This window comes from Quercus lobata, chromosome 9 (genome assembly GCF_001633185.2).
Source record: "Quercus lobata isolate SW786 chromosome 9, ValleyOak3.0 Primary Assembly, whole genome shotgun sequence".
Classification (NCBI taxonomy): Eukaryota; Viridiplantae; Streptophyta; class Magnoliopsida; order Fagales; family Fagaceae; genus Quercus; species Quercus lobata.
Window position 1 is genome coordinate 51,241,532 of NC_044912.1, and position 71,267 is coordinate 51,312,798.

Below are 71,267 nucleotides of genomic sequence, written 5' to 3' on the forward strand. Positions count from 1 at the left end.
ATTGAATTGCGTGCATGTAATCACATTATTATTTTTTATTTTAACCAATAGGATCATGACATGTCATTAATTTAAATTGGAATTAAATTAAACCAATCAAAATTAACTGCTCATAATCATATGTGGTTGGATCTAACTTAACTGTTAAAACTTGATTTGATGATATCTTTCAATCCGATAGTCCAATTGATACATGTGGTCTGTCGTTTTGATCATTATCATGTGAAGCAATTAAAAATCAAACAATCAAGATTACAATCTTACTTTTGTGGCATTAAATTACCATTTTACCTCAATATGAGGTTAAATGCAAGTTGCAAAATAGAGTCTTAATGGTAAATAACCATTGAGGCTCATTTGACCTATCTAGTTGTGGTTTTCACACATTTATGAATACATTATTATTTTTAAATTGAACTTCCATTGAAATTAAACAAATTATTTTGTTACACTACCATTCAAAACTCATAGTTGCATTAATACAATTCCTCCAAAACCATGCTAGAGTAGGAAACAAAAGTTACAAAACAATGGCAACAAAATTATCTCTAGTATTAATAATATCAAATTTTTGTGTCATAAAGCACACCTCTTAAGCATGAGCAAGACACAAAGGTATCTAGGTTTAACTCCAAAAATGGGAAAAAGTCTTCCACAACTCGAAACAATCATGTTTTAACTCAATACCTAAAATTTCCATTCCAAGAAATTAATCAAATATGACAATTCATTACTATTGGTGACTTTTTCGCAAAAAAGGAAGAAAAAAACATGGCTTATACCCAAATTAAGAAAAAAGAGGAATTATTAAAGAGAAAGAGAAAAACGCCATCTTATACCCAAATAAGAAAGAGAATGAGAGAGTACTGATCTTTGGTGAGAACTTTGTGGGGGGAATCTAGGAATTGGAGTGACCTAGCTATAACTGTAGAGTTTGAATGTAAAATCAATTTTAATTGTTTGAGGTTGAATGCAAGAGTCATTCCCACCGCCACCCTCATGGGCCTCATCCACATTTTCGGGCGATGACAAATCAAAATCAGTAATATTAATCAAATATTCGTCAAGCACTCCTCTATTATGGGTATTATCCTTATAAATATATACTTAGATTATGCTATAATAGAAATTTTATCTTTTATATATATATATATATAAATAAAGGAGAAAGAGCACTAGAAGTAAAAAATGGGTTTATCACTATTAGATTCATAGGCTCTTCAGCGTTGATTGTTGTTACACAAATAATGTGTTTTCAAAATTTTGTTTGTAGAAATTTAATATAAAATGAAAGTAAATTAGGAAGAAACCTAAACAATGGGAAATTTTTAGAAATTGTTTGCTTAGAAAATGTGAGTTCGTGTAACAATTGTTTTGATAGTAGGATTTGGTTTGGATGTGAGATTTGAATATTATGAAATTGTTTCGGAAAAACATCAATTCATGCTGCAATGAGTTTTTTTAATTTCCTTCTATGTCCTCGGTATATGTTTTATTTTCTAAATAATAGTTTAAAATATACTATACAATTTTTTTATATGAGTTTTTAGAGAATTTAAGAAAATGGGTGCTAAAGAGTTTTTTAATTTTTAATTTATTTAAGAAAAGGGTGCACTTTAGAGATTTTTAAAAATTAAAAATAAAAATAACAAAATTTTTATAACTCAACTGCTTGGCACATATTTTTCAAATTCTAATTGTTGTTATAGTCAATGAATTTAAAAAAACATTTTAAAGTTTTAATAATGTAAATATTTATATTTTAAGTCAAAAATAAAATTTTAAATTCTCAACCTACTAATATTAATATAAAGTGAATTTGTCCTATAGGGCTATTTTGGAATTAAAAAAAAAACACTAAATAAAGTTAATAATTGATAGAATCTTTGTATTTTTTTTTTTAAAATTTAAAAATGTTTGCCTTTATTTTTTAATGGACAAAGTTTAGCTACAAAATTAGTTGTAGCCTTAGGCTACAAACTTACTTAATATCTTTTTATTGGATTTGAATTTTGACAAATCCACCATTGGATTACATCTTCTTCTTATATTCTTCATGCTTACAAAATTTCAAGAAAATTAAAGATCAATAGCTATGTCATCAATAAATTTTTTAAATTGCAAGTTTTTATAATTTAAAATTATGTACAAAATATAAACTTATAGATCATGTAGTAAATGATATCCGATTGACACAAAATTTAATATATGTATTAAGGGTGTAAAGAACATGCAATTCAACGGTTAGATTTTCAAAATATTTTATAATATTTATTTTATTGAGTGAATTTATAGCCTTAAGCTACAACCAATTTTGTAGCTAAACTTTGTCCTTTTTTAATAACGCGACCGCATTTATAAGGTTACGCCTTTTTGCTAGGCCTCGCGTTCTGTACTCTCTTCTCACAACACATTGACTCACATCTCAAATCTTCACACACGCACACACAGAGCGAAGAGAGAGCGAGAGAGAGCGAGAGAGAGAGAACCCTAGAGGGAGCAGCCAAAGGAGGATGCTACAACTAAGGTACGTCGTCGTTTTCGTTTACCTTTACTCTCTTCACTTTCTAAATTCTAGGGTTTTACTTTTTTGGGTTTTCTAGCTCCTTGTCTCTCTTTCTTTCTCTTAATTCGATTTTTCTAGGTTTTCGTAACCTAATCTCTCGCTATAATTGCTTCCTTTTAGCTTAATTTTCTTTACCCTTTGTTTGGTTTCCGAGAAAAGGAGAGGGAAATTGAGAGAACCCGAAATTTTTTGGAATTTGAAGACTTGAGAAAAAAAAAAGAAGTATGTCTTTGCGGTCTGAAATGTGTTATTTTTCCTGTATTTAATTGCTGAAGCTTCGTTGATTTGTTTTTGGCTTTGAAGCTTAGCTTAGGTTTTGTTTGATTTGACTGAAAAATTATCCCAAATTTTATTAATAGGGTTTCATCAACTGAAATGTATGATTTTTCATATATTTAATTGTTGAAGCTTCATTTTATTTTATTTTTTTTGTGGCTTCGAAGCTTAGCTTAGGTTTTGTTTGGTGTGACTGGAAATGATCTAAAAAATCCCAATTTTATTTTAAAACTTAGGGTTTTATTAACTTCAGAATGAAAATCTCTCTCTCGGTAATCCATGGATAACTCGTATAATTTTTATGCCTGTAAAACGTCTTGAAAAAAATCATATTTAGCAAAATTTGATTTCTTCAATAGTAAAAATGGTAATTAGGAATAAAAAAATAGTACTTGTCTGCCTTGTGGGGCTAAACTTTTTATTGGTTTTTATTTTAAGTCAAACTTAGAAAAAGTGGATGTTGTGGGTTTATGATTATTGAGTACTGTTTTTGACTTTTTGTCTAAGCTTTGTGCCATAATGTTAAAAATGATCTTGTAATGCTTTGTTATTTGATGTTTACTGACAACAGGGATTTGAATTGTCTTGATGAGTTTTGTGGTTTAGCATTTTCTGTCAACTAAAATGAGTTTGAAGCTTTGAAGTATTCAATAACATATATGTTGTCCAATTTGAATAGGGTTGAGGATAAGGTGATGCATTTTTAACTTACCAATAAAAAAAAATAAAAGGGATTATTATATGTGGTAATTCTAGTAAATCATATTTAGGTGGGCCAATGAGCTCTAGCTCAGCTGGAACCTCCTCTGTGTTCTATGGGGAAGGGTTAGTGTGGGTTTAAAACCCATTGGGTGTGTGTGTGTAACTTGCCAAGAAGAAAAAAGTACATTGTATTCAGATGGTCTTTAATTGCTGACTTGTCTTGTTATTCCATGAGCAGATAAAATTACTGTGCTTGCTATAGTGGTTGCATCTTTGGCCATTATATCATACTCTTTTTGAAGACAAACATGGCTGGACTTTTATCTGGGGAGTCATCGCATCATGGAACTTCTGATGGTGGGTCTTCAAGAAATTCTCAGGACAGGCAAGAGGAATCAGGTCGATGGTATATGTCCAGAAAGGAAATAGAAGAAAATTCACCATCAAGAAGAGATGGGATTGACCTGAAGAAAGAAACATATTTACGCAAGTCGTACTGCACATTTTTGCAGGATTTGGGAATGAGGCTAAAAGTGTAAGTCCATAATTATCAACTATTTTCTGTTTTCTTACAAAATATTTTACTAATAATATGCTATGCTTTTGGTTTCTTGTCAGTTTCAGTTCAATATGATTACAATCTGATGTTGATTTGAGTTTTTAGTTAAATTGCAAAAAGAAAAAGAAAATAAGAGTTATTTACTTGATGCATTTTGTTATTTTATTGGATATTTTGTTCCTGTGGAGTTTAAGGTCTATGATCTATCTATCTAAGTTGTTATTTACATTCTGTATGTAATAAGTTAGTCATCTTATTGATGGAATAAATATTTTTAGAATCACAAGCTGCCTCCTGATTAGAAAATTGATTTTTCTTATTTTCACAATGTTGGTTTTTCTCACTAAATCTAAAACATTGTGAAAATCTATGGAATTCCAATGGAGTAGAGAAATTTATGAATAAACAATTACTGGTCGTAATGTGAAGAGGTAGATATTTGTACACATGGGAATCCAAGCTGCAAATGAGCATATTCTTTGATGGCTAATTACATATGATATAGGCTTGTTGGGATGTTAGTCAAATGTTGGGATTTTAACAATATGAGGGGCATTGTTACTATTAAGCAGCATCTCTATGGATAAAATAGTCATCTTTCATCCAAGAAGTGCTTTGGTGCTTGTTCGAGATAATGAGATTTTGCTTCTATCTATTTGAAGAAGATTCATTTTGTTGTTTCACTCACCTGAAACTTTTTCTTTATTGGGGTAGGAATTTGTCCTACTCATATCAAGCACCTCCATGACTCCTTTGGATCAAAACCCTTAATTCAATTTCCCTCATTATGGAGGTTAAATTTTTTTTGACAAGCTTGTGTAACTCATAGAAGAATGTGTAAGCTATTTGTTTTAAACGGTTGTGATGGAATAGGTTAATATTTGCTATTCCATAAAGCATAAAATAAATGAGGAATCTTTGATGGTAAGTGTAGCCAACCAAATAATAGGCAATGGAGACAGTATAAACAATTGGTTAGCACTATGGGTTGTGCTTTATTAAAAAAAACTCTGTTTTTCTTTTGTTGTATCGCGATTTTAGTTGGTAGGGGGTTATAAGACTTCTTGTGGAGCTAAAGGGGATTAATTATGAACTCCTAGAGATTCTAGAAATTTGGAAGATCTCCATATGGTTTGAAGGCTTGTGTTGCTGAAAATGAATGTGTCAATTGAAAGAGGTTTTATCTTGTAAAGGATGTGATATACTTTTTATTCACTTTGTTCATCATAATATTTTTTTTAATAAGTAGTTCATCATAAACTAGTATAGGACCTGTTTCTAAAATAAATAAAAAAGAACTAGTATAGGACCTATAGGTGAAATTCTACTGTGTCCAGTCTTTAAAACAAGCTCCCCCAATGTGTTTTTTATTTTTTGGTGACATGCAAACACTACCTCTTGTTTGCTTTGGAACATTTACCTTCATTGTGGCTTCTTTGTGAATTGTGATTTTTACACCTCACAGTATTTGTATCAGCAACTGACCATAGCAGCTTATTCTTTGACCTCTATTTGCCAAACAAGAGTAATAAATTTTTTTCTTCTCAACGTATACACAAAGCAACATTGTTTTCGGTGTGGTGGAGAGATTTTAGTCTATGGTCCCCCCCACCCTCCAACCCCTTTTTATGGACATTGGTGTGTGGAGTTTGTTTGGTCTTCTATGGGTTATGCTACAGGGGGTCCCTGATTTGTTCGCAAGTTGGAAGGTCACTTTGGTAGACATTTAAATATGGCTTGTTTGGTTGTGCTGTTTAAATAACACAACACGTATTTCCACAACATTTTTTCACCCACACATATTTCTGCAATACTTAAAACAATGTTACTAGAACAATATTACCAAACGGGCCCATAGTTTTTTGGAGGGCTGTGCCGTGTTGCATTATGTGATGTCTTTGGTGTTTCATTATGTGGTGTCTTTGGTGTGAATGGAATGCAAGATGCTTTGAGGGAAGTGAGCGGTCTATTCTTGAGATTAAATCCCTCTTTTTCGATTGTTTACTGGATTAGAGTGTTGCTTTTAAATCTCTTCCTTGTTCTAATTTATTAGATATGCTTGAGCACCGTAATTTGAAAGATTGATTGTACTGCTACCTGAGTACACCCCCCATTTTGATCAGTAATTACTTTTAAAAAAAAAGTTGAGGAAGATTGTTTAAAATAATTGTGGTATAAAAGTATAAAACCAATGTGACATGTAGCAATAATGTTTTTGGACTCCTGTTACTCTCACATATGACATATCTAGATTGTATCTATGGTTTACACCCATTTGCTTAGTCTCCAGTTTCACCCCATAAGTTTTTATTTTTTATTTTTTTATTTTTTTGGGTTTGATTTTTTTTAGATCACATGTATTAATAGATTTGTCGGTATATTCTTTAACTATAAAACATATCTGTTAGTAAGTTGTTCACTAGGACATGGCCTGAATTACATTTTGACTGAACTTGTTCTCAATGCAGGCCCCAGGTAACCATAGCCACAGCAATAATATTTTGTCATCGGTTTTTTCTTCGCCAATCACACGCCAAGAATGACAGAAGGGTAGGCTGTTCAATAACTCTTTCGAATTACTGTTACATTTGCAATTAACTCATCTGAACTTTTAATTTGTTGTGCATTGGTCTTTGTTAAATTTATTGCATGATTGATGGATCACATAAGTGTCGATGACCTGTGGTGTTGTTTGGTGGTGTGAAATTCAAGTAATAGATTTACATTGGAAAGCATTTTAAAGATGTTGCATGTGAGAATTTCATTGTTATCTAGAACAAATGGAATGGATGCTACCCGTTAGGGTGTAGCCTAGTTGGTGGAGGCTTGGGGATGAGCTATAGACCCAAACATCCTAGGTTTGATCCCCAATAGGAGTTCCCTTGGATAAACGGTTCTAGTGGGTGGGGTTGTGTGTCCGTGGTTTACCCCCTAGGGGTAGGTCCAAAAGGCTTTGCCTTGGTGAGGTTTTCATCATAATAAAACGTGGAATGGATGCTTTGAAAAATATTTTTACGTATATTTGGCTATCAAAACTTATCCAACATATTTTTGATATGCTTGGCCAATAGACCATTTTCTTTACTTTTTGTTTTCTTTGTTTTGTTTTGTTTTGTTTTTTTTTTTTTTTTTTTTTTTTGTTTTTTGTTTTTTTTTTGTGAAAACATTTCATCCAATAAGGAAAGGGGTAAACACTAAATGATACTTGTTGAATGAAAAATGAGTTAATGTGAGATTTTAAATAGGAAAAGTGTGATTAAATAATGGGAAAATTGGGTATTTCAAAGTTTCCTTATTGTGTGAAGTCTGTGTTGTGTTAATGAGTTTGTGCAAGTTTCTTGTATGAAGGATGGTTGTGGACGTTGGTTCTGATTTGTATTGGATACACGGTGTAGTTTTATTTTCTTGTGTTTTTTTATTGTGCTTTATAGGATAAATTTGTCTTGTTTGTGTAATGGTGAGTGACTAGGAATAATTGGAAATTGCTTTTGGTTGCAATCGAATATGGTTTATCAAGTTATGAAGAATGATTTTGCCCATAATTGTTGATCCACAATAAGTCATAAAAAAAAGAGTATTTTTCTTTAAAGTTAACAATTATTAGATTATGTTATGAAGATTATATAATTTTTAATGCTTTATATCCAATCTAATGTCAATCAGCTGTTGAAGTCTTGGAATTTGAATATATTATTATTGTCATACTTTCTTGCTTATGAAATATATTCTATTTTAAAGTTTTTTTTTCAAAAAAAATTAATTATTGTTCAAACTTTTCCTATTGTTTATGCCAATTTAGGTACAAATAATTTCTTTAGGGAAAGGGTAAAGACCAAAAGCACACTGTATGAAATATTTTCCTAAATATTTACAAAAGAAAATTTGAAAGATTTTAAAAAATCAATAAAAGTTGTGAAATGGGCGCTGCCTAATGCAGTCATCCAATCATGCAGTGATATAATAGATAAAGTCTCATTCCAACTTTTAATATTCTCATGACAACCAACTGTCCCTTGCCAACTTTCAAGCAGGTCAGCATAATCGAAGAGACTAAATAGGGAAAAAAACACAAACTATCAAATCTCTTTTGTAATTGAGCAATATAGTAAAAGATGATCAATAGTCTCTACAAATATTATCCAATGTTGTCCTAGTAAAACAAATAAATAAATTCTGAGGTACCTTATGTATCACCCTATATTTTTGAAGTCCTAAAGGCTATCTCAACGGGGAAGGGGTGTCCAAGGGTATATTTCAACCTCTGTGTCACTAGTCGATGTAAGACCCACTATGCTCTCATGTGGCTCATGAAATGGCATGGCTTAGGACATGTGGTCCTATTGAGTAGTACATCCATTTGTCACAATCCAAGGAAGCATTGGTCACATTTGTGTCATGCCTCAGAAAGACTAACCACGTTACAATTGGGGCACCTTGCAAGCACTTAACGTAGTCTAGTTCAGCCTAGTTAACACTCAAAGTGGACTCAACACACTTCTCCAATCCAATCCACATAATTTGGGTTATCATATTCTCCCCTTTTTGAATTTTGACATCCTCATCAAGTTCCATGTGCTGCAGTGCCCTTAGTTGGGTTGGCTTTGATATCATTTGTGACGCAGTGATCAAATGTGACTAATGCTTTACTAGTCATTGTGCCATGCCTCAGAAACAAGAATAAGACCCTTTGCTAATCATTGTAATCACTTGTTGTCATGGGAAAAATTGAGGAACTTTTTTACATGTGGTTTTGGTGGGTTTGGCTTTAGGAGAATTTGTGGCTTTGAAGGTTTGGATTGTTGAAGTAAGGGTTATTTGGTTGTGATAGTACTTAAAATGTGGGCTTTTGATCGATAAAAGGACTAGTCAAGTTACAATTGCCACTCTTCGTAATCACTTGTTGAGGTAGGACCAATTGAGAAATTTGTGGTTGTGGTGGGTTCAAGGTGTTGTGTAGTTGTGATTGATAAAAGAAAAGAAATGGCTTGATTTGTAGACGCTAGAGTGGAAAAAGAGAGAATCATATGGTGTTTAGGGACTGTATGAACAATACTAGTGAATGGTATTGCAAGGAAAACGGCAATAACAAAGCCTTGAGTTCCAAAATTTTGGGGTTGGCTATGGATCCTCATCAAATTAGTTAGGGTCAGTTACGTGTATTCTTTTCCTCTATTCTATTTTATCTAAAGGCATACTATAGTACGGCAAGGAAAACACCAATAACAAAGCCTTGAGTTCCAAGATTTTGGAGTTGGCTATGGATCCTCAACAAATTAGTTAGGGTCAGCCACCTGTATTTTTCTCCATTCTATTCTATTTAAAATCACACTCTTTGTTACTTCCTTAATTGACATGTCCTTTTTTATTACTTTAACTAGTGTTAATTTTGGTCCTCTACCTTTTTTGTTCCCTCAACTTGGTTCAAAACTCACCTTTTTTAATGAGGTCGAACTTACCAAGGTAAGTTCCTTTGGACCCACCCTTGGGGAGTAAACCACAAATACACGACCCTTCCCACTAGAGCGGTAGAACCGTGGTAATCCTAGTGGGGATTGAACTTAGGATGCATGAATCTATAGCTCATCCCAAGCCTCCAACCACTAGACTGCACCTTGACTGGTAATTCACTCTTTCTTGCCACATGAAAAAGATTGGTTGTAAAGAACACACAAAGGAGAATGGCAAATATGCCTCAATATGCAACACACTCAATATTTTTATTAATCAATTCCATCTTGTTTGAGTTTAATAAAACACTTACATAGACCATTTTTTTAAACTCAAAAAAGTTATATTGACCATTTTATTAACTTCTAGAAGTAGGATAAAAAAGGAAGAACTTGGACTGTGACTAGCAAACCAAACCCTATTTGAATTGAATCAAGGTCTGCACATAAAGGCCCATAAAGTAAGTAAGAGTTACTCTTAATATAAGAAATTCCGTGGCCCATGCCCAACAATTGTAGAAATACTAAAATACCCTTGACTCTATAACGACCAAATAAAATATAAAAACTTAATTAAGTACTATGGACATTTATTCTTGGCTTTGCCTTCACCTTAGGCTTTCAAAGAGGAAATTGATTCTCTAACCATCCTATCACTTGGATAACCCAATTTGACATAGTAAACAGCTGGGGTGGGACTTACCACACGCCTGCCCAATGCGCTCTTATCAGTCTTATCCAATTCAATTTACATGATTCGGGGTATCACACTTTACTATTTAAAGGGAACTTTCACACCATCAGAACCTCTTTAGCATGAAACGGTTCCTAACATTGAACCTCTTAACTTATAACCTAAAATTTTTCAGACCATCTCCAAAGTGGTTTATATTTTCCTCCACTTAAGGAAGATTGCAATACAACAAATCAGAAACTCAACCACATAACTTATAAAAAGAAATGCCACATATTCTGATGTCAAATCTTGGAAAGCAAGATATGCTAGTACTCCACTCCCATCTATGTCGAACAACCTGGATACGAAGCCAACTAAAGCATATTTGACCCAGTTAAAAGAAATGTGTCTGGGAAAAGGTCTTTCAAACAAGAGTCACCCTGCCAATGAGCTTTAGCTCAACTGGCACCCCCTCTTATAAGTGGTAGGTGGAGGGTGAGATCTTGTGTCCAAGACCCATTGGGTACACAACTTGCCGATCAAAAAGACATCATTACACCATAATTCATGCTGATGATCTTTAGTCACATCCCATAATGAATTTCTTTTATATGATGTATTATCAATTTTAAGACATTTGATGACCCTAGAATCCCAGAATTTATTTTTTGACTGTGATGACCCTTAATTGGTCCTCTGCTGGATGCTGACTCTTAAAGCAAAGCTTCATGGTTTGGAAATGACGGTTTCAATTAGATTATTCATTACTTTATGTTTGAAGTGACAATGTGACATTATTGAATGTTTGAGGTTAGTCACATGTCTCTTCAACCATTTAGTGCCAATCCCAGTTGATCTGTATGACAAATGGTCAGATTGTTCTTTTCTAGATTGATTTTACAGACTGGAGTGGCCTCTGCATTTGTGCTAAGCGATTGATACTTTTCTCAGTAAGCGGGGTTTGGCCAAGTGGTATACCTTTCTTTAGTTATTGATTGATATGTTAATAATACAAGCTCAATAAATTTAGTTTAATAATTTTATTGTAGCTTTTATTCATTGATATCATTTTCGTTTTTGATATATGAATAACATAATTATTTAAATGATTTTCATGCTGATCTACATTTGGTTGTACTTGCTGTGGTAGTTACTGAATTTACAGTCTATATGATGGTAGTGGTGTAATGTCAAAAGGTTTTTTTACATTGCTGCTTTTCCCCTTATGGATTTCCTCATTGAGTAAATTTTAAACTGGGCAGATTAATTAAGAAAATTAAAAGAGTTGAGTTAAAGTGATTGTCCATCAGTTATTATGTCTAACTCCATTAATATGCTTGGCAGACTATTGCAACTGTGTGTATGTTCCTGGCCGGGAAGGTTGAAGAAACTCCTCGTCCACTAAAGGATGTTATTCTTGTTTCATATGAGATAATCCACAAAAAAGATCCTGCTGCGGCCCAGAGGATCAAACAGAAGGTGTTCACTTACTGATGGTGCTTACACCTGTTTTTTGTGTAGTTCCTGAGATTAATGTTTCCCTAGTTGAGTTGTTACTGCCAGTACTTCAGCTCTACCTCCTACTCTCTCTCATGTAGATTGATTATCTTTCCTTAAATTTGTGATCTCATGACATCCACCTTTCTAATTCAAGTTGCCGCCTTTTTTATTCAAGTTGCAACCTCTAATTGTTCATTTTTCGCTTAAGAGTCAATCTAAGGTAGCCATGCAGGTAGAGCATGATCCTGTCCTTTTTTGCAATCCACTTAAAAGAGATTGTTTGTTTGGTAATTACAGTACCCAGCAAATAATTATGCTGAAGTGCCATAACATACATATTTATAAAATTTCTTCCCCTATCCCTCCTTTAATAATAAATTCTTACCCAGCCTCCTCACTCTTCACACCAACAGCTGTACCATTGGTAAACTATCTCCTTGATACCTTTCAGTTCTATTGCTCTCTTCGTTTTTAATGTTTTATGTATTGTAGTTGTTCTTGTAGTTGTCTCATTGATCCTCATCTTACATGCAGGAAGTATATGAGCAACAAAAGGAGCTAATTTTACTTGGGGAGAGGGTTGTGCTTGCTACTTTAGGTTTTGACCTTAATGTTCACCACCCATATAAGCCCCTTGTTGAAGCTATAAAGAAATTCAAGGTTGCTCAGAATGCCCTTGCTCAGGTTGCTTGGAATTTTGTGAATGACGGGTATGACCCAACGGTTTTTCTTCTAAGTTTTAATAATTACTGTTCAATGGTTTCTTTTCCTTCTCTTGCTCTTCTTCACACACTGGAAAGTGGCTTGCAGGCTGAGAACATCGCTCTGCCTGCAATTTAAGCCTCATCACATTGCGGCAGGTGCCATTTTCCTTGCTGCCAAGTTCCTCAAAGTGAAGCTTCCATCGGATGGTGAGAAGGTCTGGTGGCAAGAATTTGATGTCACCCCACGCCAATTGGAGGGTTGGTCTCCTCCCTTTATCTAGTAGTAGAAATTATTTAGACCCAAGGGGACAGCCTTTAACATCCCTGTGGCTAAAATGCTTCCTGTTGTTTGCTGGTAGCATTTTTCCTTTTAGAATAGTGAAAATTGACCAAAGCCGGATGATTGTAGCTGTCCTTTACATATCATTCCTTCTGCTAGTGCCTAGCAATAGAATTGCTGGGCAGTATGGAAAGAACGATAGAAGTGGATGGCTTCTGTCGCCTGATGAAGGTCAGAAGTTGCCACCTCCCCAAGGTGGCATACAATAAAAGATTTGCCATGGGTATTTCTGTTCAAGTGGTGGGCTGTCCTTTTGAGTTTTCATTAGGTGGATATATCTAAATATTCTCTTTAATCATTATGGTTATTTTATCTTGCAGAGGTTAGTAATCAAATGCTGGAACTCTATGAGCAAAACAGAGTGCCCCCATCCCAAGGGAGCGAAGTGGAAGGAAGTGGTGGTGGTGGGTCAAGTCATCGAACCCCTGGAAAATCTCAATCTGTAAATGAGGAACAAGCTTCAAAGCAAGTATCATCTCGTCCAATGCCTGATCATTTATCTGCTGACCATCATGGCATGCCACCAAGAAGCTTGCAAAATCAAAATAATGAAAATGGGAGTGCAGAGATGGGTAGTGTTATTACTGATCACAAGGTGGATGTAGAATTTAAAGATAGTCAGCATCTTGAGCATTTGCCCCAAAAGGAGAACATGAGAGAAGTTCCAATTAGATCCAAGCCTGGAACAGAGCGAGTTGTGAGTGAAGACCAAGAAAGGAATAGTGGGAGAAATGAGACTGCAGAACCAGGAGAGTGGAGGGATGATGGTGCCTCACGTAAGTCCAGCAGCATGGTTGGTCGAAATCTGGAGCTTCGGGAAGGTCCCCTTGGCCAGTCACCCAAAGAAGCAATCAAGATGATTGACAAGGACAAGGTTAAGGCGGCACTTGAGAAAAGAAGGAAGTCTCGTGGGGAATTTACACGGAAGAAAGATGTGATAGATGAGGATGATCTCATTGAGAGGGAACTAGAAGATGGGGTTGAATTGGCAGCTGAGGATGAGAAAAACAAGCGTGATAGAAGGCAAGGCTGGTCGAAATCTGAGAATTTAGATTATGGCAAGGACCATTTGGAAATTGGAGATGAAAACCACATGGGCATAAAAGGGCAATCATCAAGGGGACTGGAAGTAGAGAATGCAGAAGAGGGAGAGATGTTAGATGATACTTCGCCTATGCCAAATAGCCGTAAGAGAAAAGGTGGGAGCCCACTGGATAGACAGTTGGAGGGGAAGAAGCGGCATGATTATGTGCCGGGTTACAACCATGATTCTATAGAAGATGGACATAGGATGAGTCGAGTAGGTTATCCAGATAGGGAGCACAGAAGGCATTCCCAGGAGAATCATTTGTGAGTGGTAAGTTGCTGTGTGTAAGTCTTACATGGTTACTATGATCTGAGACAGTCAGAATGCTGAGTAGACATTTACATATGTTTGATTTGGATTATCATGTAAGCCAAATCTGTATTGTAAAAGATGGTGATAGATGAGGGTATTTCAACATGTATAATGGCAGGGCCGGTGAGGAAGTAATTTATTTAGTCAGCGTCAAGAACTGATCCCAGATCCACTCCTCCCTGGTAAATGCTTTGCAAATGTGCTACGGAGAAGAGGAATGTAGCGTTTTTGCCACATTTTTGGAGAACATATTGTTTATTAGTTCACTTGACCATAATTATATAAACACCTATAATTTAAGTCTCATTTTCCTGGCAAGCTTGTTGAAATTGTTATATCCATGTGAGTAGTGCATTCCTTAATTTCTTTGTGCTCAACTTTTGTTCTATCTATATGTTAATTGTTATTTTCTAGCAAGATTATTTTTTCTTGGTAGCTATATTAGACAACGCAAATATAGAACATAAGACAGTTTGCTGATTTCATCAGTGCCAGTGATTACTTTAGAAAGGTCTTGGTATAAAAGACTTGGCCCAAGAGGGCTTGTAAAACAGGCTCTAAGCGTTGATTGTGAAGGACTACAAATGGGAAATCTGGGTCAGATCCCTTCGAGTTCATGAATTGAAGTCAGCCATAAATGATTTGTCAATGCTTCTGTTCTTTGAGGGTGCTTATTCTGTCTAGAGTTGTATTTGGGGATATACATGGTGGAGCTTACTTGAACGAGGAGGAAAAGAATCATTGTTGGGAACTTGGGATTGGCTTGTTTGCAATTGAGCTAACCTTCTTAGGGTGAAGCATTAGAGTGAGTGAACGTTATATTTATATTATAAAAAGTAGCGTAGATCTAAGAGCACACAATTTTGACATGACAGATTGTGAGTGGTTGTCTATAACTTACAGATGAGTATACTATTTTTTGTCCATCACTCACGCTCTGCTATATAATAGTTGTAGCAAAAAAAATTGTGAGGGTAAAGCATTGGAGTAAGTGAACTTTATAAAAAAGGAGCGGAGTTCTAAGACCACATACTATATTACAACTTTTTTGCTACAACTTTGACGTGACAGATTGTGAGTAGTTGTCTATCACTTACAGATGAGTCCACCATTTTTCTTCTACCACTCACACCCTGTGACGTAAAAGTTGTAGCAAAAAAATTGAGGGTGAAGCATTAGAGTGGGTGAACTTTATAAAAAACAGTTTAGTTTTAAGACCACTTTTCATTTTACAACTTTTTGCCACAATTTTGACGTAGCAGTTTGTGAGTAGTTGTCTATCACTTATAGAAGAATCCACCATTTTTCTTCCACCACTCTCACTTTACCATGTAGCAAAAAAATTGTGAGAGTGAAGCACCAGAGTGAGTGAACTTTATAAAAAGTAGTGTAGTTCTAAGACCACACCTTATTTTACAACTTTTTACCACAACTTTGATTTGGTAGACTGTGAGTAGTTATCTATCATTTACAGATGAGTTCACCATTTTTCTTCCACCACTCACACCCTGCCACATAACAGTTATAGCAAAAAAAAAAAAAAACTGTGAGATAAATTGTGCTAGATTTTCCCTAAAAAGTAGCATAGTTAAAGCTATTTTGGATCACTTGGGAGCCGAAAGAGAAAATGCTTGTTGGGCATAGAAATACTTTAGCTCAGGGTCACACGAAGGGCATTAGTGCGTGAATTGAAAAGTGGGACAAGGTGGAGTGTAAATAGAGTGAGTGATGCCCGACCATTTTTCCTCTCACTCCAAGCGGCTAACCAGTTCAAACAAGTGCTCCAAGCCTTGGGACTATTAATTAGTAGAGGAGTAACGATTTTTTCTAGTCAAAATAAATTAATAAAGAGTTTGATCTTTGATATTGTTCCTTTTTTTAAAGAGTTATTTTGTTATGTTATATTGCAACCGATTTTTATACTCACTAAAAGGAGCCTTTTGAAGACATCCCTCTAACTTTTTTCATGATATATATATAAAATTTATTTTTAAAAATTGATAGTTTAGGAAGAATATTTGAATCGTGAACATTTTCGTTAGAAACATCACAATGTGTCAATTGAGTTATAAAACTTTTTACTTATCACAATCATTGGAATAGTACTCTAAAAATTCAGTTCATAATCCAAACAATATGAGAAGATTTTCCTAGTTAGCTTATACATGATTTTGCTTTCAACAATTTTGTTCAGTATCATGACTACTACTTTCTTGGACAATTTACGTTTACTCTGATATATATATATATATATATATATATTATCTTGAAAATTTTATCATACTTATTAAAAAATAATAATTTAATCAATTTCAACATTTTTAAGAATATAGTTATATATTTATCTAATTAATAATTTAACATGAATTTATACTAACTAATAAAGAATTTAACTAAACTTGTCAATACTTAAGCTAATATGATATTAAAAATAAAGGAATTTATTGTATAAAACTATATGATAAAGGGCTTAATATAATCAATTTCAATCCAATTAAAAAAAAATCTAAAATTTAAATAATCTGTGAGAGAGAGAGAGATACCATGCATACAGCTTGTTCAACCCCCCTCCCTTCCCGAAATTGTTTTTTGGGTACCTAGCAGTTAGGCAGCTTGGCAACGTCCTAGGCATTCAAGCAACGTATGCTTTCCAACGTTCTCGGCATGCTTTGCAACGTCCTTGGTGGTACACTACTCCCTTTGCTTCACAGCTTATAAGGCAGAAAGTTTTTTCTTTGATGTGGGAGGAAACCCAAGGTAGTTAACCCTACCAGTTAAGGGCCCTTTTATTGTGGGACTAAGCATCATTTAGGCATTCAAGCAACGTCCTTGGCCATCCTCGGCATGCTAACGTTGGCATGCCCTTGGTAGGCATGCTGGGCGTCCCACATGAAAACCCCCCCACTTTCTGCCTTATAAGCTGTGAAGCAAAGGGAGTAGTGTACCACCAAGTCTCTACCAAACTAGTGGTACTCTTCATCCATTGGTTCATGCCTTATAAGGCATGAAGAGGAAAGCTTTCCTTCCAATGTGGGACAAGGGAATTCAAGTAGAGCCAAAAATGGCCCTTGGCAAAGAATTCTTAAGCTCCTACAGGGTGAGGGGCTATTAATAGAATTTAAGGAGAGGTCCTAGTTAACCTACCGGTTAGTTTGATAACAGCATTATACCTGTCAGCTAGTTGTCCCTTTAGAGGGACGTCCTTCAAGGCAGCAACCTCAAGATGTAGAGGGATGGGGCAGGTCGTTGAGATTGGTAGTTGAGACTCGAGACTAGTCATTGAGAATGATAATCAAGGGTACTTGAGATCAATCATGGTCCTTGATAAGTTTTGTATTTTCTTTGGATTGTAAAGTTGACCTCATAATACCACTTTTAAGAAAATATAAAACCACGATTGATTTGTTTTGGGAGTTGAGACCTTATTTTAAAAAATGCATATTTTTTTTTTATTACTTGTATATTTTAGTATACGAATAAGTTTTTTAAATTGTAATATAACCTAATTATTCAAAGAGATTCTCCTAATTAACCCTATATAATACACTTGATTTCAGGGGATGCAACTGCACCCACTTAAGCATATGTGTTTTTTAACACTGCCAAATAATCTCCATCAATTACTTAAGTGAGCCGCAGAACCATATTTTCAAAACTTCCAAACTACTAAATTCCAATGTGGGCTTGGTCCCAAGTATTATAGTAGACTGTTAATGATATCTGAATACGTAGGGATTTAGCTGGACTGAACAAAATTCCCATCAACTGCATTTGACTTTATCATTCTTGCATCCTTCTTTGCTTAAGCGAGCACTTGAACCGTACTTAATCCTTGTGCCATGCTGTTGATACCAAATTTTGGATATAGACTCCAAAAAGGTCTCGAGTTTAGAGGGAGAATAGAGTTGCCACCAAAAATAGGATTATTCATATGTGTTTGAGCACCTAATCTATAATATAAAGAAAAATATTAAAGGTACTACAAATTTTACTACATAAGATTTATAAATTGATGTGACAATGAATATGATTGGTGAACTTTAACAATTTTATAAATGAATATTTGAGTTGCCTTTTTAGGATTTGTGACATGTTAATTTGTAAACTCAATGTAATAAAATTTGTAATACCTGTAACACTATAAAACCAAAGACGTTATCCTAATCTATTGAGACCTCATAATATTGTCATTTAAATTCACAATATTTGGTTAATTTCTATCCAAATATTGTGTCAAAGATGTTATCATATCCTATTTGGTTAATTTTATAATATTGTGTAATTTAAATTTTTGAGACATCATAATTTTACATGACATTAACCTATTCTATAATTTTACATGACATTCTATTAAAATCTTACCCAAATGATTTTTTAGTAGAATATATAGTTCATATATAAATATAATCACAATAAATGCAATAATTATCATAATTATTAAATTTTATATTTAGACAAAAAATAAAAGAAAAAAAAATTCTATTAAACTTTCTTGTGCATTGCACTGGTTGTCAACTAGTTTCTAAATTATTTTTTTCCAGCTTAGGGCTAAGAACATGCAAAGTTTCTTATCCAAAATTGAGCAATATAATATCTATGAATCATTGAAATAAGTTTAGGAATTCGTTTATGTGCATCGAAGGAAGGTGTTAGGCACCCCACATCTACCTAACAACGATTACCTCATTGTTATCATTTTGGCAACTCTAATAATTTAATACGTAAGTATGATGGGATCAACTACTTTATAATATCATTTGGATAATATCATTCTCCTATCATGTTAATATATTTGGAGAGGGCAGGACCTTGGTCGAACTGAGTTTTTAGGTTTGAATTGTTTATCTTTGTTTATGTGACTCCTAAAATAGAATTACTAGAACCATGCTTTGATAACGAGGTGGTCTTAATACTAATAGTGAGCTAGCTTTGATTATGTTGAATGGGTACTTCTAATTTGAGTTGCCCACCTTTAACTGCTTTCTCTTACCCTAGATATAAAGGGCAGTAAGATGCCAGCTGACAATGTAAATAGAAATATTGTTCCTTGTATTTTCTTTGTGGCTTTGTTCAAAGCTATTGTCACGAAAGTGTAGATTGTAAAAAAAAAAGGAGGAGAAGTTAGACATGCTTTATTAAACGATTGTCAGTAATATGTAAATATAGTAGATGACCATTTAGTGTTATCGAACACATACGGTCTTTGAATAGAAAGTTGTATCATTCCATTTTTGTCCGATTGCATCTCTTTTTATAAATCAGATGTCATTCAATTTTAAGATGGCAACGAGTAATGATAGCAGTTTTTCTTCAAATTTTTTTTTCCAGGTATTTGTTTGTAGGTAAAATGTGGTTAAATTTGTAAAATATTTTTCATTGACCATAAAATCCTTTATAAAAAGTTGTAAACGTTTTACTTTTAAAATTTTGGTAAAACATTGTACAAAAACGTAATAGCTTCTCTTACCCCATCAAGTGGCTAGGTTACCGGTTTGATGGCTGGAACCGCCAGTACGGTGGTCGAAACTGCCATTCAGACAATCAATGCTGGCTATCCAATTGATGGAGCTGCCACTCCGATGACCAATGCTGGCATTCCAGTCATCGAAGACACCATTCCAACAATTGGTGCTGATAGTCCGATCATCGAAGACACACTCCAGCGGCGGTCGCCAACAGCCCAGTCATTGGAGTCATCGTTCCTACAGTTCAGTCACCAGACCGTTGGCACTAGTGTTTGTGGTGGCTGTGCCACCAATTTTGATGATTTGCTTGAAAATATTTTACATATAAAATTTTATACCTTTAAAATATTTTGCGTTTGAAAATATTTTACTTCAAAACAAACAAACCATTTGTGTTTGTAATTGGTAAAAGAAACTAACTATGATCTCTCTTTTTTTTCTTTTTTCTTTTTTGACAAATGAGAATGTTCAGATCTCTTCGAGTATCTGACTATTCTCTCGGGTATATGCAATCCCTCCATAGACACGTACTAGGTTATTACAGAGAGAATTCCCCTAGGTTATTACAAGATTCTTATGAGGGTGGTCTCAAGATGTTAGCAAAAAGTTTCGAATCCAAGATTTTATGGATATTATGAAATTTTAGGAACCACTAAACTATCCTCTTAGGATTATTTCTATATAATAGATGGGGGTGCCCCTGCGTGCCACCCCACCGGGGGGGGGGGGGGGGGGGGGGGGGGGGGGGGGGGAGGGGGGGATAGTGGGAGTTTGGAACTTTGCTGGTTGTTCTTACAAGCTGCCATGTTTACTCTTCCAGCCATATTTTACACTTTTTAGTTCTCGAATTTTGTGCTTGTGTCAAGGGCACGAACTTGGGTAGGTTACCACTTGCCCTTCTAAACAACTTTTGGGCTTTGTTGAGTTAAGCCTAGTTGAATTGGGCCTTGGAAGCTGTTCATACACTGTAGGTACAGTTGCCAATGGCCATATATGGTGTTTTGGGCCTTTGGTGGTGAGCTTTGGGTTTTAGTTGAGGGAGGGACCAAATTGGGGGATCGACAACCACCTCAAAAATAAGTTGCACTGTTAATATATAATACCACTTATATTAGTATTATGTTTGTGCAATGCATGAAAATAAGGCTAGTCTAACAATTGACTGTCTAAGAGGAGTCAACTAACATTTACATTAAAATTAGATTATAGTAAGAAACTAGGAATATACATGTGAAAACAAAAAAAAAAAAATTAAAAATTAATTTTTGAGGGAATGTACATTTAAAAAACTAAAGTTTAACCAGTTATTTTTGTACATAAATATAGCTTCTCTGGTTTGGTATAACTCATTTTCTTTGGCTAATTTTGCCTTACAAAATAAGTTGGAAAAAAAGTATAACACTACCTAAAAGGAAGTGAATATTTAAAAAGTTGTACCTGTCAAAATTAGCCAATTAAGCTATAAAAAAATTTAAAAAAAATTATGCATACATACCTTCACGTCCCAGTTTTTACAAGTTTTTTGAACGAAAAAGCTATCAAATAAAACAAATTATGTTGTTCCTGATTGGCTTAATTCTATGATATGCTAAAAACCCTTTAGAAGCACTCGTTTGTGAACCATGGAACCTAAATGTCTTGCTTCTGTTGAATTTGACATTTATTTAGCCATAAATGTCGTCCATGTTTTCATGTACTCTTTGCATTCATGAAATGAGGCATCCATTAATAATAGAAAAAGGGTTTGATCAGTCATTAGAATGCATAAATAAACAAATTGGTCAAAAGTAAGAATATCTCTAGGACCTTGAATTGAAAAATGACCAATATAAATCACTTTCTGGTAGCTTCGGTTTTGACAATAAATCAATCAATAATATCAAATATTGGACAGAAATATTGATAGTAGAAGTACCACCCTACTATCAAGTTGGGGTCAGTTTGAGAAGACTGCTGCCTTTTAAAAATATGAGAACATCATCTGCATAAAGAACAGTTGTTTCTTAAAATCTACTTAAAAGGCACACTTCACAAAATCAACTTTCCCTCACCGAATAAAATGCAAATAGCTTATGCTTTTTCTAAAGAAGAGGAATACTTTCAAAATCCCCACCAAACAATGTCACTATATGTAATCCACAACAGAAAATGCAAGCAAAATTTTCTACATGCTAATATAACTTAAGATCTGCATGGACTCATACTGTTACAAAATCAAGTCTCAGTGGCCAACTAGAGCCCCATTCCTGAATTATGAAGTAGATATAACAATCAAATTGAGTAAGAGGCAAGATATCAAGCCAAAGAAAGATGCTATATCTTCAAGAAAACCTTCTCAACGCTTTCGTTCTGGCCGCCACTTGTATACTGGTTTAGAGGTGGGACAAACAATCTCATCTTCACGTAATTTGCGCTTCCGACCCTTTTTCTGTTTATTAAATTGGATGTTTTTATTCCCAGAACTTTGGTGCGCAACTCAACAGGCAATAAAATTAAGGCAAGTTTAAGATGTAAATACCTGCAATTCCTTCTGCAATGCCATATCCATATAGAGTTTTTCCAACTGACTGACCCTATTCCTCCTTGCTTCTAGCTCTCTATAGGAAGTGGATGTTTTCCTACAATGAAGACAAAAGAATAGGAAATAAACAACTGCTTCCTAATAACACTGAATAACAACAAAGAGTTCAGGAGTCAAGACAAAAGGAAAAGGTAGAATTAAGAAGCATTTTACGAACTAAATTGTAGGATAAATTGACCTTCAAAATTGTAATGAAGAATATGTAATTTTCGCCTGTACTAAATGACAAGTTAGGGCTTGTGTAGTTGCATTGGTATTTTATGCTCCCCTAAAATGGCAACAAATGCATTTGAAAATGTGTGTGCTTTAAAAAGTAAAAAAAGAAAAAAAGAAAAGAAAAGAAAGAATAGATGGAAACAGAACACCAAGATCAATTTATGATAATCACCATAATTCCTTCACCAAAACTACTTACAAGAATCCTTCCACTATCGTCACTACATCCAATATATCATCATCAATGCATTTGCCACCACTGCCTCATCAACATTCTTCCTCCAATACCATTGGCACCACAATCACACTATCATTGCCACAACCAACACAATCAATGCCTTTGCTGCGACTGCCCCACCACCACTACTAGATCTATTACAGTTGTCACTGCCACAGTGACCACACTACCATCACACTAAAATGACACTACCATTTTTTTTAATAATAAATAAAATAAATAAAAGATCTATCATAACCCAGATTAGTTATGCAATAATTTTAATTGGAAAACTTGGAGTTCTGTGAGAATACATGTGTAGTTGTGTTCAACATGGCTTTAGTTAATAAAGAAGCATTAAGGCCAAAATGGTAAGTATAATAAAAACCCTATGGCTCCTCCATTTTGTTTTAGTCTTCTTTCACATCACTCCTCTGGTCTCACTCACCCCATATCTCCATAACCCTCTAATACTCTGTTTTCATCTTTTCCACATTTTTCTCTGGTACTACTCCCACAGATAGCCTGCAACCTCAAATACCCAATATCTCCAAACCCTCCACCATCAGCCACTCTAGTTCAGAAAGAAAAGATGGGAAAAATTAAGGAAAAGTCTTAAAAGTTTGTATGAATATATTTTTCTCCAAAATTAACAAACCTTATGAAACCCTAAAATCTGAGCTTGAGAATTTGGATTTTAGGGCTGGTCAAGAAATTTATGCTCAATTCTTTATCAAATTGCAAATTTGACTGGTTTCATCTAATTCGAAAAATTCACATATTGGTAACCGATAAATGGGTAAGTTGGATCCTACATTTAGATTTAATAAGGATGCTGATGGAAGTGAATGGAAGACAAGCTAAATAAATTTATAGCAAAATACTTCCTATTTTTATGCCTTTAAATGGCTTCTTTTTTAAAAAATTGAGGGAAGTAATGGGAACTAAATAAAAAATAAGTGAAACAAATTTAAATGGAAGTATCTTCTCATGTTTGAGCTCTTAAGTGAGGTCGGAAATAAGAGAAAATAAAGAGATCGGGAGGGCTTAACTTCACACAGTGCCTACCTTTTAGGCCTCACCAATTATATTCAGAAGAGTAAGGGTGTAAACAAATTGAGCCGACCAAGGCTTCATGGTGCTTAAGCTAGGCTTGATTGAATAGATATGGGACCCAAGCACAAATTGAGGTTCATTTAACAAGCTTGAACTCAACAAAACTCACTACGAACCAAACTCGATCTCATCTTAGCTTTAAGCCAAATTCAAAATACAATCAAATAAACAAAAAGAAGAAGGGAACACAGAATTCATTAATGCTCTGCCCTGGGAGTTTTCCTGGGATTGGAAAATTTTGAAACACATATATAAGGTGAAAATTGCAAAAAGTACAGGAAAATTCACAGCACACTATAAACTTAGAAGGACAAAAGAAAATAGATTTAGGAGCATAGAAAGAAAAGGAGCTCAGTGAATTGCTTAGCTTCAGAACCTCCACAATAGATCTAGAAGAGAAAATATAAGACTCAACAAATGTCAAAAGAGAGATCTTTGTAGTTGTTTCAATGAAATTGCAGGTGATGATATCAGCAAAAAGGAGAAAGATGAAGTATGAGGGAGAGAGACAGAGATTGTGGATTTGTGGCTCGAGTCTTTTGAGGAATTCTTGATTGGAACGAGAGAGAGAGATAGAACAAATGAGAAGAAACCTTCATCACTTAAGGCATTACATGGTAGATCTCAAGAATATTTGACTTACATATATGGACTTGTAAAACTCCCAGCTGTGCCTAGGTTGAAGAACTCAGATATGGTGTGGAAGAAGGATTAATAAGAAATAAAAGACAATGGACAAACGGTCCTTTTTTGTTTTTCCCCCCTTTGGGCTTAAAAGTTCTCATACATCAGCTGTTCCCAAGTTGGAGAAAACTCATACACGAGTTTGGCCTCAATTCTCCACGATGTATTGGAGCCCCATATAATGTTTTCAATCACTTCTTTCTTAGTCATCCATAGCTCCTTAGCCTAAATATGAAACTAAGAACTAGTGCAAAACAAGCTTGAAAACCATTCTCCAAACATGAACAAGTTACTTAGCATAAATTACCAACATTTGGAACCATACAACTTTGTTCTGAAAATTTTCTTAACCTCATCCTTGCATCTCTTGAATCTTGTTGAATTAAGTCTCACTCCATAAATCCTTCCTAAACACAATCACAATAAATATCTGTATCTTTATCTTCATAAAATAAAAAATAAAAAATAAAAAGATTCTCGTGATTCAGTAATATGTTGATAGAAGGATTATTAGAAATCACATCTTTCCAAGTGAAAGTATCCATCTTCACTAAAATTTTCTCTTTCAAATTTCATCAAACACTCATGAGCTATTCACATTAATATGTGAATGCAAACCTTCCGTGCCCAAAAGAACACTAAAGACTTGCATCGAACACTTGGACCATCATCAAAGTAGACATCATAGCCAAGTAAAAAATCCTAGTCTATGACACAAAGTCTTTCAAAATTTTTCATCCTTCAATTCAACTACACATGCCAGCCTATCCTCCAATTTGCCTCATGCTGCAAGTTTTATATATCAATCATCATGAAAGGAATCTTTGTCTTCTATATCATCATTCTCATCCTTGAGACCACCTTTCAGCATGTCCTAGGGTTCGAGATTGCCTTTTGACATCTCCACATGGGCTCCCGCTAGTTCCCATCACTATAACACTTGTCACAAATCTTCAATCATCTGCCTCATGTCAACCATCTCTATTTGAGGGTATTGATTTCTGCTATCCCCACAATCTCTACCACGGCCAACCATAGATCAAAGTTGCAACCTTTGACTTAAATCTGGATTTTGTGACTTAGATCTAAGATCTTTTGCTCCAATGCAACTTGATGCGGTGAACAGAACTTAGAATGGTGTAAAATAATGGTTAAGAAGAAAATTCTATCAATAAAAAAAGATTACAGCTAAAAATTGAAAATGGGATTGGAGTTTGAACACTAAAACCTCAATCTCTAGGCTCAAAAGAAATATTCAAATCTGAAATTTCATAAATTAGGTAAGCAAAAACTACCTATAATAAATCCAAAGAGGCTAGGATCCTAACCCTTCATATCATATATAATAATTAGATCCTAGCCATCCAACTTCATTAAAGTCACATGCTAATCACTTGACCTTCTAAAATAATCAACAGATTATAATAAATTAAGTACTCGTTTGGATACAGCTGATAAAGGGGTGCATCTGCGTTTTGGTGTTTTTAGCACTGGGACCGATGCTGTCAGTGGGTCCCGTGCATTATTCACGGGACCCACAAGTTGTCTAATTCGGCAAATTTTTTTTCAAAATTGGGTCCCACGGTACTATTCACACATTTAAAAATTATTTTGCTACAGTGTTTTCAATTTTCAATATTAAGCGGTATCCAAACAGACCCTAAGCATAGAGAAATAAAAGCAATGGACTATTTGGCCATTTTTTTCCTTTTGCTTAAATTCTCATATAGCAACTGGCTTGGGCTGAACTTTTGGGAGCTTGGCTCATTTATGAGCCAAGAAAAACCTTCAATCAACTCATTTGCACCTTAGAGAGGCAGTGGAAAATGCTCAATTCATCTGTTTGTTTATTTATATGTAGACATAGACACACTTGGTTGAAATTAATAAAATAGATGCATTAGAAAATAAATTTAACATAGTTCATTAAAAGGGGGCTTTAACTTCCAATGAAGAAACTCAAACATTTGAAGATATGTTTGCACTTATCTCCCTATTATTATTGATGGAATTTTAAAGCCAAACATAATGTTCATCAATGAGTGCCTAAATAATCTGTAGAGGATCCATAGCCGACCCCAAAATTTTGGGACTAAGGCTTTGTTGTTGTTGTATGGCCACATTCAACATTCAATTTTATTGATTTGAAACATATGCCAAGACTATATCATTGTGATTCTCTTCAAATGTATGAATGACACTTGTAATGTCAACCAAATAGCTAGTCAAACTATCACTTTTCTCCTCCATTTCTAAAATATTGGAATGTAAAAGTGCCAAATTAGATCCTCGAATATCAAACCTATGAAGAGCAAAAGGTCAAGTTCCAAAATTAACAAAACTTATTAGTCAAATCAATCTGTATCCAATAACCACAAACATTTTGTCTATACCTTTTACTATCATTGGAAACGTCATTAGTAGGCACTGATGTGCTTTTCAAAGAGTGTAATTGTATTTCTTTAGCCTCCTCCCTGCAAGAAATATCAAAGGGATAAGACAGATCCAAACCCCGAATAGAAAAGAGTATAAAAAGGAAACACAGGAAGGAGAAAAGAACAACATAAAAGCAGAAACAAAAGAAGAGTTTATAATCATAGCATAAATTTTAAAGCTTCAACAAAGCAAAAAATATATATATATATATATATATATATATTTTGATGAAATGGATAATTGATAGTCAAGAGTATAATGCCTTGAGGAAACCCATTTTTAGTTCTCCCCATGGATTGCTCCTTGCCTTGGAATGCCTTCTTATTTTTTCCAAAACAAACCAAATGCTACAGCAAAGATGGATGCTTTGCTCTCCAGGCAATATGGTACCTCCTACTAACACAATTTCCCTTCTACATGAGACAAGCTCAAACCAAGACACCTGAAAGAGAACCATGAATGAAATTGCTCTAGCTATTGAGCAAAGTAGAAGAAAGTGGTCCACCGTTTCCCCATCACGACGACACAAGCAGCACCAATTAACAAGGGGCAGACCCCTGTATTCCTCCAAATCCTAATATTCATTCTGAACATAAGAAAACCTTTATTCCTTACTATTTTCTAGCCTTTTCCCCCCCACCAAACCCTGACCCTAATTCCTTAAATTAAAGCTGTCTGAGCACTGTCAGATCTGACCCAAGAATTTCAAATCTGATTTGACTTTGGTCCCCTTTGTTCTACGTCATACAATTATTAGTCAACCTACACTTTTGATGATCCAATCCTTCGTCATACCATTATTAGTCAACCTACACTTCCAAACCTTCTCCATTTGCAATATGGAATATCAAACATAGAATTCACTGCTTCAATTCTCAAACATTAAAAGCATGTATAGATATGATAATCTATGATCACATCCTTACTTTTCAAGATACCAATTAGGAATGAGCGGAAGCAACACAGGGCAAAGGGAAGACTATTCGGTAACACATCACTAAGTGTATACTCACTATTGACAGTTTATAGTACAATATGATGGCGACATAAGTATAACTGTGAATACGTTGTGATGTTTATGATGGACCAAGTATAGATATGATTTTTTTGAAATTGAGAGGGATTAGAAATACTTGATATAATCTGTTAGGATGAGTCTATGGCATAAACAAGATGCTTTAGGGATGTTGCTCGGCTGGTCCTCAAAGAGGATTTGGTGTAGTGCTTCCAAAATTTTCTTGCAAGTGTGCTCAGTGTTATCTACTTCTATGAAGCACGATAGAAAGAATATGGAGAGATGCATGGCCAAATCATGCTCACTATGTGCATGTGGAAGTCGTAAGTGAACTCCCATGAAGAGCATTCACTATAAGAGTAACACCTAGGAAAATGGGAGCAACGCCTAAGGCAACTCAGATGACTGGTAACAATCATCTGTAGTAATGCTAGCTAGACATTACTCAAATTCAGTTATTTATCAAAAAAAAAAAACTCAAATGCAGTTACATGGCCATACAAAGTAGCTATAAAAGCCTCCCATTGAGGGCCCATTAGGGCATCCAAAAATCTAAACAGTAAGTAAACTTGCTTGGTAAAAAATGTTCTTTGAGTGAGTGTGAGGTTTTTAGACTGTAGGCATCATGTGTATTGGCTTGAGTAGCGTGCACCAACACCGAAGGTCCCATTTTCTGTTTTTCTGATCATGAAAGAAAGAAGAACAAGAAGCTGGAGGCTCATGGTGCATTGGACAACGAAGGAGTGGAATAACTCAGTGTGTGGTGTTTTACTATCATGCAAGGTATGCTGAAATCCAATATTGTCCTCTGCCACGATTTCTAACAATGCCCATAATCAAGTGATTATTAACAGTACTGACTTCGGGCTTCACATCTTGAACCATGTCAAACAACATGGACCAACAACTACACAAAGGGTAACCATTATTATTAGACAATAATTTAACTCTTTATTAACAATTCCTTCAATACTTGATTCTCACACCATGTGTCATGCCAAAACCTCACCCTTTGATCATCTCACAACACATATGTACCATACAAACCTCCCTGCCCACACTAATACTCAGTCATAAACAACACCCATTCAATTGTCAAAATAGCAAATAGTAAAAATAAGAATGCATCCAAATAAGAATTAAGAGTTAGTAAATTCAAACCTGTCTTCAGCATAGTAAACATGTCTATTTGATTGCCGATCATCAACAGAGTGCAGCACGGCCGCCAGCTTTTCAATTTTCTGCATTGAACCATGGAATTCCATAATCAAAATCTTGTAGAAAATTTTGCAGAAAACAATTGATCAACCATGAGTTTTACAGTAAAAAACACTGATCTACCTTTTTCTCGCTTTGCAATTTCTGAAGAATATATCCCATATCTTGGGTCTTCATCAGCATAAGCTCTTCTGGAGTGTACTTGTTAGCCCCACTCCTGCAACAGAAGCTTACAAATCAACTTGGATTCATGGGTGAAAAATTCTAAAAAAATGCAAAAGAATTATCAAAATGTTACTCTAATTTATGGACTCCATCAACAGTTCTTGTTTTGATCATCTTGAAGTAAAACTCATCTGGGTTTCTAAAAGCTGCTTTCTCCTTAAGTTTCTGTAGAGCAAAAAAAAAAAAAAAACCCATTTACAAAACAACCCCATTATGTATTTGAGAGTTTGATTACCAGCCAAACATCAAGCAAGAATACTTACCCGCAAAGTATCCTCCTTTTTGTGGAATGCTTGTGCACGCTCAACATAGTCCTTGTGTTTTTCAAGAAGCCCAAATTTTTTCCTTGCATGTCTGGATATGAAAATGAAAAATATTTATATATATATTTGAAAGGGTACAATATAAAAGAAAATATTTCTAAGTGAGACTTACGGTTGAGCTCGCTCCTTGTGAGCTCGTCTATTAACAGCATTCCTTAGGGACGACATGTTGAATAAAACAAAGCAAGCAACACCTACAAGGTATCAATCAAACAAACTCTTCAAGTTCTTTTCAGAACAGTGCAAACTGTATGTATGAGCAAGTTTAAAGTGATCGGTTCCTTCTCTGAAAGCACGGACACGGCAATTTGCCTGCCGTGGCGTGCCCGTGTCGTACGAGTACGCCTGGGACACGGCGAGGAGAGGGAAAATAAAAAATCCTAACCTGAAACGCTGCGTTTTGAGAGTATCCCTTTGCACCCAAAATCAGTTTCCTCTCTCTCTCCTTCTCTCACGCCGATCTCCTCTTCTGTGGGAGAGCTGATCAGCCGATTTCTTCCCTTTTCTTTGTGTTTTTCTTCTTCTTCTAATTATGCCCTTACATATTAGAGTTTTCCCCTTTTGCCCTACTTGGGAATTGGCTCGCCAGCCAGGTGTTTCAAAAATAGATTTTGGCGAAAAAGTCCTTACATTTTGGGCCTAATATCTACTGTCAACCCTCTAATAGAAATCCTCTATTTACTGACATGACACTGACATGGACATTAAAATATTATTACAAAAATTTTGTTAGCATTTTTTAAATGCCACGTCAACATTTTATTTTATTTTTTAAACTACATCAGAGAATTTATTAAAAAAAAAAAAACTAGTATATTATTTATTTTTATGCCTATTATATTCATTGGGATAAGTACTTTTTTGGCAAAAATACATTTTTGATCCCTACATTTTAGGCCAATTCTTGTTTTGGTCCCTAAATTGATTTTGTTCTTAAGTCAATCCCTTAAATCAAAAAATCAATTATATTTTGGTCTTTGTCAACCCAATAATAGAAAATACATATGTAACAAACAAAGTGCACTGTTAATATGTTATATGCTGATGAAACTAATAAAATAATAAATAAAAAAACCACATTAGCATGCCGTGTCATCATCTAAAAATAAAAAGACACAATAAATCCTTTGTGCTAACCTGTGCCCTATCTTTTTTTTCTTTTCTTTTTTTGGCTCTTTTTTTTCTTTTTGAAGGAGAAACATATCTATTTCCACTCATTTGTTTGACACAAAGGCATAGCTGTTATGCAAAGATAGCCCGTTTGGTAATGTTGTTTTAGTAACGTTGTTTAAGTGTTATGAAAATACATGTGAGTAAAAAAAGTGTTGTGAAAATACGAGTAAGTAAAAAAGTGTTATGGAAATACGTGTTGTGTTGTTTAAATAACGAAAACTGTTATTTAAACAACACAACCAAACAACCCATAAATTTAAGGAAATATCATTTCAACCTCATAGTTAGCACGTCCCATGCACTAAATGCTAGGGGATCTAAGGAGAAATAGTTCGAGTTGTGGGATTAATAACATATTGTAATTATCTATAAATAAATAAATAAATAAAAACCATGTATTTTCATAATTAATAAATTAAAATAATTTTAAAAACAACAAATTAAATCCTATTTGTTCAAAAGTGACAAATTAAAGCTTTAGATTTTAAAATGTAACAAATTAACTCATCATCAATTATTTTTGAGGTTTAAATGTAAGTTGAAAGTTTAATTTGTTACTTATAAAAACTTTTAGGTTTAATTTATTACTTTAAATTATAAAATTTAACTTATTATATTGCTTAAATTTTATTGTTTAAAATGAAAGTTTAATTTGTTACTTTTTGAAATTGTGTTTTTAAAACACGATTGTAAGGACACATAAATCAAATAGCCCAAGTCCATTTAGAATAGTGAGGGAGGTACAGTTCAACTAGGCCCAAATCAATATATTTGTAAAAGAGTGGATCAAACAAAAAGGGAAGGCTTAGCCCAAGGATAAAAACAAGGAAAAAAGACTAAGGATCATAGATTGAGTGGATAAATGACTTATTACAAGTTCGCCTGAGGAGGCCAATGATACTCAGAATAGTACATTGTTCATGCTCTTCTCTCAATATTCTTATTCTAACTCTTTTCTTTCCGATGCCTATGCCTTCCTCCTCCTTAGTATAGAGATTTCCTTTCCTTTTATATACTCCTTTTTACTTCACATATCAGCCCCCATCTTTACCTAACCAAACTCACCTCATGACACTTGTCCTCTTAAACATCTGTTGAAGGTGGTAGAATAAACTGCTTAGCTGTGAACTACACTGTTCATGTCACTTTCTCATTAATGTAACTGATAAAACTGTTACCAACCATTTAATGTGGAGGCAACATGCTACTTCTCACTGGAAACTTCCCCTGCCCTCCACGATTCTCTCTCCTCACCCTGTCCTTCACAACTGGATCTCCTAATAGTCCTTTGCCTCTTCCCTTCCTCGGGTAGATTCCTTCTTTGGGCTTATGATACCTTAGTAATAATGATAACGGCCCAACAATCCATTCCTCGGTCCTTGGCTCCCACAACAATTTTAGTTATAAAATACAATTTTAGTCATTTGACAATGTGTATACTATAAGTGTTTAGCAAAGAGTGTGTGACTGTCAATGCTTTGAAATGAAATTTTATTTATTTTATTGAACACACATGCTCATGATACATGTAATGTATAAGAAAAAAGCCTAAGACGACAAAATTTTTCACAATTTCTTACCACAACTATGACGTGATAGAGTGTAATTGATGAAGAAAAAATTGTGGGTTTATGTGTGGGTGATGGTTAACTAATAACCACTCACACTCTGCCATATTAAAATTGTGACAAAAAAATTATGGAATAATAATTATTATTATTTTTAGAATAAGGGTCTGTTTGAATATCGCTTATTTTGCTGAAACTGAAAACTTATTACTGAAAGTATTATAGATTAAGGTAAAAGTTAGTTAAAATAGTACAGTAGAGCCTATGAATAGTTGCAAAAATAAGCTAAATAGTGAAATAAATTATAATTTTTATTACTTCCCAAATGCACAATAAGCGTGTGTTTGGCAAAAATTAAAAGTCAGTTTATTTTATTATTCAGTTTATTTTTATTACTATTTATGACTCTATTGTACTTTTTAGTACTATTCATGGGTCTTACTGTACTATTTCAATTAACTTTTATAATTATTTACTGTACTTTTAGTAGCAAATATAAGCTAAATAGTAAAATAAGTTGGTAAAAATAATTTTACTAAATAAACACTTAGTAAAATAAACAAATCTCATACATACTCTAAATTATAGAATAATTTGTGAACCTAGAATATTATTATTTACTGGGATATGATTCTAAAAAAAAAAAAAAGAAAAAAATTTACCGGGATATATAATCCAAAAATACAACCAGTCACTCGACCCAACACCACACCAACAGCACTCCCCACTTGTCTGTCCAGTTCCAAAACAAATATATGTCATCACTCATCATCTCTCTTTCATTACTCCCACTACTGTTTTACTTCTTTTACTCTCTCTCTCTCTCTCTCTCCCTATCTCAAAGACAACACTCTCTTTCACTTTATTCTTATAAAAAAAAAAAATCCAGCTCGAACTGTGTAGTCTTTACTCATTTCACGACCATCTCGTCCTTCCTTTCTCTCTCTAAACGCAAACCCATCTCTAGTTTTTATTTTTATATACTGCTCATTACTGCAATGCCAAGTTTGGTCATGGTAGATCCACCATTCTGAGCAAAACCCATTATTTCTAAGATTATTTCCACAAACATGGGTGTTCTGGTTGAGTCTTGGTGTTTCTGCAAAGGTGTAGGAAAGTCTGAGAGAATGAAAGCTACCATTTTTACTAACAAAGCTTCTGCCATGGCCAGAATCTCTGACGGCACTGGCTTCTTGATCCACCGGAATCTCCTCTTGACCACTCATGCTAATCTTCCCTCTGTGACTTCTGCCGAGAGCTCCGAGATCCGCCTCCAAAATGGTGTCGCCGCCACTCTTGTTCCTCACAGGTATTATTGCCTTTCTGCCTTAGGAAAACGTAGTATTTCCATTTTGGGTTATTTTTATTCTTCATTATTTTTTTTTCTGTGTTTTATGTTTATTGTGAAAATATGTGGTTATATGATGGGATTTGACCTTTTGAATTTTTTTTCCCTTTTGTATTGTTTTGTGTTTCAGATATACAACAAATTTCACAACTTTTTTCATATCTGTTGAGGTCGCAGGTTGTGATTGGTTTATGATAAAAGTGATGTCGGTGATGCTCCTATGTGAAAATTATGTTCCACTAAGATGTCGTGAAGAAAATTGTTAAATTTGCTGTATATTTAGGTTGGTTTATGGCAATAGGTTGAAGAACTTACTAAAAAAGGAATGAGCAAAGCAGTTATAGTAGGTGGCATAGTTAGAGTAGAGGTTTTTATTTTTGTGGGTCCCAAAAATTAAAATTTATAGGTTTATTTTGTTTGCATCAATGGGGATTGATATATTTTTTTGTTTTATTAAGTGATTGTGTTTTCTGTTTCTTATGTCCATGTTTGTGTGTTTTACTGTGCGTATGTGTTTTTTTTTTTTTTGGTTAGGTTGTTGCTCTTTTTTTTTACTTGAGATGTGAGTTGAAGTAATGGTCAAATTTATAATTATTAAAACTATTATTGTGATTTTGGAGTGTCCTGCTGGTATAAGGATCTTCTGCATTTGAAATCCATTTCATGATTCATATCAAATGTGCAAATCTAAAGGTGTATCTAGTGCCAAGTCATTTAAATTTGCACTTTGTGGCTTATAAAAAAAAAAAATTCACTTTGCAGTTTGTACACAGTTAGATTAAGGAAATAAAACTTTAACCGTGAAATGGACCTGCTTGAGTGAAATGAAGAGGATCCTGTGCTGCAGCTGACTTACTGGCTGTATTTGTATAGAATTTTGGTTGTACTATGGTCTCTGTCATTTGGTAAAGTATAAAACCAGATTCCAAAACCTTCTGCTTATCATAAGCTCATAAAAGAAAGTTGAGTGACTTGTGAAAGAAGAGTGGAAAAGAAGAAATCAATAGAATATAGAAAATGTATGCACAAAATTCGGTTTGGGCTTATGGTATAATATGAAGAGAAAGAAGATGGATTTCTAAATTGTTCGAATGCTATGACTATGACTTTTGAAGTTACTTTGAGCTATTAAAACACTCCTAATTCTGCACTGATATGTGATACCTTTTACTAAGTGTTGGAATTCGAGGTGGATCTGAGGAAATTTGCAATGGAACTATTTTAATAACTTTGCATTGTATGAGGCGTCTTATTTTTTTCATTTGTGTATGTGTTGTGGTTTAAATTTTAAGAAATGAATGATTCTCCTGTTGTCAGTGGCATCTTACTGGATAGCCATTATTTGTTGCATATATCTTTTTCCAAAATTGTCAGTCATGGAGACATTGCATTGTAATTGTTTCTTTTTCATTACCCTCTAAATATTATTTGCGAATGTCTTCACGGTCATAAACTAGTAAATATTGACATAGCAATGGAATGTATCCATCAAGTCATATCTTTTACACTCAAGGCATGTTTGTTGGTTACATGTATTACTGTTGGTGTAACAAGACATATCCCACTCCATTTCTTATTTTGTGATGCATTGGATATGCTTCTAATGTAGATGAATATGCTAGGGTAATTGTAATGAAAAATAAGATATAAAAGGATCACAAATAGCAGCTTTTTATGTAAGTGTTACCTATAGCACCTACTGCAAGCCAAAGAAAATCAATAGGAATCAGTGAAGCAACCTATTAAATGATGTTTTTCTTTTTTGGTAAACCATTACTACTTTCAGAATTATAATTGACCATTTTTTAATTATAACTCAAACTTGGGTAATTGATGGAGTGTGGTCCAAGTGACTTTTTGTGGACAATTGAATGAGTTCTTAGCAGTAAAGCCTTTTTTCCCCCATTCTGTTTTAGATGAGTAGTAAAGCCTTTTTTTCCTATGAATAAATATTCTATTTGGATTCATGTCATATACCTAAGCACAACTAATTTCTTTTGTCATCTGAACTTATATAAAGTATTAGTAGGTTTTTTTCCCCCTCTAGTGCATGTGTTTCGGGGTTTGTGCCAAAAAAAAATGGTTTATGATGCTCTGTTGAGGATCCTAGCTGACACCAAAATTTTTGGGAATAAGGCTTGTTTGTTGTAGCTAACTATCTATAATGCTAATTTTCTCCAGTTCGAGATCACACTGCCATGCCTTTGAAGATATGGTAGCTTTGAATGCTTATGTCATACACATATGTAATATGTATGTACAGAAAGTCACTTGGAAGGAGGGGCTGGCTATAGCATTTTCAAGCTTTTTGCACAATGTTAGCTTCATAGCCCCACCAGCACCTTTACATTATCACCACTGCTATTACCACTCTTTAAACCTCTCTCATGATCGCTTTGACGGCAACATATGCAACTGCGTTATGCACCTGCTGTGTGCTCTATTTACTAGCCTAAAAATTAGGTTTAGTTCTTTCTTTGATTAGATATAAGCAAATATAGTTTTGACTTTTTTTAACATAGAATTTTGAATGTAGCAATGAATACAAGATAAAGAAGCAGTAACTGGTTCCTGGGTTAATTTAATTGGATTCTGCTCAGTCTTTGATTGATATTATAGACAGTGACAACCAATAGATTCATTTTCTTCTGGAATATTATTCTTTTCAATATCATTGAAACATGTGTAATATGAGTGATAGAGCTGTTAAATTGGGTTAGACATGTGTTGATTGTAAATTCCTTGGTTATCCAAATTAAATAAATTCTTCCTTTTCTTGGCTATAAGTTCTATGAAAGAGACTAATATGACTTGTTTTTCTATATATATATATATATATATATATATATATTTTAAATATGCAACAAAACTTCTCCATGATCATATGGAGTCATTGAGAGAGGATCTCTAATGTCAATCGGTATTCCTTGGCGGAGTCTTCAGTTGGGAAAAGACTACAAGGCCCATTGTTCAATCAGGACTCTGGAGGATTGTCTTTGTATATCTTTTGGGCCAGGGTTCTAACATTTCTTTGTACTATGATCACCTAGTTTAGCTTTTTGTTAGTAACTGTTATCGTAGTTGATGTTTTTCCCAATGAGTAGCTATATCAGAGTGTGCCTCCCAGAGTGGTGTCCCATTCCCAATATCTCTTAAATAAAATTTTAGATGAATTACAATTTACCTCACTATAGGCTCAATAGCAGTTTATGTCCTAAAACTTGAAAAAATTGCACTAGACTAGGTCTCCTTATTTGACACCCTATTACACAATCTTTCTTGTTCTTTTTCCTCAAATAGTTCATCCAAAATATAATAACTTAATACACTCCACAACGGCACCACGACAGTTGAGGAAAATGAAGAATGAATTTATAACAATTAAACCCAAACTATAAGAAGGCTTAACATAATTTTGTAAAAGTCAAGGAGGTAAAGTGTAATAAAGCCCAACCACAGGAAGGTAAATCACTAATTCATAATGGAAAAGCATTATTAGCATTATCATAATGATGAAAGCCTCTTGCATAATGTGATGGATCATGCACGTCTGGTTCTCTTCTTGTAGGGCAAATGTAATGACTGGATAAATATAAAATATCTTGGTGACTTTTCTACTGAATTTTGTTATGGATTATGCTAGGCTTAGTATTATTAGGAATTCTCCAATGTATTTTCTCATGTTCGTTAACTGGTTTCAGGTTTTTCGTAACAAGTTCTGTTTTAGATCTTACAATTGTGGGTTTAGATGCCATGGATGGAGATTCAAATGCCCAGGGGCAGCAGCCTCACTACTTGAAAACCTGTTCTAAACCAAATCTGGATCTGGGAAGTGTAGTTTACCTCTTAGGCTACACGGAGAAAAAGGAATTAACAGTTGGTGAAGGAAAGGTAGTGATTGCCACTGACAATCTCATAAAATTGTCAACAGAAGGAGTAATATGGAGTCCTGGGTCTGCTGGATTCGATGTACAAGGCAATCTTGCATTCATGATCTGTGATCCTATGAAACTAGCCACATCGCCAAATACCAAGTCTTCCTCAACTTCATCATCATCCTCATTGTCGTGGAAGAAGGATCTTCCTCTGCAATTTGGTATTCCTATTCCCATCATCTGTGATTGGTTAAACCAGCATTGGGAGGGCAGCCTTGATGAACTTAACAAACCAAAGTTGCCAATCATTCGATTAATGTCTGCGGGCCAGAGGAGTGAGCATTCTTGTGCTTCATTCACACTGCGTCAAGTATTTAAGTCAACCGAAAATGATAATGATGGAACCTCTTCTTCATCCAATATAATCTCTAAAGCCAGGGATCAAACTGGGCCAACCTGTTCTGCTCCAGCAAACAATGCTGAAGGAGAAACCCTGACAAATGATTTGCATTCAACCCATGTGCAAGGAATTCCAACTCCGGAAATATATGAATCACCCAAATTAACTTCAGTTCCTGTTAGGAAGAAAGAAAGTGTACAAATCCAGCTTTTAGATATTAATTTCCCTCCAAGGATTTCCAAAGCAGCAGTAGTGACACAGTCAGCCAAACGACTGCCACTTAGCTTCAATGATAATTGTGTTAATGAACTTCCTCCACAGAGCCCATTGAGAGAAGACCAAATCAAGCATAAAGGTGTCACTAGTGCTGGTGCAGATCCTGAGATTTCCTCAACAGCTTCTGTAAATGGGGTGCAAAGTGAGGTCCAGTCCAGTTCATCTCCAATAGAAGTTTCAGAGATGCAGCATGGGTATAGCAGTGAGGGAGAGACTATGTATTCTGCAGAAACTGCCGAGAGTCGAAACTATACAAGTCCTAGAGAGGGAAAGTTTCAGCAAGTGGGACGGAGCCAGAGTTGTGTAATTTACAATAGATCGGGGATTGTCCAAAGGAACTCAGTGGCTCGGAGAACATTACTAGAAAAGCAGAGAAGCTTTATCCATGGAAGGAAGATGTATTCACAAGCGACAACTTCTCAAAGGAGTAACGACTACTATAGCCCAACTGTATCCTCAATTATGAAGAAGCGGAACAACTCAGAGCAGCCCAGCAGACCCCGGCAAAGTGCTGTTCATTCTTCCCCAAGATGGATGTTTTAATTGATTCTTGAAAAGCGTGATACCACAAAGAGGTCAACAAAATTATAGTGTTTTTAGTGTTTTAATTAATGCCCATTTGATTTTGCACTTCGGTATATACTGTAACTAATTTGTTGTAACTGTGCAGAAACCTATTCAAGGTGAATAAGAAAATTCAGCCATGTTACTAGTAACTCTTACATTTTTTTTTTTGTTTTATAGACATAAAATTCCAGGTTGGTGATATTTATATCTGGATGCTTCAGAAATCTTAACAAAACCTGCTTGAACAATCTTCTCCAAGCAACTGTACATGGGGGGGGCACTATACATGTTTACAAAGTAACTTGGAACTGGTGTATCGGATATAACTCAGGGAGTTGCTAGGTACTATAAACATGAATTGAGGAGATGATTGGGAACAAGTAGGACTAGGCTATATGCCTGCCCTACAAGAGCTACACGGCCAAAACCATGGGCTACTGACAGGATTGCCTTCCCACATTTTTTTGTTGTTGGCTGGCTATTTAGGTATTGCACTTGGATATTGTTTTTAAAAAAAAGTAGTTTTATGGTCTCCCTTATGATTTTTTTTTTTTTTGGGGCTAGCAATCCCTTAAGACTTGACCATGGTCTTTGCAGAGATTAAAATGCACATATCCAATTTTTTATTTCTCTTGTGAAGATAATATGTTCTACATGGTTAAGTGCTTAAACTTTGAACAGGTCAGTTTTAGAGAAAGTTACATGTTTGAAAACATGTTCTGTATTTTTCTTACTATTTTGTTTTTCTTCTTCTCTGGGTTCATTCACAGTCTTGCCTTGGTTCTCTGTCATGAAAAGGGAAGGAACTGGGCAAAAGGAAACTTTCAAGCATAGAATTTCACAATTATTTTAGGGTTGGAATGAGAGTTCTAATTGTTCTGTTTAGCAAATCCGGGTTCCTCTTTTCTCCACTTATTAGTAATCAAACAGAGCAGACGCACATATTATGCTAGGAATTAGGGGGTCCTTAATTTTGGGCCAAAAGGTTATTGAGAAAATTCTTCAATGTAATCCTCTACCAACCTGTAGTCCTTGTTACTTATGATGCAGGCACAGTTAGGCTCTAGTTGATCTTTATTACCTGTACATGAAGTTTGTGTTGATTTCACTTGTGAGTATTGCTTAAGAACAAGATAAATGGGAGGATATAATAAATAATAAAAAAGGAGTAAAGCACATTAATGAACGTATGGGTCCAAATAAACAATGAACTCACTCACTCAGTCCCTCTGAAAATGAAGAAGTGACCTTTCATTCTTAGAAAGTAAACTTGTGGCATTAGAATATTATTCAAAATCCACTGCAATAGCCAGTGCTATCATTAGGATACCATTGTGGCTCAGGATTGGCATCATGCTTCACAACACCATGATAATAATACTTGATTACAGCCACCAAAAAAAAAAAAAAAAACATTGTTAATGATGAATACAAAATTTTTTGTCCCACTTTTAGTATTTCACTTTATATTTTTTTTTTCATTTTGATTACTTTAATAAGAAAACAAAATCTGTGTGTGAAAAATTGTAATTAGAGTAGAATATAAAGTGGAATATTCAGTGTGAAACAAAGAATTTTTATTTGCTAATGATGATGTTTGCAGCCACTTGGCATCATTAACATGTTTGGATCCCATGAAATCAATAGGATGCCCAAGCAGGTTTCACTAAATTCATCTCAGGAAGGGACAGAGTGGCAGCTACACTCGACTTAAACCAACCGAGCTTCTCAATGAGTTTTCTAACCAAGTAACCTGCTAAGAAAGAAATGCCAGAGACCCCAAGCCCAATTGCCAAGTAGTACAATATATTTGTGATATAGTTGTACCAATCGGTTGGCTTTTGGACGTAAGCCTTCACAATGGCAAGTAGTGTGATGCATAAAAGAGAAGCTGCTGCAACTGCTGCAAGCTTAAGGTCCCTATTGTCACTCTCATAAAAGGAGAAGCCATAGACCACAGGGGGCACTAAGCCAAATACAAGGAAGGATACTATGGCAACTGAGGCATGAAGAATGAAATTCCTTTTCTGCCCCAATACTTCTTGGTACCGATCCACTTCTTCTTCTGTTCCATTCGAGGCCACTCTGGATGGATCATTCTTCAATTCCTTAAGCTGTAATTTTATAGTATTAGTTCAAGATCAAGGTTAAAAGCTATTCTTAAAGAAACAAGTTTCATACCACATAACATATTTCAAATTATCAGCTAAATTTAAGACGTGTTGTACAATATTTACAAAAACCTCTAATTAAGGATTTTTATTTGCATAACTTAACCGTATAGGAAAATTTATGTCAAGATTTAGAGAATTTCATAATGTATCATCTGAGGCATTACTGCAACTGTTTTGTTTATTGATCAAATTGAAGAAGTTTCTGGGGACAAAAATGGAAAGAAGGTGTATGAATTGATGAATTAAGCGATTTGCGTTGGAAGTTTTGACAAAAAATTATACACAAATAAAAAACTCACATTATGACCAATGACGAAAAGTCCACCAACCAGGTTTGCCAATGCCAAGGCTATAATGTTCACTGCAATTAGGAAATAGTTAATACCTAACAAACATATGCTAAATAGAAAAGTTTACTGCCAGAAATGAATGATAGGTTGGGGTAGATGATTCAATCAGAAACAAGAAGTTAAGATTAGTATAATAGTATTAGGCTCAATATGGATTAGATAAGCTACTATTTACCAATCTAACTTTTATTATTATTATTATTAGTTTTAATTTTTTTAAATATTATAAATAATCAACGAACATATTTTGTTAAGTACAGGCAAATCCAAGAAGAGGAGTAAAACTTAGGTAGAGTTCCTTAGCTTCTCCAATTAAATCCAAACACATTGTTGCATTGAATTTAATTTTCTTTGAAAAATATAACATTGTCTTTGTTGCATTTGTCAATACAAACTTAATTTTACTTGTGTTTAAGCGAAGAATAGTTCAATTAAATTATAAATTATAAACGATTGCCAATTGTGTTAAATAAAGACATGAGTTGATATGATAGTTACATGGCAAAAGTATGACAGATATAATCAACCATATACCAAGTCACTATACTGGAAAAGTCCTAAAATCAGACAGAAAGTAGTTGCAATTGTTTCATATACTGAGTTTGCTTGTTTTGTTTTTGTTATTTGTTTTTACCACAATAAAAGAAGTAAACAAATAAAAATTGTAAGCACTTACTTGTAGTAGCATCAGCACTGGCTGCAGATGTCACAACACCTAAACTTGTGATTGACTCAGTTAAACCACCGAATACAATACTTTTCAGGATTTCATGCTTTACTGCACTAGCAGGAGGTGGTGGCGATGTCAACGGTGGAGTTAGTGGTGGTGCTGTTTGCACTTGCACTTTATTATTTGCCATTTTGTCATCGGATGAAATCTTATGATCATTTTCTGCATAAGAATGTAAGGAAGATACCATCTGAGAATTGTTGCTAATGATGAGAACAAAACGTGCTTGAGATATAGCAATTTACTAGGATCATCAGAAATTTCAATTTAAAGATAAGAAAATATTGTGTTCTAGATTTTTTGGACCATTATGGGCCTTAGACATCATGACTAGTTTACCCTATGTTCTTTTCTTATAGATGGAGAGGGTCATTTAAGCTAAAGATTATTATAGAAGAAAAACCAATCTTGATTTGATTTTGAAACAAAATAGACCACTAGTTAGTCATTTAAGCTAAAGTTTATTACAATGGAAATGCTATGAGCTTACTTGAAGCAGCATCAGCACTTACTGCAGATGGCCCAACACTTAAACTTGTGATTGAACCAGGTGACGGTGGTGCCACATTATTATTTGCCTTTTTGTCATCGCATGGAATCTCAGCATCATTTTCTGCATAATAATGTATGGAAGATACTGTTTGAGAACTTTTGCTAATGATGAGAACAAAACATGCATTGGATATAGCAATTTACAAGAATCATCACAAATTTCAGTTTAACGATAGAATTAATTTGATGTGTTCTAGATATTCTGGACCATTATAGGCCTTAAACATCATGACTAGTTTACCCTATTTTCTTTTCCTATAGAGGGAGAGGGTGTCATTTGAGCTAAAGTTTATTATAGTGGAAATCATTTTTGATTTGATTCCAAAATAAAATAGAGCACTAGTAGTTGTCATTTAAGCTGAAGTTTATTATAGTGGAAATGCTAAGCGCTTACTTGTAGCAGCATCTGCACTGGCTGCAAATGGAACAGCACTTAAACTTGTGATTGCACTAGTTGATGGTGGTGCTGCATTATTATATGGACTTTTGTCAATGTGTGGAATCTCGCGATCATTTTCTGCATAATAATGTATGGAAGATACCATTTGAGAACCATTGCTAATGATGAGAACATAACATGCATGAGATATAGCAATTTACTAGAACCATCGCAAGTCTCAGCTTAAAGATAGAATTTGTTTGATGTGTTCTAGATATTTTCGACTATTATAGGTCTTAAACATCATGACTAGTTTACCCTATGTTCTTTTCTTATAGAGGGAGAGGGTGTTATTTAAGATAAAGTTTATTCCAGTGGAAATCACTTTTGATTTGATTTCAAAACAAAGTAGACCTCTAGTAGTCATTTAAGCTAAAGTTTATTATAGTGGAAATTCTAAGAACTTACTTGTAGCGGCATCAGCACTGGCGACAGATATAACAACACCTAAACTTGTGATTGCACTATTATATGGCCTTTTGTCATCGCGTGGAATCTCAGGATCATTTTCTGCATAATAATGTATGGAAGATACCATTTGAGAATGCGAACATAACATGAATGAGATATAGCAATTTACTAGAATCATCGCAAATCTCAACTTAACTATAGAATTAGTTTGATGTGTTCTAGATATTTTGGACCATTATAGTTCTTAAACATCACTAATCTTCATATATATAGTTAGTAGGCTTATAGCCCAATGGCACCTTCCCCCAACCCAAATGTAAAAGCATCTTATGAGATGGTCTCATGAGACCCTTCTCTCATAGCATGTGTGAGTGAGAAGATGGTCCCATGAGATACCCTCTCCACACACATCCCCCACCCCCGCCTACCCCCAAAAAATGTTTGTAGAATTTCACAGAAAATTAGAAGTTGAAATTGCCTGAACCTATGAAAACAGAATATTTCCCAACATTCTGAAATATCACAGCATATGTAATACCTCGTTTAGAAGATTTCCACTCACCAAAGATCCATTCGCCTGTTAAAGTGAGATAATATAGTTAATAAAGTTGTTGTCTGTATTATATATAAGAATTAAAGGGAAAAAATGTCATAGCATGGCAAAGCCATTCATGAAATACATGAGAAGTGGAAATCGTGACACAATAGGGCAATTATTTTTTAATTTATAAGAAAGTAGTGTCTCAGCCTTTGGCTAGACTATTACACTCCATGTTTATAAGAGACCCTGAATTACATGACCATCATGAGTGAACACAACACAACCAAACGTTGTTGATTACATCTAGCATGTAGCAGGCAAATATAGTTTTTCCAATGAGGTTAGAATGAAAATTACCTATAGGTTTGAGGAATTCGAAGCATGTTGGGCACTTCACTTCTTCACTACGAATAAGGACCTTGTCGATGCAAACTTTACAATTAGGGCAGTAGAAATCATGTTTGCCAGGTTTCTTGTATAGTGTTTCAAGATACAGTTCTGTCTCTTTCAGTTCACTTTCTATTTTGATAGAAATATCCTTTGCATTTTGGTTCTGAAGTGAGTTCTGGGAAAGTGGTGGATTAGCAACATATGCGTCTTCATCCTTGCACTTATCCTCAACTTCAAGTTTAATTTCGCCACCATTTTGAATGCCAGAATTTTCTGCTGTGAGTGTGACATGTCCAGGACTAGTCTTAGAATCCCAAAAATCAACACCTTTTTTCAATCCAGAATACCCATTAGAAAATTCACTTGAAACCACGCAGCACATAAGCTTTTTATTAGCAATAAGGCTATAGACACAACAAAAATTCATAAAAATTTCACAACATTCTCAGATTAGCATATCACCTCACACATATGCCCACTACAATCTATAACAATCTCATGGAAAAATAAACTGGAGAATTTGATGGTGGGAAGCTTGTGTGGTTGATTTCTTTCGTTAATTGAGTGGGAAATTGTTTTAAGAGGGAGATTAAGGTCCTCTTTATTTTTCCTGAAGTAAAATAGATGCATTTCATGGTTCAGAATATATTTTCATGAATTTAATGGTGTACATGATACCAAATCATTTAGAATTTCGTTCTATCAAATAAAGAATGATAATGGTGTAACACTATATTCATCCTTAGATTTATCAACCACCAAATCTTTACAATGAAATAAAGAGGTTCTTTGACAGGAAATGGGGCAGGAGAGTTAGAGAGACAATGATCAGACAGAATAAGAGAGTAATAAGAAAGAGTCATTTCAATTTTCAACCATTAAGATGTTTTTGACTTTTTTCTTTGAGAAGGAGACAAGTGAATATAAGTATTATATTTATAGGTCTTAGGCCAAACAATCCTCAAAAGAGATTTCAAACAAAAACAATCCTCAAAAGAAATATTTTCACATTCAATGTAAGTTGAACACTTAAGAACTCAAACCTTTTCATCACTCTTTAATAGTGGAACTTACCCAAAAAGCTATGTGCAATTGACATAATTGATTTTGCATTAAAGAAATAGATATGCAGAGTTTAGACAATATATTTATGCACATAACATTATATCATGCAATAGTTACAACCTTGGGTACAGCAGGACTTCGTTTAAGTGCATATTACTCAAAAGAATCTAATGGCTTTGCCAGTTTGCTACTCAAGCCATTAGTGTTGCTTTTGCTTTAGAGTTCTGCTTCTTCTATTCAATCATAAGTGAGGAAAAATAAAATAAAATAAAGAACTCCTTTTGGTCTTTCTTTACCTGTTTTTTCAAGGAGAGACTCAGTTCCACCATTATGCTCTGAGGACAAACCACCGCCATTAGTGCTGGTAGAACCATGGTGATATGTTGGTGAGGCCACCTTCCAAGAAAACCCATTCTGGCTTCCACTGCCTCTGCTTCCAACTTCCTCCATTGACCTTTGTGTGCCTGAATTTCTAAGAAAGCCGTGTTTCTAGTTCCTACATGTCATTGCTGCTAGTAATGTCTCACTTTAATAGCTGTGTGTGCGTGAGTGTGTTTTTTTGAAAGCAGTAGTAGTTGTGTTTGAGTCAATGTTCCTAGGAAATGCTAACGAGTGGTCTTAGAACCATACTTAATAATTTATTTAAAGAAAATTTTTATAAAAAAAAAATATATATATATATATTTTAACAACTTTTTTCAACTTTTTTGACAGCTTTTTTGCCATAAATAAATAAGGAGTCCATTCATTCCATATTTCCATTAATAAAATGCCTCATATTCAAGTTGTAATTGATATTTTAAAATGCTCTATTTCTATTTTAGGAAAGTTTTGATACTATTTTTATGAAAAATGAAAAAAGTTGTCAAAATATTAATTACTTTTTTTTTTTTCATTTTCTATAAAAACTTTCTTTAAATGAATTATTAATCAGTACATTAAGGACACTTGTTAACGTTTTTCTTTATTTATTTGGATTTTTCATATGACTCCTTGGAAAATTATGCAAGCATTGAAAGTTGAAACGTGATCTTTTTTTATGCAAGCATTGAAAGTTGAAACGTGATCTTAGGCTGACAAAGTGAGATTTAGTCATTTAGGCCATGTGTCACTGTCTGATGTTTAAGACTTAAAGGTAGTATATCTCCAATAATAAATCTAAAATAATCCATGTATCTCTTATCCCTGTCACTCTTTGACCCAAAAAAAAAAAAAACTAAAAGTAAAGTTGTGTTAGAAAATAATTAAAGGAAATTACACTTCTATCCAAAAAAAAAAAAAAAACACTTGATTTAGAAAATGTAATTTTCCAATTTTTTTCTTTATACAAGCACAGCATGATCATAATGGTACATGCCTACATGGGTAAGTTTTTGTTGCATTTACAATTCCTCCATATCGTGACATGATAAGGTTGGGAGTTGGCACAATTAATAAGAATGGGATAACTGTTATCACTTATGAATTTATTATTATTATTGAGCAACTATTAACATGGATATGTTGTGTGGATCCAAATAAGTTAGTTTGTTACTCAGCCAAAAAAAAAAAAAAAAGTTAGTTTGTTCTTCTCAAAAAAAAAAAAAAAAACAAAAAGTCAAACGAGCAAGTTTTTAACAAATTCAATAATGTATTATTACAAATTTTTTTTTTATAAGACGAATATTAGTTTGGAAAAATGTTAGAGTTACAAAATTTTTACAAATTATTGATGTAGTGAGAGGTTATTAGTAAGTAAAAAATTGATGTCAATGATGGTCTCATCTGTGAACTAGTAAGAATTTGTCATCTCCACAGTCTGTGAAAAGTTGTAAAAAAGTTTATAATTGTAGTATTGCTCTATTTTTTTATTAGATATAGATTTTACTTATAACATCCGTTCCTGATGAACGCTCTTTATTATTAGATCAAGACACTAATTAGTTTTGAGTGTAGACGGGAATCGAATCCTAAATCTCTTATTCCACTATTTACAGTAGAGCTAAAACTTGAAACATTAATTTCTGATCTTTAAACATTAAACATGGTGAGTTGAGTTTTATAATAGAGTATTATAAAACTTGAAACATTAATTTCTGATTATTTTAAGAATCTCTAAACACGTTGAGCACCTATGAAGTTGTTAGAGATCATTAATGAGAGTTCGACAATAATGTCTTTACCTTTTATTATATGCTTTAGTAATCAATGCGAGTGGCGGAGTGGGAGTGTAGTGGCCCAATTTTCTTCATTGTTTGATCTAATTTATAATCTCTCACATGTGCGTTAAATCTCTAAGCATATTCTCCATTAATGTTTTGAAATCTTTAAGCATATTCTCCATTAATGTTTGGTTGGTAAACAATTTATTAATGAAAAGGGTTGGATTTGACTTGATTAATCAATAAATGTTGAGCCACCCCCATCAAGGCTCCTCCGATTTATCCTTACTGGTACTGTTTTTACTCTACGTTCTAGTGCTGCTCTCTTCTTATGGTAATGATTAAGTTAAGAATAGGTTGGATTTTAATTTTTTTAATATTTTATTTTATTATTATTAAATTCTATTCTTTAGGTTTTTTTTTTTTTTTTTTTTTTTTTTTTTTTTTTTTTTTTGGTTGAGAAGAGAGTAATAGGTTGGAATTATTTTATTTAAGTTTCAATTAATTCAATTGGTAAAGTCTGTTGTCATCAAAGAGCGGAGGTTAAAAAAGTTGGAATTGTTTTAACAATTTGTTAGGTTCTAAAGACTTAGGATTTTATGTATTTAGAACTCTAATGTGTATTGTTGGCAAACCATGATCAAAACAAGATGTTTAGTTGTGTTTAGACTTGCTCAAAGTTGATTCATTTATGTAAAGTTGGAACAAGCTGATGCAGAAATCATTTATGCTTCTCGGCTTGGATCGATCGATCGAAGTTTAGGCTCGATCAATCGAAAATCGGGTCAAATGCATTTTCTGTAGAATTCCAACTCAGCTCTAGTTTGTTTTAAAACGTTTAGGGTTTTCTAATTTGCCCTAGGTATATAAGGCAAACCCTAGCCACGTTTTAGTGTTGCTTATATTGCTGTTTGTATAAATATCTTGTGAGATCTGTGAGGAGCTTTCCTTTACACAAGTTTAGGATTATCAAGAAGGAGATTTCTTCAAGAGCTTGATGATCATTCAGTTGCTGCCATAAGAACTTAAAGAAACACAAGCGAGTGTGCTTGTACTTGCTGGAGAATCCAAGAAAGAAGGAGTTCGTGGTTTCGGAGCTTGCATGTGGTCATGTCAGTAAGTTTTTACTGGTGAGTAGCAATAGGATGTTAGTGGTCTAAGTCCTGTTGAACAATTTCGATTCTTTCATAGCGGATTCAAGTTTACCTTGAGGATAGCTAGGTTAAATCCTCCCTAGGTTTTTACCGGTTTGGTTTCCTGGGTGATTATATCATTGTGTTATTTATCTTTCCGTTACTTTGCATGATATGATTGTTTTGATTATGATAACCTAGATTTGTTAATTTGGACTAAGTAACAACTTGGCTAATTACCTAGGTTAATCCAATTGTGTTTTTAAGGAGTCTAAAAACTATCACAATTCTATATGTAAGTTGGACGCACAATTTGAAAAACATATTAAGGTTGGGAAATCTTAGGTTGACAAAATGGCTTATTGTAATTTTGTGTGTTTTTTCTTGGCAGTTCCCAAAAGAAAAATCATTTAAGCAAATTGTGGCCCTCCAATTAGAGCTTCACTTCTGAGTGTCTTTTTTAGTTATATATAAAAGACGAGGGGAAGGGCCTAAACTATCTCAGAGATATTATAGGCACGTCCAAATTATAATGAGCAACCCAATTTGCTTAATTGTGGGCTAAGAAATTTAAATTTCAAGGTGCAAAGAAAAAGTCTCAATAAGGAAGGAAATTTAGAGAAGCATTAAGAATATGGAATAATTGGTAATAAACAAAGAAGAGGACTATAGGTCTATAACCCAAAGAAAATCAAACTTGAAGCAGACTTTCTGGAAAAATATATGGAGTATGGAGGTGCTAAGTAAGATTAAAAATTTAATATGAGTGAGCGTATAGAGAGGCTGATGTTAATGCTTTTAATGATCACTTTAGAAAAAATTTCTAAAGCCACCATTGATTTCCTCCATCTAAACATCTTTAACCTTTTTCAAATTTTCCAAGGTTCATATTTCCTAATGATTTGTTTATAAGCGTCATATTTTTCAAATGGTCATACATTTGCATTTTGTAGTAAATTGTAATTTGAAATTTATCAAATTGGAGTTAGTTTTTGTGCTAATCCTTTAAACATTCCATGTAATTTGAAATTTGGAATGAATTTATGTAAGAGTAATTAAATTTTTGGCTTGTTTTATTTTTTATTTTCTAATACTTTGCGCATGTAATTGGTTTTGTTAGGTTTTTTGTTTCCAAAAGGGGCATAAATTACTAACTTTGGTGTCCATTGTGATTTTTGCCTAAAGTCATAGAAAGTGAGCAGAAAGACACTATCAATGTCCAACCAAATCTTTGTTAGTAAGAAATTTTGGCTATATATTGTGGATTCACATTTGAGATTTGAGTAACATGTGCCTCTCTAAAAGTTGGTGATATTGTTTTGTAGTTTTGTAATTTGAAACTTGGTTTGTTTTGATTGCAATAATAGGAAATTTCTTCTCTTTTTCTCTTGATTTCCATTTGATTCTTTTAAGTCTTTTAGTTCATTGTTCTTTATACATGATTTTGGAACGGAGATACTGAAAACGAGCCGTAGGAAGAATCTTGGTAAACAGGCAAAATTTGCTGAACAACATCTTTTTAGAAAAATATTAGATAAATAGCATGCGGCTGAAAGTATTTAGTTTTGGAACTCGAGTTCCAACCCAAAATCGAGTTTCCCAAACTTGATTTACTCTTGGATAGCTCATCTGACGTGGATTAAAAAAAAAAAAAACACGTGGAACTCGAGTTCCATTTAAAAAAAATAACGGAACTCATGTTTACTACACTTGAGTTCCATCTGGGTTATCTTTTTAGTAAACTTGAGTTCCACGAGGTTTTTATTTATTTTTTATTTTTTTAAATCCATGTTAGACTTATATTGGTCGGACCTCGAGTGTAGGAAAGTTGATTTTGAGGTGGAACTCAAGTTTGGCAAACTTGAGTTCCAAAAACAATCCACCTAATTTTTCCGAAAAATGTACTATTTACCAAATTTTGCCTGGTAAACAGATCAGCAAGCTGATCATTAACGGTAATGTATTTAAGCTGGAAATCACAACGAAGCACATGCTCACGAACAAAATGGTAATCTACCTTGATATGTTTCGTTCTGGCGTGGAAGACTAGATTGGAGGCTATAGCCAAGGCCGAGACATTGTCATAAGAAAGCTTAGGTGGTGTGGTTAGAAAGATAACCAAATCTTTCAGAAGTTGGCGAAGCCAACATAATTCAACAACGGTGGAAGCCAAAGCTTGATATTCCGATTGAGTGAAGGAACGAGAGACTGTCAGTTGCTTCTTTGCACTCTAGGTGATTGGGCTGTAACCCAGGTAGATCATGAAACTAGTTGTGGAATGACGATCATATGGATCTCCAGCCCAATCAAAATCAGAAAAGGTAGAGAGATGGAATGGACTAGACTAAAGAAAAACCCCAAAATTTGAAGTCCCATTGAGATATTTTAGAATCCTCTTAGCAGCAACAAGATGCACATTAGTGGGGCAGGACATAACTTGACACACTTGATGAACATCAAAGCTGACATCAGGCATGTAAATGTAAGATAGTGCAAAGAACCTACCAAGCTCCGATAAGGATGAGGATTAGAGAGTGGAGTGCCGTTATTAGGAACAAGTCTCAAATGGGAAGCATAGGAAGTCTTAGCTGGCTTAGAGGTAAGCATGTTGTGTTTGGCAGGTAAATCATGGGCATACTTAGTTTGATTGAGAAATTAGGCTCTTGGAAGTTCTAGTAATTTGGAGACCAAGGAAGTAGTGCAAATCGCCTAGTTCTTTGAGTTTAAAGCTTGACTAAGCTGGTTGATTAGAATATTAGGGAAGATATTATTGTTGCCAGTGAGGACTATGTCATCTACATAGACTAGTAAATATTCCTGAATCTTACCATGTCTGTAGATGAATAATGAAGAATATGCCAAGGAGACATGAAAACCCAAGTGCAGCAATAGTAGAAAACCTTTCAAACCAGGCCCTTGGGGCTTGTTTGAGACCATAGAGGGATTCCTGGAGTTTACAAACATATTGAGGATGATGTGTATCAACATACCCAGGGGGCTGTACCATGTATACGTCCTCCTTAAGTACACCATGAAGAAAGGAATTTCGAACATCCAGTTATTTGAGAGGCCAATTGAACTGAACAGCTAGAGAAAGAATGATTCTCACTGTAGGTGGTTTGATCACAGGGCTAAAAGTCTCATCAAAGTCCACCCCATACTGCTGGTGAAACCCTTAGCCACCAACCTAGCCTTGTATTTACTAATATACCCATCACTGTTATGTTTCAACTTGAAGACCCACTTGCAGCCAACTATATTCTGAGATGGGGAAGGAGGAACTAGAATCCAAGTTCCTTGCCTTTGTAAAGCATCAAACTCTTCATCTTTTGCAGAACACCACTGTGGGTATTGAGCAGCCACTTTATAAGTGGGAGGCTTAGTCAGAGTATGGTCAAGGGGAGCAGTTTTAGTGACAAAGGCCTTTGGCTTGTAAATTCCATGTTTGGATCTAGTAATCATAGGATGAGAGTTTAGTGTAGGTGGAGGATCAGTAGGATTGATTGAGGGATTGGAGTTAGAAGGTAGAGTTGAGGAAGGGTTTGTATCAAGTGGAGAAGAATAAGAAGTAGAAACTGAATGTGATTCAGGAAGGATAGTAGATGGTGTTAGTGTAGGCATAGGAAGTTCAGAAAGTAGGGCAGGTATGATAGGAGGAGAATTGAGTGCAGTAGATGGTAGTGTAGAAGACGAGGCACCTGGGGAAGATAGCTGATTGCCTTGGGAAGGCTGTGATGGATATGCAAAAGATGAAGATGTATGCAAAAGATAGGACAACCAAGCAGGAAAAGTGGAAAAATGTGATGTTGATGCAGATGCTATTGGACCATTGGTAAATTAAGATGATTCAGGAGATAAAAACTCTTATTCATTGAATAAAACATGCCTTGAGATGTATATACGAAGGGTAGTAGGTTCAAGACAGATATAACCTCTGGAATAAGCTGGATAACCAAGAAATATGCAAGGCCTAGTGTGAGGTTGAAGTTTATGACTGTAATAGGGTCTTAATAGAGGTGTTGAATAGAAGCTCCCAAGGTGATTTTTGATGTAACAAAGTGGGGAGTCTATTAATGCTATGAGTAGCAGTGGCTACTGCATAAGACCAATAAGAGATTGGTAAGGTGGAATGAGATTGCATTGTGAGAAAGCACTCAATAAGGTGTCTATGTTTTCTCTCTGCAACCCCATTCTGTTGGGGAGTGTGAGGATAAGAAAACTGATGAATAGTACCATTGGAAGATCAAAAATTAGTGAAGGCTTTGGATGAGAAATCACCTCCACCATCTGATCTAAAGATTTTGATTTTTAGATTGAGTTGATTTTCAACTGTGGCTTTGAAGTACTTAAAAATGTTAAAAACATCAGATTTGAACTTGAAAAGGTAAACTTATTTAAACTTAGAGAAATCATCATCAAGAACAAGGTAGTATTTAAAGTCATTCATTGAAGTTACAGGTGCTGGACCCCATACATCACTATGAATGAGTTCAAGAGGCATAATAGAAATAGAGGTATATTTATTAAAAGGAAGTTGATGCATCTTGCCACTGAGACAATGTCTACAGTGTGTTACAACATCATTGGTTTTATTGAGTACATCAAAAGATTCAAGAAAAGATAAGGCTGAATGAAGAACCTTATCACTAGGATGACCTAGTCTAAAATGCCACAATTGCCATTTATTTGGTCTACTGACACTGAATGCAGAAAGTGAAGGAGATGAAGTTGCTTTTGCAGAAGAGGTATGTGTTAGAGATGAATGCTTTGGAAGAAGCTTTGAGTAGATAGGATAGACACCGTTATCACTTAGACACCATTATCACTCAAGCCCCTGTAGAGGAGTCTCCCCTTGGAAATATCTTGAATTTTGAGTTCATTGGCATCAAAATGATAGGAAATTTGTTATGGAAACAAAACTTATGGACAGATAAGAGATTCATAGCAATTCCAAGGACATGTAAGAGTAAGAATCTATGATATTTGGTGTGAATAGAAGAGTTACCTATATGGCTGATAGGGAGGGATTGGCCATTTCCAACTGTGATTGAGGGGTTAGATTGCTCAGACTAGCTATGAGATGATTTAAAGTACCAGAGTCAGCTAACCATGGATCTTGGTTGCTGGTGATGGTAGCATTATAAGCTGTAGCCATAGCTGCAAGTTTAGTTGGGGGATTTTTACCTTGATAGGCAAAATCCATTCTATGGTAACAATCTAGTGCTTGATGTCCAGATTTACCACAAATCTGACATATGGGACGATTACTATCATTCCTATAGGATTGATTACCAAACTGAGAGTTGGATTGATTCTGATGAGGAGAGTAGTTCCGGTGAGGAGAGTAATTCTGTGAAGGACCACAATTGTTATTACTATAGTTGTCAAAATTGCGATCTTGATCGTAGGATCGCATGATTTTACGATCCTACCTTACCAAAATGTTTAGGATCACACTAGGTTCGTAAAAATGGTTGGATCGTACGTAGGATCGTAGGGTTGTATGAGATCCTACCGATCCTACCAAAAACAAAAAATTTTGGTTTTTTTTTTTTTTTTTTTTAATGAGATAAATTTTTTGTTTTGATGAAGTTTTGAGGGTTTTTATTTTTTTCATGTTGTGATAGTATGATTTTTTATTTTATTTTTATAAAATTATGTTAACCTAAACAAATGTTTTCTAGTTTTTAGTTCACTTGTAATAAAAATGAATGAATGTTTCATCTTTTCTAAATGAAGAATTTGATATTGGCTTTGCTGCCTTTTAAGTTATAATGTTTTTAAATTTATTTGATCAATATACTAATTTGTGTTATAATATTACTAAAATATTTTTTTATTTATAATTGTATCAGTTATACTTGTATTTGTATATTGATTGATTGATTTTTTTGAACATGCTCTTTAATTGTTACTGAATGGTATAACTTAAATAGTTGAGTGTGAAATTGTATCTTGATGTCTTTTGCAGCTCTAGTATACAAATATATAATGTCTACATAGATTATGAAATGAATGATGATGATAGGGAATTTAAGACGGTGGTTATAAAAACCTTAGAATGAGAATAATTAAATGTTTACTTCACCTTAATATTCATCTTGCTTTTGGATTTCATATTGTAGTTAGCTAGTTTCCATTTACTAACTTATTTTGGATTTCAAACTTGGAACTTAAAATTTGGAAAATATTTTCCATATGTTTTGATAAATATTTTGGTATTTGATTGCTAATTAAACATTTATTAAAATTATTAGATACATTGAGTCAAAACTTAAATATATATGTTTCGTCAGTATAAAGAAACTTGGAAAATGGGTTAGATGGATTAGATTGGGTAAGAAACTAGTTGTCCTAAATGCTATGTAAAACCTATAATCCTTATCTAAACTTTTAAGGATCGAGTCAATTATGGTTTGTATTTATTTTAGTGTTTTTTTTTTAAAATAAAAAATTTGTATTGGAATGAATACAAAGACAATACTATCAAATTAAAGTTTCTTTTTTAATAATAATAATAATAATAATAATAATAATAATTATTATTATTATTATTATTATTTTGGCATAGTGATGTATGACATGCATATTACATCATATGATGCAAATATTAGTTTTTTTATGAATGAATTTATAATTTATGTGATTATTCAACATACAAAGTCATTATCAATGTGTTTTTTTGCTTTGAATCTGAAAATGTGTAAGATTTTATGATTCACGATTCGATTCCACGATCTACGATCTTACGTAAGATCCTGATTTTGACATCCTTGGTTATCATATCCATTTATACCTCTCCCTCTTCCATTGGAGCCATGTGTTTGAGTGTTTCCTCCATTATTCTTAGTATTTGATGCAAACATAGCAAGAGAATGAGGTATTGCCTCCGAATTCTCTACCATAGCCTGTTCTTCACTCTACAACATGATTGAGAGTTGTTCATAAGTGATAGGATCACTTCTGGTACTGATTGCTGAGAAAAAGTGAGCACACTAGTCTAACTAATTCTGTTACTAACTGAACATCATAAACTACAAGTAGTTCTATATCTTGACACTGCTACAGATCGTCTTGGGTTTGGTCTCCTTCTGAACTTCTTTAGCATTCTGAGCTTTTAAATAATGGAGATTGTAGTTGAGGAGTATGGGCTAAAGATGGTGAAGTGGTGCTGGATGTGAAGGCAGTAGTAGAAGCAGCAGAAGCCATGGATAAAGGCTCTGTTACCATGTGAGAAAGCTTTGAAGCTCAGAGAGAGAGAGAAGAAAGAACAAGATGGACATGAAAAAACAGAGAAAGCTATATTGAAAAACTTTAATTGAATTTCTTAGCTTGAGAATACAAGCAGTACAGGGAGAGATTATATATAGAGCTCGAATAAATGAAAACATTGAACACGTGGGAAATTCCACTTCTAACAATCTCTATAAAAATCTTAGCTGGTCGTTACAAAAATATCTAACAGAAAATATCTGGATCAGTTCTAGAATGAAGAGCCTCAAAGCTTGATGTTGAAGAAGAGGCTGAGATGAAAACAGAGCCCCTTAGCTCCGATGATAATTGTGTCAAGGAATTTCCTCACTTTGTATATTCTGCAGAAACTGCCAAGAGTCGAAACTATACAAGTCCCAGAGAGGGAAAGTTTCAGCAAGTGGGGCAGAGCCAGAGTTGTGCAATTTACGATAGATCAGAGATTGTCCAAAGGAACATTACTAGAAAAGCAGAGAAGCTTTATCCATGGAAGGAAGATGTATTCACTATTGGCAGCTTCTCAAAGGAGCAATGACTATTTCAGCCCGACTGTAACCCCGGCCAAGTGCTGTTCATTCTTCCCCGAGATTGATGTTTTAATTGATTCTTGAAAATCGTGATACCACAAAGAGGTCAACAACAAAATTATAGTGTTTTTACAGTGTTTTAATTAATGCCCATTTGATTTTGCACTTTGGTATATACTGTAACTAATTTGTTGTGACTAAAGGTGAATATGAAAACTCAGCCATGTTACTGGTTACTCTTACATTTTTTGTTGTTGTTGTTTTTCTTTTATAGACATTAAGTTTCAGGTTGGTGATACATGTATCTGGATGCTTCAGAAATCTTAACAAACCCTGCTTGAACAATCCTTTCAAAGTAAGTTGTGCATGGGTTATACTACATGTTTACAAACTAACTTGGAACTGGTGTATTGGATAACTCAGGGAGTTGGTAGGTGTTACAAGGATGAATTGAGGAGATGATTGGGAACAAGTAGGGCTAGGCAATATGCCTGTCCTATAAGAGCTACACGGCACCACGGGCTTCTAAAAGGATTGTCTCCCCACATATTTTGTTGATGGATGCTGTTTTAGGTATTCCACTTGGTTAAATTAAAAGAATTTAGTTTTATGGTCTCCCTTATGACTTTTTTTTTTTTGGTTGTTGCTTGCAATCCCTTATGACTTAACAACGGCTTTTGCAGAGATTAAAATGCACATTTCCAAATTTATATTTCTCTTGTGAAGATTATCTGTTTTGCATGGTTAAGTGCTTATTAACATGTTCTTTATTTATTTATTATTGTTCTTCTCTGGTTTCCTCCACAGTCTAGCCTTGATTCTCTTGTCATGAAAATAGGAGGAACTGGGCAAAAGGAAGCTTTCAAGCATAGAATTCATAATTACTTTAGGGTTGGAATGGGAGCTCTAATTGTTCTGTTTAGTAATTCCGTGGTTCCTCTTTTCTCCACTTATAAGTAATTGTTAACGTGTATTAGGGTATGTGGGCTTTAGGCTCACCTTATTTACTTGTATAGCACACTTTGCCTCCTATATAAAGGCACTTATATATATTCTATTACTTGAGAAATACAACATAATTCACTCAGTATTTCTAACATGGTATCAGAGTCACTGCTCTAATTTTCTTGTGTCTTGCAGTCTTGTCTTATCGGTATTTTCCGCTGCCTCAACTTCTGTGGTCAGTAAACCTTTTCAGTGCCTTCTCCCAATTGCTCCGCCGCAGTCAGAGGTTCTCAGGGTTGAATCTCCACCGCCAGAAGCTCCTCCTCTGTCGCCAAAACCACTGCCATTATCAGATTTGTCACCTCTGACCTCCGATTAGGACATAAGACCTATCATCATGTAGATATTCAACCTTTCTACACATCACTGCCAGAAACATCCACATTTAACCATCCACGCGCCGCCACGCGCCGGTTAAAGTTTCTGCGAAGTTGATCCACGCGCCTTACGCGCCACCAGGGTATCTCCGATCTTGTTGCCGTCAACATCATAAGAATCGTCTCTCTCCGATCTACATCATCGGAGAAGAAACGGCTTCATCAGACAGTTCACGTGCTCTCACGCACCGCCAGAATCTTCAGCGAATTTGATCCACGCGCCTCACGCACTCCACGCGCCACTGGGTTATCTGTTGACGTCATCTCTACCACGTCAGCCCTAGTTGACGTCACCTGCTTACGTCAGTGCCACATCATCTGCTGATGTCGTCACCTGACTTTGACCAGGTTGACCGTTGACTTTTTGGCCAGAGTTGACTTTTTGCAGTTCAGGTCTTCTTCTTGTTGCAATAATCGTCGCCAACAATCTAGCAAAAGTTTTTGCAATTTTTGCAAACATTTTGGCCACAATATTGAGACTTGCTATCATCACAACAAATCAATTGTGTCAATTTTCGCTGCTACTATTGCTAACACTGAGAGTGTCCAACCAATGGCTCCCGTCTCTGCACAGTGTTTTCAGGACGCATTTTCACCATGTCCATAGATGACCTTAAAAATATCATCACCAATGTCATTCATAATGTTGGTAATGCATCTTATTCCTCTTCTCTCTCAGCTTTATCTGGTATGTCTCCTTTCTCTTGGCTTATGGATTCTGCTTGTTGCAATCACATGACTCCTCACTCGTCCTTATTTTCTGAACTTAAACCTGCACCACACCCTCTTAATATTCACACAGCAAATGGTTCCACCATGTTTGGTCATAATATAGGTTCCGTTTTGACCTCCAATCTCTCGGTTCTTAGTGTCTTTAATGTTCTTGACATTTCTTATAATTTATTTTCTGTGGGACAATTAGCTGAGTTAGGTTGTCGTATTATCTTTGATTATTCTAGGTGTATTGTGTAGGATTCAAGAACGGGACAGGAGCTTGGGACCGATCCCAGAGTTGGGCGTATATTTCCCGTGGACAACCTTCGTCTTCCACTTATTACTCCTATTTCTGTTGCTGCAGCTGCTACAGTTTCTTCTACTCCTTCCCTTGCACTTTGGCATGCTCAACTTGGTCATGCATCTTCCTCTCGGGTATAACAATTGGCTTCTAGAGGTTTGTTAGGTTTAGTGTCTACATAAAATTTTGATTGTGTTTAATGTCAGTTAGGAAAATAACCAGTTTTGCCTTTCAATACCAGTGAATCAATATCCACTGATATCTTTGACCTTATTCATTCTGATGTTTAGGGGTCTTCCTCTGTCTCTAGTATTGGTGGGTCTCAATATTTTGTTGTCTTTGTTGATGATTACTCTCGCTATAGCTAGATTTTTAATATGAAACATCGTTCTGAGTTATTGCAAGTATATTCTAATTTTGCAAAAATGGTTGAAACTCAATTTTCCAAACGTATTAAATTTTTTCGATCTGATAATGCTCTTGAGTACACTCAATATGCTTTCCAAGCTGTTTTGCATTCCTATGGCACTGTTCATCAACTAACTTGTCCAGATACCTCTCAACAAAATGGTAGAGTCGAACGAAAACTTCGTCATATTTTTGACACTGTTTGTGCTCTTCTTCTCTCTGCCAAAGTTCTTGCTCCTTTTTGGGGCAAAGCTGCTCTTCATGCTGTTCATGTTATTAATCGCATTCCAAGTCCTGTTATTTAAAATCAAACTCCATATGAGCGCCTTTTTGGGTCACCTCCAGACTATCACCACCTTCGCTTTTTCGGTTCTTCTTGTTTCGTTCTTCTTCAGTCACATGAGCATAACAAAATTGAGCCTCGGTCAAGACTTTGTTATTTTCTTAGCTATGACGAAACTCAAAAGGGGTATCGATGTTATGATCCTGTCTCTCATTGTCTTTGTATCTCCCGCAATGTTGTCTTTTGGGAACATCGCTCCATTGTTGAGCTCTCTCACTTCCGTGCCTCCCTATCTTTCTCCTCTGTTTTAGATCTTTTTCCAGATGAGGCACATATTTCTTCTGTAACTGCTCCTAATCCTCCTGTAGTTGCTCCTGATCCTCCTATAGACTTCTTTGTCCAACCACCAGATACCTTTGATCCATTTTCTAGTTCACCCTTTAATGAACAGGTGGAAGATGCACAGGTTGAAGACGAGCTATCCAACCCTGAGCTTGGGTCCCCTACTCCTGTTCTGCCTGAAGATCTTACACAAGACATTCCACCTAATCACTCAACTCGGGTAAGATCCATTTCTACACATTTACTTGATTATCATTGTTACATTGCCCTTACTACACGGCACGAGCCTCACACCTATCGTGAGACTTTCACTGACCCTTTATGGCAGATTGCAATGAAAGAGGAACTTGATGCATTATCTAAAAACCATACTTGGGATTTGGTGACTCTCCCTCTTGGGAAATCTGTGGTTGGTTGTAAGTGGATCTACAAGATTAAGACTCACTTTGATGGGTCCATTGAGCGCTACAAAGCTCATCTTTTTGTAAAAGGTTTTACACAGGAGTATGAGATTGATTATGAAGAGACCTTTACTTCGGTTGCTCGTATCTCATCTGTTCGTGCTCTCTTAGCTGCTGCTGCTACTAGTAAATGGAATATTTTTCAGATGGATGTCAAAAATGCATTCCTTAATGGGGATTTAAGTGAAGAAGTTTATATACAACCTCCTCTTGGTCTCTCTGTTGAATCCAATAAGGTTTGTCACATTCAGCGTGCACTTTATGGTCTTAAACAAGCTCCACGAGTTTGGTTTGCTAAATTCAGGTCTATCATCTCTTGCTTGGGTTACATGGCCAGTCATTATGATTCTGTCTTATTTCTTCGTCGCACTGACAAAGGCACTATTTTACTTTTCCTGTATGTGGATGATATGATCATAACTAGTGATGACCTCAGTGGCATTCAAGAACTCAAGGATTTTCTCAGTCAGCAATTTAAGATGAAAGATCTTGGACATCTCAGTTACTTCTTGGGTCTTGAAATCACTTATTTTACAGATGGACTTTATATTACTCAAGCCAAGTATGCCTCTGAACTCTTATCTCGAGCTAGACTCACTGATAGCAAGACTGTTGACACTCTAGTTGAGTTTAATGCGCATCTGACTCCATCAAGGGGGAAACCGTTGTCTAATCCCTCTCTTTACAAACGCTTGGTTGGCAGCCTAGTTTATCTCACTATCACTCATCCAGACATTTCCTATGCTGTTCACTAGGTGAGTCAGTATTTGTTTGCTCCACGATCGGCTCACTATGCTGCTGTTTTGCGCATTCTTCGATACCTAAAGGGCACTCTCTTCCATGGTCTTTTCTACTTTACTCAGTCACCTCTTGTTTTCCGTGCATTTTCTGATGCTAATTGGGTAGGAGATCCCACTGATCGCAGGTCCACCACTGGTTATTGCTTTTTTCTTGGTTCTTCTCTGATTTCTTGGCGAAGCAAGAAACAAACTCATGTGGCCCACTCCAATTCTGAAGCAGAATATCGTGCCCTTGCTGATACCACATCTGAGCTCCTTTGGCTATGGTGGCTTCTCAAAGACTTAGGTGTATCCACATCCTCTGCTACTCTTCTTTATTGTGACAACCAGAGTGCCATTCATATTACTCATAATGATGTCTTCCATGAACGGACTAAACACATCGAGATCGATTGTCATTTTATCCGTTATCATTTTGTCCATGGTGCTCTCAAGCTGATCTCAGTCTCTTCTAAAGATCAACTTGCAGATATCTTTACCAAGTCACATCCTAAGGGACGTTTTCGCACTTTGGTTGACAACCTCAAGTTGGTCTCACATCCACCTTGAGTTTGAGGGGGGCTGTTAACATGTATTAGGGTATGTAGGCTTTAGGCCCACCTTGTTTACTTGTATGACACACTTACTTGTACTGCATACTCTGTCTCCTATATAAAGGCACTTATGTATATTTTATTACTTGAAAAATGCAACATAATTCATTCAGTATTTCTAACAATAATCAAACCAGAGTACCAGCACATATTATGCTAGGAACTAGGGAGTCTTTAATTTTGGGCTAAAAGGTTTTGAGAGAAGTCTGAGTTTAGAGTTAGACTATAGTTTATCCCTTTTAACCGTACAGTTTTTGTTGATTTCACTTGTGAGTTTTGCTTTGGAACGAGAGAAATAGGCAGATATAATAAATGAAAAAAGAAAAAACTGAAAGGAGCAAAGCACATTAATGAGCTTATGGATCCAAAGAAACAATGAGCTTGCTTACTCAATCCCTCTAAAAATGAAACCAGTGACAACTTTTGAGAAGCAGTGACAAATTGGTGCTTAAAAAGTAAACTTGTAGCATTGGAATATTATGCAAAATCCAAACTGCAATAGTGAATGCCATCAATAGGACACAATGACAATGGTGGCTTAGGCCTTTGCGTCATACTTCACAATTCCATGATAATAATAATGATATTTTTATTTCGGCTTCAAAATTAAAAAAAAAAAAAAAAAAAAAAAAAAAAAAAGAGAAGCTAATCCACTATGAACACAAATTTTTTGTCCCTCAGTGTTCCAGTGCCTATAACAACTGCAAAATTTCATGTCTATAATTTCTCTTTCTTCATTTTATTAAACTTTGATTATTTATCTTCTCAAAATAAATTAAAAAAAAAAAATCTTTGGTTCTTTATAAGTAAACAAAATTTAAAATAAATGTGATAGGCTGTGATTGATGAGATATAAAATAGAACATAGAGAAATTTTATTCCTTAACAATGTTTTCAGCCATGCAGCGTAAATAACAGAGACAAAAACTTCAGGTTTGGATCCCATGATATTAGTGGGATCCCCGAGCAGTTTTCACTAAACTCATCTCAGGAAGGGACAGAGTGGCAGCTACACTTGACTCAAACCAACCTAGCTTCTCAATGAGTTTTTTTAACCAAGTAACCTGCTAAGAAAGAAATGCCAAAGACCCCGAGCCCAATCGCCAAGTAGTACAATATATTTTTGATATAGTTGTACCACTTGGTTGGCTTTTGGATGTAAGTCTTCACAATGGCAAGCAGTGTGATGCATAAAAGAGAAGCTGCTGCAACTGCTGCGAGCTTAAGTTCCCTATTGTCACTCTCATAAAATGAGAAGCCATAGACCACAGGAGGCACTAAGCCAAAAACAAGGAATGATAATATGGCAACTGAGGCATGCACAATGAAATTGCTTAATTTTCTGCCCCAACACTTCTTGGTATCGATCCACTTCTTCTTCTGTTCCATTCGATTTCAAGGTCACTTTATATTCATCCTTCCTCAATTCCTTAAGCTGTAATTTCATAATTTTAGTTCAAGATCATTAGGGTTAAAAACTATACTTATAGAAACAAATTTCATACCACATAACATACTTCAAATTATTGGCTAAATCTAAGACATGTTGTACAATATTTACAAAAAATCTAATTAAGGATTTTTTAATTGTATAACTTAGTTAAAAAACACAATAATTGTTATCTCACACTTGTTAATGTACACTTTGTATATACAATATCCACAATTTCACACATGATGTCCATATATATATATATATATATATATATATATTTTATCGATGTTTATATTTAAAACGTGAAATGAGTGATGTGTATGTATGACGAACAATAAAGAGTGCCTAAGAATCAATGCCCTAAACCATATAGACAATTTATGTCAAGATTTGGAGAATATTTGAATGTATCGTTAGAGGCATTACTGATTATTGTCTTGTTTATTGATCAAGTTGAAGGAGAAGTTTATGGGGACAAAAATGAAAAGACCTTGTATGAATTGACGAATTGTGAGACTTGAAATGGAAGTTTTGACAAAAAAGTAACACACAAATAAAAAAACTCACATTATGACCAATGAAGAGAAGTCCACCAATTGGGTTTGCCAATGCCAAGGCTATAATGTTCACTGCATTGAGGAAATAGTTAATAACTAAAACCAACATATGTAAAATAGAAAAAGTTAACTGCCAATAGTATTCATGGCTGAAAGGAATGATAGGTCATAGGTTGGTGTAGATGATTCAATCACAAAACAAGAAGTTAAGATTAGTATGAGGCCCAAATACGGGGTATGTAGATGATATATGCACCTATATGGTTTTTATTTATTTATTTATTTAAAATTTTAATAATAATGAATAAAAATATTTTATTAATTAAATAGGTTAATCTTTTTTTTTTTGGAAGTGAAATAAGTAGGCTAATCCAAGTACATATGAAAATATAGAAGAGAAGAATAAAACTTAAAGAGTTCTTTAGGTTTTGTAACTTTAACTTCTCTAATTTAATTTCTCAAAAAAAAAAAAAAACTTCTCTTATTAAAATCCAAATATATAATTATATTAAATTTATTTGTTTTTATTGCATTGATCAATGCAGCTATTTAGTCGGAAGTTGGTGTTGGGGAGAGAAACACATTTGGAAGACTTTAATTAAGTAGTTAATATAATATATAGAGATACATTTAATCAAAAAACCTAAACCCATTAGGTATAAGCTCAACTATATCATCTTAACCACTATTTATTTTCATTAGTATCTAATGTGAAAGTTCACAACTTAATCAACCACACTACTCACATGTGAATATTTCAATTGTTAGAAATTTGAGCCAAGAAATAGTTAAATTAAAAAGATGGCCAATTATGTTAAATAAAGACATTAGCAAAATTTCTCAGTTTCGATGTAATCACCAAGTTTTAGTTACAATCCACACTACATATGAAAAACCATTAATGATAATGGGACTTTTCTTGCTGTGATAGCTCTTCCTATCTTAGCTATCTTTTATATTTGTTTTATTTACTTCTTTTGTGTCCTCTAGTCTCTAACGACTATTGTGTCTGAAATATTGCACCCCCCAAAAAAAAAAAAAAAAACAAAAAAGCCATCTCCTAAAAACAGGTACACAGAAGTATCAAGGTGAGAAGGATAGTTAAAGAGTTTTTTTAACTGACAAGACTCGAAACAAAGATATTAATGTATTAAATAATAATACTAAAATAGACCTTAAATAAAAGTCCTAATCATTAGACTTGTAGTCGTGTTATGATGTGTCGGCAGAGTACACAAATCGAGTAAGTATTAAATAATTATAATGTTATATTAAAAAAAAAAAGGGGTGGAGTTGGCATTTTTGATTGAAGTTTACTGGGTTGTCAGTGACTTGTCACTGCTTGTCAATTGTCAAGCACACAAAACAACAAAGTTTAAATATTAAAATAAAAAGAAACATAAGGGGTAGAATAAGAAGACGAAACATATGTCTGAGCAGACAAAGGAGGAGGAGAAGAAGAAACAACAAGAGAAGCTGAAGAGAAGATCGCCAAATGGGTTGCTACAGGCAACGTGGTGGCTACAACGGCACTATGTTAATGACGGCAGTGACCCAAGAGCAAGACAAGTTAGTAAGTTATTGAGAAAGGAGAGAGATTATTAGATCTAAAATTTTTTGTTTGTATTTTGGTCTGGTATGAAAAAAGTAGCAAAAATAAACACTATTTCCAATATTCATCTCTACTTGTCATTAATCAGTAGTACTCCTGAATGTCTGAAGTAGACAGAAACTAAACGAATGTAAATATGGTAGGTCTGGTTTCTGTACAGTAGCCATTGAATGCGTTAGATACGTGACATGTGTCCAAAGTCACTGGACAAAAACTGTATCCAATATGGTAATTGAACTCCATTCACAGGTTCCATTCACAAGTACTCTTCTTTTCAGACTTCACGTGATGTACAAATAACTCACATTTTTTTTTTTTTTAATTTTTAATTTTTTTATTATCTTAAACCATTGATTGGGTCGAATTTATGGGTTTTTAATCCGTGAACCCGCTATCCGAACCGACTAGTCGGGTCTAATGAGAGGAACCCGAATCCGGTCGAATTGGTCGGGTCTTTTACCCGCTGGACAGCCCTCAGCTTCTATAAAAAGAGACCCCTAGCTTCTTGCAAAGAACATAATTTGCTGCTCATCTCCAGTCTGCTACTATAAAAAGAGAACCTAGCTATAGCAAAGAACATAATTAGTACTCCCATCATTTTGTTCACTCCTGCTAGCCGTTATATATAACCTCATTATCTTCTTTCATACCAAGGAAACCCTAGGCCTTAGTATATCAGCCTTCTCTATAAAATGGAGGATGAGAGAGTTGAGAAGTTGAACCAGGCTGCGAGAATTGAGAGGTTGAACCAGGCTGCACTAGGGGGGGATATTAATGATTTTTACAACTTGATTAAGGAGGATGTAAAACTTTTGGAGCACATCGATGAGCTACCATTTGTTGAAACTCCTTTGCACAAAGTTGCATCTGCTACGGAGACCCATATCCCATTCGCCATGGAGATGCAAAGATTAAAGCCCTCATTTGTCAGGAAGCTGAATCCAGATGGGCTTAGCCCCATTCACGTTGCTTTACTGAATGGGAAAACCCAGCTGGTGCGTTGGCTTCTAAAGGTTGATGGGGACCTTGTTCGTGTCAAAGGAAGGGAGGGTATGACTCCTTTGCATGGTGCAGCAGCAGAGGATCACCTTGATCTATTGGACGAATTTCTAAAAGTCTGTCCTGATTCTATTGAAGATGTGACGATTAGAAATGAGACTGCTCTACATGTTGCGGTAAAATGCAAAAAGCTAGAGGCTTTTAAACACTTGGTGGAATGGCTCCGACAAAACAAGTCTAAAAAAACCATGTCATGGAAGAGGAAAATACTGAACTGGAAGGATGAGGAAGGCAACACTGTGTTGCACGTTGCCGTATCTACAAATCAGCCCGAGGCAAGCTCTCTCCTTTTCTCAATTATTTGCTAACCTGAAATTTGTGTTGTGAATGATATGAAGCAAGTGTCCTAGCCATTGCTATCCAGTATCCAATGATCAAAACCATAAATACATGTCAAAGATTTTAGAGCAGTGCTAATTATACAATATTTTTTACAACATATTTCAAAATTGACAAATTGAAATTTGTTTCTCATATATATATGGATACATACATACATCATTTTGATGTTTACCATTTAAAACTAGCCACCTGAATGTTATGAAAAAATTTTGCCAAAGAAAAAGTTGAGGGTATAGATTAATTTGAGTATTTTGGCAACAGGTTTCTATTTTTTAAGAACCAAACCACTAGATTATTTTGGCAAAAAATCGTGGGTTAGATATTGATGCTTGTTTTGGAATCAAAAATATTTATTCTTAAAAGAATTAGGAGTTTCAATTAATAAAATATAAGTTCATTTGTTTTTTAACACAATAATTATTACAATGAGGAATGATGGATTTGAATCTTGATTTTCTCCATTGGGAAAAAAAAAAAAAATACCAATTATAAAGTATATTAATAAAATAAATAAAGTTTCATTTTTTTTTTTTTTATCATAACATATATAATTTTTCATTGTATGATTTTATTTTAATCACTAATTAGTCTTCATTCCGTAATCCACCTCATTTATTTTTTCCTTAAAACATAAGATGAGGATGATGAGAGATGTGGTGATGGAAATAGAAACAATGGTTCTTCTTTGTCCATTTGCTTCTCTCCAATTTCTCTGTTATTTATTTATTATTTTTTTGTGGGGTTTTAATTTTCTGGGTTTTTTAAAAAAATAACTATAAAACACATACTATATTATAAGTTAGCCAACGTTTTAAACTTATTGCATTTCTAACAATTCGAGTCTAGTGGAGTCGATTTGCCCAGAAAGTTGGCGTTAAGAAATCGAGTTTACTGAACTCGATTTCTATACATAGAAATCGAGTTCAGTAAACTCAATTTCTATGTATAGAAACCGAGTTTAACAAACTCGGTTTGTGTACATAGAAATCGAGTTTAATAAACTCGATTTCTATGTGTAAAAACCAATCAATAAAACTACGAATCTGCTCATCATTTCTGCTCAAAAAATCTCAACTCAATTCACATTACACCCAAAAAAGAAAAAGAAAAAAAGAACACAAGAAACAGAAAAAAAAAAGATTACAACATCGGAGCGGAGGGGCGACGGCATCGGAGCGGAGGGACGGCAACGGCGATGAGTCTCAGCTCCGGTCATTCTCGCTCTGTCGCGGTCCGTCTCTCTCAGATCCGGTCATTCCCGCTCCGTCGCCGTCCGTCTCTCTCACTCTCATTCCTTCTTCTTTCGTGTAAAACGTCATCGTCTTTGGCACCCCAGATGTTGAAACGGGAAGCTTTGATAGAAAGAAGAGAATGAGGGAGTTGGAAAGTGAGTGGCGAAGGAAGGAGAGGAGGTTGTGGGTTTGGAGGAAAGGTGGCGTTTGGCAGAGAGGAGAAAGGAGAACAGAAAGGGTTTTGGGTTTTGGGTTGAAGAAGAGAGGACCCAATGGGTTTTGATGATGAGTCTGTGAGGAGAGAAGTGGAGGTTTGAAAACTGATGATACTTGGTCGAAGAAGCTGGAGCTGATGGAGGTGGGTTTTTATACATAGAAATCGAGTTTATTAAACTCGATTTCTATGTACACAAACCGAGTTTGTTAAACTCGGTTTCTATACATAGAAATTGAGTTTACTGAACTCGATTTCTATGTATAGAAATCGACTTCAGTAAACTCGATTTCTTAACGCCAACTTTCTGGGCAAATCGACTCCACTAGACTCGAATTGTTAGAAATGCAATAAGTTTGAAACGTTGGCTAACTTATAATATAGTATGTGTTTTATAGTTATTTTTTTAAAAAACCCTAATTTTCTTGCAAAGACTTTGGAATGGTTTGTCTGAATTTTGAAGAAGTTTGTGATAGGGTAACGGTAGAGATGGGTTTGTGGTTTTCCTTTGAATACTGGGGGCTTTTCAAAACTTGGATTGTTTTCTTATTTTGCAGCTGCGATTTCTTATCTTCTCACGGTGGGGTTGTGGAGCTTGATTTCTTGTCTTGATTTTAATTTTGCTTGATCTAGCTACAGAGTTGTTGTGTATACCGATTGTTATTGGTCTCTTTTTTGTTTTACCTCTTAATTGTATACAACTCATAACTTGTAGCTTTAGAAGGAAATTTTCCTTACGAGTAGGTAAAAACACTTGTAGCTTTAGAAGAAAATTTGCAAACTGCCCCCTTGAAATTTTCGAATTTTGCCTCTCAAAAGGTAAAATTTAGATCAAGAGATTAATTGTCTTCTTAAAAAAAACAATCATAAGATTACTTTAGCTCTTGAAATTTTTAAGCAGTCCAGAAAACCCAAAGAACTAAGTTGGTGCCAAAAGAATAAAATTAAATTAGTGCAAATAAGTACTATCCATGTAAATGGCCCATTCACCCTTGGCCCCTGGCTGTCCAAACACTAACAAGTAACAAAACCTAAATTACTCCTTTAATATATTCCAAATCACCAGAGGAAAAAAAAAAAAAAAAACAAATCTGTCTAGTTACTGTGTTTGTAGTGGACCTGCTCCTTTCCGTCGCCAATCAAATAACCGTGAATCCGTGAGTCTGTGTTCTTCTGGGCTCCGGCTCCAGTCCAAGCCGGCGACCACCATCGCCAGTACGGCGGTACATATCTCTTGCACTCTCCCTCTCTCGCTCTCTCTCACTCTTGCTCTGTTTATAGCGTACTGCCTACAGACTTTTTATTATTAGTTATAATCTACTGCTACAGAATATAGACTAATGGTAAAAAAGTTAATGCATTTGGATTAACAAAAGGGATGGTGTCAACTATATATCAAGACTTGAATAATTCACATTGATGAAATTAGTGACGGTGTATCAGACTACATTATGCAGGCTGTGAGGCTGTTACTAGATTCTGGTGTCGATATAGATGCCAAGAATTTAATGGGTGACACAGCAGGGGACATCTTGGTAAAACGACAAGAAGAAGAAGTAGAGTACAGCAGAAGCAGCATGGAAATCAGTGAAATGTTACAGCGTGCTGAAGTGACTAAATGTGCACGTTACCTACGTTCCATAGTCTTATCTCTCGAGGAAAGGCGATTACTCCAGGTTGATAGATGGGCGAAAATATCGGACGACAGGCGCAATGTGGTTTTGGTGGTTGCTACGTTGCTTATGACAGTGACTTATCAAGGACTACTGAGCCCTCCCGGGGGACTTTGGCAAGATTACTACAATCCAGGAAGCAGTCGGCCCAATGCGACAAAACCAGATTACAGAGGTTTATTCAATGAAACTTCTCCTTATCTTCAAAACATTGCAGGGACAGCCATTGGCGGTAGCGATTTATGTTTTTGGGTATTCCTGATAACAAATACTTTGACATTTATGCTCTCATACACAATAGTTCTTCTCATCATTCCATCCGGGTATGTTATACTCCGCACAGCCCTTGGCTCCCTCTCTCTCTGCTATATTGCTTCGCTGGCAATCATATTCCCGGTTTATTTTTTATATACCTATTCTTTAATCCTTGTGATTCTGTTTTCTGTTATTTACGCACTAACTATATCTGCAATACGGTCGACGCTGCATGTCTCTGTGCTGATTCGTTCATGGAAGAAGAATTGATGGGAAAATAAAAATAAAGCCAAGCTTGGTCCTGAATGCAATTGAAAATGTGTGCGTCAAGGTTTATTTTTACTTTATAGGTGTAAAATAAAGCTTTTGTTTCTAAGGGCATAATTGAGGTAAGGGTACGACCCAATGTAATCCTCGAATGTTATTTATATTTCAATAAAGTTGTCTAATTGCCATCGGATTATTTATATAAGTTATGAATTTGTTAAGAATTTGTTATCAAATTTGTAATCTAAATGTTGTTACATTTATGGCTTTAATTAGCATGAGCAAAGTAGTCTTTTTGCACGTGATTAAGTAATTTCTAGTATTTGTTGTTGATTGTTCTTATATTCCAAATCCCCTTTGGCCCTTTAAAGAATAAACTTTTTATTTTATTATTATTATTATTTTTTGAGAAACAAACACACACACATAAGAGAGAGGGAAGGGGCGAGTCTTTTGGGTTAATATTGTAAAATTCAAAGTTTATTTGCGTTATACCAATTGTTCAAAGATAATTGGGAATCTGAGGAGAGAGACTGAATTTCGGCAATGGCATTGTCGAAATTCAGCCAAAAAGTAGGAGAGAGAATGAAGAAAGAGGAGAGAGAAAATCTTTGAATTTCGGCAATGGCATTGCCGAAATTCCACTGCCCAATTTTCCCAGTCCTGTGAATCCGAGTGTGGAGTGCTCTTAAAATAAAAAATAGCAAATTGGGAGGGTCTTTAAAGAATAAGCTAACAGTGAGTTTTTGGTTGAAGGTTTT

General features: G+C 34.8%; 5 protein-coding genes across 13 annotated transcripts; 3 read left to right on the top strand and 2 right to left on the bottom strand.

The window, feature by feature from the left end:
- Positions 1–2,373: 2,373 nt before the first annotated feature.
- LOC115959512 (cyclin-T1-5) lies at positions 2,374–14,523 on the top strand. 3 transcript variants are annotated; one of them, XM_031077942.1, is made up of 7 exons: positions 2,374–2,527; positions 3,783–4,079; positions 6,572–6,653; positions 11,571–11,705; positions 12,261–12,436; positions 12,537–12,688; positions 13,091–14,523. In XM_031077942.1, exons 2-7 carry the CDS (start codon positions 3,853–3,855, stop codon positions 14,122–14,124), a joined length of 1,806 nt encoding a protein of 601 aa, XP_030933802.1. In that variant the 5' UTR covers positions 2,374–2,527; positions 3,783–3,852; the 3' UTR covers positions 14,125–14,523. The 3 variants fall into 3 exon arrangements, with proteins under 3 accessions (XP_030933802.1, XP_030933803.1, XP_030933804.1); XM_031077943.1 differs by lacking the exon at positions 11,571–11,705; XM_031077944.1 differs by lacking the exons at positions 2,374–2,527; positions 3,783–4,079; positions 6,572–6,653; positions 11,571–11,705 and adding an exon at positions 11,721–12,150.
- A 7,166-nt stretch (positions 14,524–21,689) lies between these two features.
- On the bottom strand, positions 21,690–30,268 carry LOC115962103 (probable U3 small nucleolar RNA-associated protein 11). Of its 2 annotated transcripts, XM_031080973.1 has the most exons (9): positions 30,051–30,266; positions 29,778–29,859; positions 29,606–29,696; positions 29,416–29,507; positions 29,241–29,334; positions 29,061–29,140; positions 26,842–26,922; positions 22,153–22,252; positions 21,690–22,062 (listed from the first exon to the last, which is right to left on the bottom strand). In XM_031080973.1, the coding sequence occupies exons 2-9, from the start codon at positions 29,831–29,833 to the stop codon at positions 21,970–21,972; spliced, it is 687 nt and encodes a 228-aa protein (XP_030936833.1). In that variant the 5' UTR covers positions 29,834–29,859; positions 30,051–30,266; the 3' UTR covers positions 21,690–21,969. The 2 variants fall into 2 exon arrangements, with proteins under 2 accessions (XP_030936833.1, XP_030936834.1); XM_031080974.1 differs by lacking the exon at positions 26,842–26,922 and having other exon boundaries at positions 30,051–30,268.
- Positions 30,269–33,173: 2,905 nt separating this feature from the next.
- Positions 33,174–39,021, top strand: LOC115959817. Its single transcript, XM_031078411.1, has 2 exons — positions 33,174–33,715; positions 37,456–39,021. The coding sequence occupies exons 1-2, from the start codon at positions 33,477–33,479 to the stop codon at positions 38,846–38,848; spliced, it is 1,632 nt and encodes a 543-aa protein (XP_030934271.1). The 5' UTR covers positions 33,174–33,476; the 3' UTR covers positions 38,849–39,021.
- Positions 39,022–40,341: 1,320 nt separating this feature from the next.
- LOC115959815 (membrane protein of ER body 2-like) lies at positions 40,342–46,074 on the bottom strand. 6 transcript variants are annotated; one of them, XM_031078406.1, is made up of 9 exons: positions 45,821–46,074; positions 44,427–44,786; positions 44,091–44,105; positions 43,526–43,627; positions 43,073–43,195; positions 42,617–42,739; positions 42,073–42,288; positions 41,346–41,407; positions 40,342–40,986 (listed from the first exon to the last, which is right to left on the bottom strand). In XM_031078406.1, the coding sequence occupies exons 1-9, from the start codon at positions 45,972–45,974 to the stop codon at positions 40,513–40,515; spliced, it is 1,629 nt and encodes a 542-aa protein (XP_030934266.1). In that variant the 5' UTR covers positions 45,975–46,074; the 3' UTR covers positions 40,342–40,512. The 6 variants fall into 6 exon arrangements, with proteins under 6 accessions (XP_030934266.1, XP_030934265.1, XP_030934267.1 ...); XM_031078405.1 differs by having other exon boundaries at positions 44,067–44,105; XM_031078409.1 differs by having other exon boundaries at positions 40,435–40,986; positions 44,067–44,105; positions 44,427–44,732.
- Positions 46,075–66,049: 19,975 nt separating this feature from the next.
- On the top strand, positions 66,050–70,693 carry LOC115959594 (ankyrin repeat-containing protein BDA1-like). Its single transcript, XM_031078038.1, has 2 exons — positions 66,050–66,798; positions 69,769–70,693. The coding sequence occupies exons 1-2, from the start codon at positions 66,157–66,159 to the stop codon at positions 70,507–70,509; spliced, it is 1,383 nt and encodes a 460-aa protein (XP_030933898.1). The 5' UTR covers positions 66,050–66,156; the 3' UTR covers positions 70,510–70,693.
- Positions 70,694–71,267: the final 574 nt, after the last annotated feature.

Bases quoted from the DNA above. Each gene is read 5' to 3' on its own strand.
- LOC115959512 (XM_031077942.1), top strand. From the start codon at position 3,853: ATGGCTGGACTTTTATCTGGGGAGTCATCGCATCATGGAACTTCTGAT. The intron at 11,706-12,260 runs GTGTTCACTTAC...TCTTACATGCAG, and splicing joins CCCAGAGGATCAAACAGAAG to GAAGTATATGAGCAACAAAA. The intron at 12,689-13,090 runs GTTGGTCTCCTC...TTTATCTTGCAG, and splicing joins CACCCCACGCCAATTGGAGG to AGGTTAGTAATCAAATGCTG.
- LOC115962103 (XM_031080973.1), bottom strand. From the start codon at position 29,833: ATGTCGTCCCTAAGGAATGCTGTTAATAGACGAGCTCACAAGGAGCGA. The intron at 26,923-29,060 runs GTTTGAATTTAC...TATTTCTTGCAG, and splicing joins GTTTACTATGCTGAAGACAG to GGAGGAGGCTAAAGAAATAC. The intron at 22,063-22,152 runs GTATTTACATCT...TTTAATAAACAG, and splicing joins CATTGCAGAAGGAATTGCAG to AAAAAGGGTCGGAAGCGCAA.
- LOC115959817 (XM_031078411.1), top strand. From the start codon at position 33,477: ATGGGTGTTCTGGTTGAGTCTTGGTGTTTCTGCAAAGGTGTAGGAAAG. The intron at 33,716-37,455 runs GTATTATTGCCT...AACTGGTTTCAG, and splicing joins GCCACTCTTGTTCCTCACAG to GTTTTTCGTAACAAGTTCTG.
- LOC115959815 (XM_031078405.1), bottom strand. From the start codon at position 45,974: ATGGAGGAAGTTGGAAGCAGAGGCAGTGGAAGCCAGAATGGGTTTTCT. The intron at 43,196-43,525 runs GTAAGTTCTTAG...ATTATTATGCAG, and splicing joins CAGTGCTGATGCCGCTACAA to AAAATGATCGCGAGATTCCA. The intron at 42,740-43,072 runs GTAAGCGCTTAG...ATTATTATGCAG, and splicing joins CAGTGCAGATGCTGCTACAA to AAAATGATGCTGAGATTCCA.
- LOC115959594 (XM_031078038.1), top strand. From the start codon at position 66,157: ATGGAGGATGAGAGAGTTGAGAAGTTGAACCAGGCTGCGAGAATTGAG. The intron at 66,799-69,768 runs GCAAGCTCTCTC...TACATTATGCAG, and splicing joins TATCTACAAATCAGCCCGAG to GCTGTGAGGCTGTTACTAGA.